The 72,089-nt window shown below is 44.4% G+C and overlaps 2 protein-coding genes across 2 annotated transcripts in view; both read right to left on the bottom strand.

The window, feature by feature from the left end:
* Nucleotides 1-1,190, bottom strand: part of LOC115166881 (cell migration-inducing and hyaluronan-binding protein) — a gene marked incomplete in the record, with an annotated part of 159,192 nt that extends 158,002 nt beyond the window's left edge. Inside the window, 1 exon segment of the mRNA XM_029720781.1 lies at nt 1,002-1,190.
* An 11,091-nt stretch (nt 1,191-12,281) lies between these two features.
* Nucleotides 12,282-54,010, bottom strand: LOC115166882 (alpha/beta hydrolase domain-containing protein 17C). The gene is made up of 3 exons (XM_029720782.1): nt 53,020-54,010; nt 21,797-21,976; nt 12,282-15,586 (listed from the first exon to the last, which is right to left on the bottom strand). Exons 1-3 carry the CDS (start codon nt 53,502-53,504, stop codon nt 15,367-15,369), a joined length of 885 nt encoding a protein of 294 aa, XP_029576642.1. The 5' UTR covers nt 53,505-54,010; the 3' UTR covers nt 12,282-15,366.
* Between the last annotated feature and the right edge of the window lie 18,079 nt (nt 54,011-72,089).

Here is a 72,089-nt window from a genome sequence, read left to right as displayed (position 1 = left end):
TTACAGCCTCAGTCAAACCTCAATTGTCACGTGCTCATCACTCATTCCACATACATATCCTGATAATGAAGGAACCTGTCAGGTACATAGGCTAGTATAAACTAAACTAACGCTGCTCTTACCTCACCAATACTGACTGAGTTCAATATAATCACCGATAAGCTATAGGTTCCTATATGGGCGCATCGATCTGAAAAACACTGAACTATTATCAGCAATACATCTTGAATCATATATAGACATGTTGAAAATGACGGGATGTTGTTTGAAGAATATAAAAAACACATACCTGATGACTGTGCACTTGATGCCCCCTAGGGTAGCGAAACCGGGCGCGCACGTTACCAGAAGCGAGCGCAAGATACAGTGGCACATGCGAACGGAGCGCGTGAATATACACAACATAGGCTACCCTTGCTGCACAGTATCATATTATACAACGCATGTACAAACCAACCCTATAAATAGAATTTGTGTTTTTAACAATGCTACCACTTGCGCGAGTTGTGCTTGCTTGCGCGGTGAAACGTGTTGGTACATGATAAGGTCGTTAACCCACAGATACCGTACCATTGTTGCTGTCATGCACGGTCAAAGTCTATAAGGATGGCATTGTGTAAATTGCATTAATTACAGATAGGGATACATATATATATTGTAGCCTGATTTATTTTGACACTGATCAATGGCACCGGGAGGAGATGTGCTGGAACGAACCGCAAAAAGGCGCACCTTGAAAACAAACACCTCTGGTCCATACAGCCACAGCTGGCACTGGCCGCTCCTTTCTGCAGGGTGTACAGTCCACAACGACCCAAAACACTCTGTTGTATTCCTATTAGCAGGCTAGACTACCGATACACCGGTGGCTTTGGCTTTGACACTAGAGTAAGAGCCTAGCGAAGAGAAAAAGAGAGGCGCGAAGCGAGCTGGAGTTGTTTTTAAATCCCCAAAAGGTTTAGCAGTTAGCTTATAAACTCCACGGAGATCGAGAGACGCACCAACCTGTAGAATAAACCAACCGTTGTCTAGTCGACTCCTTCGGGAAGTGCGGTCTTGGGGAGGACACACAGGAGACGTGACAGGGACAACTAGGTCATGTGTCAGGTCTGGTATAGCGGAGAGAAGAGGCACTCTGATATTTATACACTCCTCTCCTCTCCGCTCCGTGCGAGCCTGGCGCTTCTGAACACGCTGTTTACAGCAGCAGAGGCAGGAGGACGCGCCCACCGCACACTCATTGGCCCGGTTCATTTCTAAGCCATTTCTATCATTCCATTGACGGAAGCCTATTTTTGATACAATCTATAAAACCTACTTTAGCGCTATTCAAGGAGGACTGAAACATTTATAAAATAATTTGATAATTGGAGGCAAATGTGTAGGCCTACGTTGCAAGTGCATTTCGATGCAGGGCCAGTAACTTGAAATGTATTTAAAATATGCATTAATTAGGCTATGGAAACATGAAAGTGGGATTTCCGCAGAGATGTATATTGTAGCCTAAACTACTGGGGATGTGACTTGGTGCTCAGGAACATGAGCTGCCAGTAGAAATACTGTGTGAGTGTTTGATTGGTGCACTGGAATTTCCTCTGTCTGCCTTGCAACCTATATCGCATGACCCACACCTTCATCCCTTCTCTTCTTTCCTCTAGTCCCGTCCCAATCCCCTCTGCACACACTCACCCCTCTTTCTCACTACCCATCCACCCACCCATCTCTCTCTGTCTCTCTCTCTCTGGTCTTTATCCTATCGCTGTCCCTCACCATCTCTTTCTCTATGCTTTCCTCTCCATTTGTATTTCTCTCCATACCGCTCTTCCCATCTCTCTCTCTCTTGTTCCTGTCTGTACATTAGCTTACAGGTCGAACACGGGAGTTTCGTAACTGTCCTGCTATGGTTGAGGAGGTTGAAACCATGAAATTGAGCTTTGAAACTCAAAATAGGCTAGATTGTTTACACTCTTAGTAAAAAAGGTTCTGTATAGAACCAACAAGGGTTCTACTTGCATCATATATGGCACCCTTTGCAACCAGCTCTCAGAGCATTTCGTATTATTCTGCATGTAAATCCGAGATGCTCCATTTAGTAAGATATGTAAGATTTCGTATGGTATGTATTCATTTGTAGTTGTCCATGATCCATTTTGTATGATATGTTACGAAATACAATTCATATGATAAGTTATGATTTAGAAAAAACGTACAATATGTTATGAATTTGCAAAATATACAATTTCTTACAACTGTGCAAAACTTAGATATGTTACGAATTCCCATTTGTTGTGGCTAACATTTTCTAGGTGGCAAATGCTAACATTAGCTAGGCTAAGGGTTAGGGTTAAGGTTAGGGTTAAGATTAGGAGTTAGGTTAAAGGGTTAAGGTAAGGTTAGGTGAAGGGTTAGCTACAAGGGTTAAGGCTAGGGGAAGGGTTAGCTAACATGCTAAGTAGTTGCAACGTAGCTAGAAAGTAGTAAGTAGTTGAGAAGTTGCTAAATAGCTAACATACAAAAGTTTTCTGTGATGAGATTCGAGCACGCAACCATTTTTGGTGTTGCTAGACGTTTGCGAAAGTCTAGCAACCCAAAGGTTGCATGTTCAAATCTCATCACGGAAAACTTTAACATTTTAGCTAATTAGCATCTTTTCAACTACTCACTAGCTTTTTAGCTACTTTGCAACTATCCTGAACAAAAATATAAATGCAACATGCAACAATTTCAAAGATTTTAATTAATTAATTGGACCCTAATCTATGGATTTCACATGACTGGGAATACAGATACTCATATGTTAGTCACAGATACCATAAAGAAAAAGGTAGGGGTGTGGATCAGAAAACCAGTCAGTATCTGGTGTGACCACCATTTGCTTCATGCAGTCTGGCATCTCCTTCGCAAAATAATTGATAAGGCTGTTGATTTTGGCCTGTGGAATGTTGGCCTACTCCTCCTCAACGGCTGTGTAAAGTTGCTGGATATTGGTGGGAAATGGAACATGCTGTCGATCCAGAGCATCCCAAACATGCTCAATGGGTGACATGTCTGGTGAGTATGCAGGCTATGGAAGAACTGGGATATTTTCAGCTTCCGGGAATTGTGTAGAGATTCTTGCGATTATCATGCTGAAACATGAGGTGATGTTGGCAGATGAATGGCATGACAATGGGCCTCAGGATCTCGTCACGGTATCTCTGTGCATTCAAATTGCCATTGTGTTCATTGTCCGTAGCTTATGCCTACCCAAACCATAACCCCACCGCAGGTCACTCTGTTCACAACGTTGACATCAGAAAACCGCACGCCCACACATTTTACATTTACATTTTAGTAATTTAGCAGATGCTCTCATCCAGAGCGACTTACAGTAGTGAGTGCATACATTTTCATAATTTTTCCCATACTGGTCCCCCATGGGAATCGAACCCACAAACCTGGCATTGCAAGCGCCATTGCCCGACCAACTGAGCCACATGGGTCTGCAGTCATGAGGTCAGTTGGATGTACTGCCAAATTCTCTAAAACAACATTGGAGGTGGCTTATGGTAGAGAAATGAACATTAAATTATCTGGCAACAGCTCTGGTGGACATTCCCGCAGTCAGCATGCCAATTGCATGCTCCCTCAAACCTTGAGACATCTGTGGCATTGGGTTGTGTGACAAAACTGCACATTTTAGAGTGGCCTTTTATTGTCTCCAGAACAAGGTGCAACTGTGTAATGATGCTGTTTAACCAGTTTCTTGATATGCCACACCTGTCAGGTGGATGGATTGTCTTGGCAAAGGATAAATGCTCACTAACAGGGATGTAAACAAATTTTGTGCACAAAATTTGAGAGAAATAAGCTTTTTGTGCATCTGAAACATGGGACCAACACTTAACATTTTGCGTTTATATAGTTGTTCAGTATACTAACCCTACCCCTAACTTTAACCCTTTTAGCTAAACCTAACCCTAACCCCCCCTTCTTTTCCCTAAGATACCTTCTGTTTTATGTAACCATACCAAAAGTAACATATCATTCTAATTTGAGTTTTCAGGATTTACATTTATTATGTTACGTCTACTCTATGAGACCAGGCTGCTATATGGAACCCAAGGACTCTATATAGAACCAATTTTCGTTCAGTGAAAAATAAACCCTGGGGTTCTGATCAAGGAACCCTACAAAAAGGTTCCATATAAAACCTTTAGGGGTGTCATATATGAAGCAAGCAATAACATTTTGGGGGGGTTCTATAGACCAGGTATTCCAAAACTGGGCAATGCCGTTGGTGGTACGCCAAATAAAAATGTGATTCACCTTTTTTGAGGGGCTGTTGCTCATGTTGGTATCTGTACTGATGGCACAAAAGCCATGACAAGGAGACATAGTGGAGTGGTAATGGTATTCAAGCAGTTGATCCCGACGCCACTTGGATACACTGCAGCATCCACCGAGAGGATCTTGCTGCCAAGGGAATGCCTGACAGCTTGAAAGACGTTTTGGACACTACAGTGAAAATGGTTAACTTTGTATAAAGCAAGGCCCCTGAACTCTCGTGTATTTTCTGCACTATGCAATGATATGGGCATCGACCATGTAAAGCTTTTACAACATATGCTGGTTATCAAGGGGCAAAGTATTGACACGTTTTTTAAAAATTGAGAGACAAGTTTAAAGTTCTTTACTGACCATAATTTTCACTTGCCTGACCGCTTGCATGGTGACGAGTATCTCATACGACTGGCCTATCTGGGTGATGTTGTTTTCTCGCCTGAATGATCTGAATCTAGGATTACAGGGGCTTTCCACAACTATATTCAATGTGCGGGACAAAATTGAGGCTATGATTAAGAAGTTGGAGCTCTTCTCTGTCTGCATTAACAAGGACAACACACGTCTTTCTATCATTGTATAATTTTTGTGTGCAAATGAACTCAAGCTTACGGACAATGTCAAGTGTGATATAGCGAAGCACCTGAGTGAGTTGGGTGAGCAATTACGCAGGTACTTTCCTGAAACAGATGACACAAACAACTGGATTCATTATCCCTTTCATGCCCTGCCTCCAGTCCACTTGCCTATATCTGAACAAGAGAGCCTCATCGAAATTGCAACAAGCGGTTCTGTGAAAATTTAATTTAATCAGAAGCCACTGCCAGATTTCTGGATTGGGCTGCGCTCAGAGTATTCTGCCTTGGCAAATTGGGCTGTTAAGCCACTGATGCCCTTTGCAACCACTTACCTACAGTATGTGAGAGTGGATTCTCGGCCCTCACTAGCATGAAAACTAAATAGAGGCACAGACTGTGTGGAAAAGGATTTAAGACTGAGACTCTCTCCAATACAACCCAACATTGCAGAGTTATGTGCATCCTTTCAAGCAAACCCTTCTCATTAACCTGTGGTGAGTTACTCACAATTTTCGATGAACAAATTAAGGTTTTATATGTAAGATGGTTAAATAAAGAGCAAAATGATTGATTATTATTATATTATTATTTGTGCCCTGGTCCTATAAGAGCTCTGTGTCACTTCCTATGAGCCGGGTTGTGACAAACTCACACTCATTCTTATGTTTAATAAATGTTTCGTATAGTGTGTGTGTGGCAGGCTTACAATGATGGCAAAAAACAACATTTGAGAGTGCGCTGACCCTGGTGCTAGAGGGGGTACGCAGCTGGAGGTTGAACGTTTGAAGGGGTACGGGACTATAAAAGTTTGGGAACCACTGCTATAGACAATACCAAAGTTAACATACCTCTTTCTGGTTAGATACTGTTTAAGTCAAACCCACCTGTCAACCAAAAGCTTAGTCTGGATCAGGTCTGGATAGCCGGCCAGTTAGCCTTCAGGAATCCCCGCTGAGTACTGCCATAGCCTTAGGCTACAGAAAGACCACCTCATTGGAACTGTCCTATCCCTGTAAGCAGCTGCTTTCAGGATGAATAGGGCTACTGGTAAATACTGTAAAATATGTCCCAGTAGTCATCCGTAGGGGCCGCTGTTACATGGGATTTGAGCAATGAAACTGTATACAGGCTGTGTATATTTCGAGATAGGACTGCTGAGGTGAAGTCTCGGTAGATGAGTCGGCTAAACACTGCTCAATAATAAGCCTGTTTCCCGTTTAAATGATCAAGGCTATAAACAGAGTTATGAATAGACTGTGAATTATAGAATTACATTTAATCAGTTGATTATGAAACGCTGCCTGATCAATGCCGATTGATAACTGAATAAAGTGAGACCCCCCCGAGCTGAAGAGCGCTGTGCGTCTGTGTGTCAGACGTTAGCAGTCTAACTTCAGAGCAGGAACAAGGGACAGTGCTGGGGGAATTATCACCGGCGTTTGCCAGCCGGCCCCGTCATGTTTACCTAATACCGAGACACTGTGGCACCGAGGCATGCTCCGAGTTAAAAACCTAGCTCCTCACTGCTATACAGCTCCCATCTCCGCTCGAAGATACTGTATCACAGTATAGACAACGATGCGTTTTCAAAAATGCATGATAGGCCTACTATCGCAATCAAAAAGTATACTATAGTAATGTAATTTCCACACAGTCAGAGGTCCTCATTAAATACGGCGCACATATTTGGCCTAGCCTCCTTGTTGTTGCTGGAGACGGATTATCCTCACTGAATTGTTGGCTTTCAGTCGCACCGGCTAATAGGAGAACGTTACAGATCTCCCTCTCCTCCTCCTCGCTCTCTCCCGGTGTCGTTGTGAGAGGACATTTGAATTCACATGGCCGGGCTGAGCACCCGGCATTTACGGTGTTAGAACGCTATATATACAGGTGTTCAACTAGACCAGGGCTTTTAGTTACTAGACTCTGCCGCCGTTACTTGCATAACGTACAGCATGGGTAGCCTAAATGTTAAAAGAGTAAAACATAAACCAATGGCCCCAAAAAATAAAGCTGCAAACAAAAATAATTTGAAACCACCTGGCAATGTATGTCCAATTATAACTCTTCATGCAAGATTGTGTCGAAAATGGCCAATCCAAAGGAAAGATATATAACAGAAAAAAACACAATGTGTCATCTCTCAATTTGCACAACTCTGACCACCTCCTGTGCATGTGCGTGTAAGAGAGAGAGAGTTACTTTAGGCTACTGATAGAGAGGAACTAGAAGGGAACACTGGTCCCTGTGTCCCCTCACCCTTTCATTCCCTCCTTCTACCTCTCTCTTTCCCTCCTCCCTCTCCTTCCATACTTCCACCCCCTCCTCCCTCACCTTCCCTCCTCCCTCGCCTTCCCTCCTTCCAATCCCCTCCTTCCACCCAAAGTCTCGATAGATGAGTAGGATAAACACTGCTGAATAATTAGCCTATTTCCCATTGAAATTATCAAGGCTATAAACAGTGTTATGAATAGACTATGAACTATATGATTACTTTTAATCAGTTGATTATGAAACGTTGCCTGAAACCCCTCCTTCCATCCACCTCCTCCCTCTTCTTCCCTCCTACCAACCCTCCTCTGGCAGTGTGTTGTGTTGCTATAGAGAACAACTGAGTCAGTGAGTGCGTTCCACATTTTTGGAAACCATGTCAGATAGAGAGCTCCTGCTCCAAAGTTCTCAGGAACTCCCTCAGTGTGAGGCCTGATCAACAGTTGTCAGGAACTCCCTCAGTGTGAGGCCTGATCAACAGTTCTCAGGAACTCCCTCAGTGTGAGGCCTGATCAACAGTTGTCAGGAACTCCCTCAGTGTGAGGCCTGATCAACAGTTGTCAGGAACTCCCTCAGTGTGAGGCCTGATCAACAGTTGTCAGGAACTCCCTCAGTGTGAGGCCTGATCAACAGTTGTCAGGAACTCCCTCAGTGTGAGGCCTGATCAACAGTTGTCAGGAACTTCCTCAGTGTGAGGCCTGTTCAACAGTTGTCAGGAACTCCCTCAGTGTGAGGCCTGATCAACAGTTGTCAGGAACTCCCTCAGTGTGAGGCCTGATCAACAGTTGTCAGGAACTCCCTCAGTGTGAGGCCTGATCAACAGTTGTCAGGAACTCCCTCAGTGTGAGGCCAGTTCCAGGAGAGGGCTTCCATTTCCTCTACAATGACCTCCATCAGCTGAGACACGGGGTGAGTGTGTGCCAGTAGCGGTCCATTTTCAGAATTGTAAGGAATTGGGATAATGAAGGCTGAGAACGTTATCAATGCTGTAACGAAGAGGAGGGGTGAGACAGGGAGAGAGGGAGGGATGAGAGAGAGAGGGAGAGAGAGGGAGGGGTGAGACGGGGAGAGAGGGAGGGGTGAGAGGGAGAGGGAGAGAGAGGGAGGGGTGAGACGGGGAGAGAGGGAGGGAGGGGTGAGACAGGGAGAGAGAGGGAGGGGTGAGACAGGGAAAGAGAAGGAGTGAGACAGGGAAAGAGAAGACAGGGAGAGAGGAGAGAGAGCGGGTGAGATAGAGAGGAAGGCAAGATGGAGTGAAAGAGAGCAGAGAATGGCTTAGCAGTGAGACATGCATGCTTTGAATATACCTTAGTGTTACTGTCATTGACAACTACTTCAAGGTGGAAGAACCCCTCACTGTTCATTGATAGAGTTGAGTTTTTCCAACTTGTTTCTCGGTAGGTACGCTAGAGCACGTGCTCGTGTGTAGAGTAATACCTAAATACATTAGGAAAGAATGTCCACATCAACAATATGTTATTGGATTTATATCCACAAGCTAAAGGAAGTCTACTGGAAAAAATCTGACTACTACACATACAACAAAGTGGAAGAACAATGAAATTACTTTACAGGCTCATCACTCCTGCAGGGAGCATAGGCCATCGATGACTCCTCTCCATCCCATGTAGGGTTGCATAATGTATGCAATTTTCACAAATTCCTAGGTTTTCCAGAAATCCTGGTTGGAGGATTCTGGATTTCCTGCTGATCTTCCAACTGGGATTTCTGGAACATCTGGGAACTTTGGGAAAGGCACTGAAATTTGTCAACTCTATTCCCACTCTTCTTCAGGTACTTATGTCCAGACTAAAAGGAAACCTGGAGAATTACAGTGGAAAAGGAGATGAAGGGCTGTGGTCTGTCATGGAACACCATCTCCAAGTAGTTCTGTCTTGTGGAAGCCTTATGTTCCACATTGTACCTAATCCTGTTAAGTTCCTAAGTAAGTACCTCTCCAGCCTCCAGGATTCTCTATTGCCTCAAGCTCTCACCTACAGTGTTGCGTAGGCGTGCTCTATTCCGTTTCCCTTGTGGGCTCCAGGATAGAGCATGTCTATGCCCGGTGGGGATGGAGGGGCCTTGTGGGCTCCAGGATAGAGCATGTCTATGCCCGGTGGGGATGGAGGAGCCTTGTGGGCTCCAGGATAGAGCATGTCTATGCCCGGTGGCGATGGAGGGGCCTTGTGGGCTCCAGGATAGAGCATGTCTATGCCCGGTGGGGATGAAGGGGACCTTTCGGAGGGTGTAGACGATCCATCCCCATCTTCTCCTCAAGATCTCCTCAGGAACCTGGATAGTGCACTCCCTCAGGTCGATGTTGCTTCAGAAGTTTCAGGGTAATCGCCAGAAACTCAAAGAAAACAGATAAATCAATAGGATGTCTAAAAATTTTAGATTACTAGAACAAAAGGAAACCCAAGCACTACAGTTTAATCATTAGACTCACTCTTCTATGAAGGTTAGTAACCTGCTCAGGCTGAAAGCCTGTTACATTTCCCCTGAAGATAGAACGTGACTTGAGGGTTGTGGACAACTCACTGCTCAGGCTTGACATTACATTATTAGTTGAGGATGCCCATGGGATTTGGTGGGCTGTGGGATGTCTGTCTGTTTCAGGACGTGTGTGGGTATCTGGGAGTGTGTGTGAGTGCGTATGTGGAAAGTGTGTCTCTGTAAATCTTTCAGGAGGTGAGTGTGTATGTCTTTGTCTCTATGTCTATGGGGAAGTGTGCGTAATCTGTGTTCATTCCAGCTGAGTGTGGGAATTACAGAATTCCCAGTGAGGAAGATGGTCTGAGGAAACAGCCAGCCAGGGTCATTGTCTTGCGCCAGGGAAAAAGGTTCACAGGAACCTTAATCACCCTACCACACATCCAGACCTTTTCCACATCTCACACGTCATGTACAGTACGGATGTGACCAGCCCAGGACCTCTAAGAGAAATTAACTTCAAGTTCAAATGTGGGGATGATCAACTGATCCTAAACCTGTGGTTAAAGGATCACTTAAATCTACCAAGGGCCAGAAATGGATTAGCTGGTTAATCAGTCAGTCATTTCCAAATAATCCTTGTAGACTTATGGCATTATCTGAGGAATGCTGGAATTACACTAAATATTTAATTAGCCTACACGTTGATTACTGAAGGACTTGAGCAGTCAAATCTGCATGGGATGATTACATTTAACTTGATGTTTGTGCTGCTACTTTAGTTTGGGGATGGTATAGCGAGCAAGGGAGGGTGTGAGAGGGAGAGGAGGAGAGAGTAGTAAGGACATTTCAATAGATCACTGCAGCTACAGAGCTTGTCTTTAGATATGAGAGTGACGCCAAACAAAACCCAATGATTGCAAAGTTACAGACATTCAACTTGAAAACTTTTAACTTACACTGAACATTTTACAAAAACACATTTACTCGTATAACAGTGCAGATGCAAAGTTTGGTAACAGAATTACCGTTTGTGCTGTTGGTGCAGTCATTCTGTTACCAACCTTTACATCTGCACTGCTCTTTGCAATCATTGTTTTTTGTTTGGCATACATTTTAAAGTGAAAAGTCTGAGTCTCAACATCCCTCTGTAACCGTGGAATTATCCATATGTGTATTAAGATAAATAAACTAAACTACAAATGCCCTTGTTTAAACGTAGTTGTTGCAGTGCTTGTTTAAACGTAGTTGTTGCAGTGCTTGTTTAAACGTAGTTGTTGCAGTGCTTGTTTAAACGTAGTTGTTGCAGTGCTTGTTTAAACGTAGTTATTGCAGTGCTTGGGTCCACTGGATGGCTAGTGTTTTCTCAGATCAAGTGTCAACGTGCTTGATCATGATCCCCAATGCAAATGTAATACATTCCTGAAGTTCTACAGTGAATTCTCACATCTTGGGACTTTGATATGAAAACTCACGTGTCCTTTTTGATGTTAGATTTTCTTCTAACTTTCAATTGTGCTTGCTGCCACCACACCACACAAATGAAACTTTTTAACAAGTGGCGCTGTACAGTATGTAGATGCAACATAGTCATACCAATCCGGCTCCCTCTTCAGAGGAAAACACTGCTATTCGGCTCCAAGGACCAATCCTTCATATGCACTGTATAGTAGCTACCATGAGGCTTCAGACCCCAGATGGCAACAGTCATATCAGGTAAACACCTCAATAACACATATCTTTGTCTGTCCACTGCCCCAGACCCCAGCTCCCAGCCTCCAGGCAGACACCCAGACATGTAAAACAGGTTGTTGGCTCACCTCCCCTTCCTCGCCTGGAGCCCCTAAGCCTGGCAGCTGGCCAGTGTACACTCTCGCTGCTCCTATACTCTCAGAGGCTTCAAGTTTCCCCTCGCCATCCCTGGACTACAGAGATTCCTTAACACTGAAAGAGTATTGCCTATAACCTACAGTACTCTGTATTTTATGTCATTTTAGCAGATTAGCAAGTCACTTAACCAGAGAGATTTACAGGAGCAATTAGGGTTAAGAGCCTTGCTCATGGACACAGACCGAGTTTTCACCTAGTCGGCTCTGGGATTCGAACCAGCGACCTTTCAGTTACTGGCCCAACACCCCTAACCACTAGGCTACCTGCCACCCGATATGCTGTAACTATAATAAAGCTAGTAACTAGCTATAAAGCTTACTATCCCAGGCTACCATGGAGGTGATTATTCAACGAGAGTTTATTAAACTGAGCAACGCATGACTAATGGCCTCTAAAAACACCTTCCTAATATAGAGTTGCACCCATAAGTGTTCAATTGGGTTGAGATCTGGTGACAGACACACACAACCTTTAAAGCCCCTATGCTCCTTTGAGACCTCTCTTTCAAAGTCACAGATCACTTCTAGCCATGGTAGCCAAAATAATAATCAACTGGGCATTATTATACATGACCCTATGCATGATGGGATGTTAATTGCTTAATTAACTCAGGAACCACACCTGTGTGGAAGCAACTGCTTTCAAAATACCTTGTATCCCTCATTTACTCAGGTGTAAAATAAAGTAAAAATAAATGGTCCTTCATGGATGCTAGTACATGGACAGGAACATCAGCACAGTAGAAGACCGAGATAATACGTTTAAAAACAATAGAACAGACTAGTATATGTAATTCCATGCATTCTTTATTCCATTAAGCATTAAAACATCCACCATGTTGCCTGAAAGCAACACAGCCAACATGAATGACAATCTGTAGCACGGCACATTTAAGGCTTTTTCTTTGTCAGTTTAACACTAATAAACCTCTGTACCCACTAGTTTTTTTATACATTAGATTTGCATACTGTGACTCCAGTGTTAAACTCAAGTAGGCTAGAATAGCCCTTAAATCAATGTTTTATATTATGTATAGAGGATATATAGATACATTACATATGGTTCTGACAAACCAGCATTAGAGTGTAAATCTATCAACATTTACTGGAAAATAACATTGTAAAAATGTCAGTATCAAAACAATAAATGGGACTAAAGCAGTTTTTCGTTTTTTTAAAAAGACAAGCAGAAAAAACTAGATGTTAAGTTAAAGGGCTCGCTGTGTCAAAACATAGGCCCCTTAGTAAGTTATGACGAGAAAACACTAGAATCTTTTACTCATCACACGAAAACCCAACCACGACCGCAAAATACAGCCATCACCTCACAGCAATACACTGATCAGTCAAAACGTTAATCACAAGTTGCTACGTACATATCCTTCAATTATACCTCCTCCTTCGAAAAGGACACTGTGAGCAGTGTAGTGTTTCTCTTTTTCCAGCTGAGAACATCTGCAGAATACTTCAACCCAGTGATTCCTCTGGCTTCTTCACTCTCTACACTCAAAATGTCCTTTATGAAAAGTTGTTTGCATGCAGTGTTTCTTCCAAAACGTAGTCTTGGTGACACTTGCAGAGTTCTTTGGAGTGAAACGAGATGGGGAGCAGGGAAGGTGTCTGTTGGGGGGGAACCCCCCCTTACCCCCAGGAAAAAGGGATACAGCCAGAATCTGCAAAAGGTGGTGAGATGGCTCAAAAATCTCTCATCTACATGTGAAGACTCATTGAGATTGCATTAGGTGAAGTATTACCCCAAAACATATTTTCACAGTGATTGAGAAGATCCCTCCAACCGAACCGATAGCAGCAGTCAGTCCCCCTGCAGACCATGAGACTCCCCAACTCAAGTCGACAGGAATGTTAGGGTGAAATGTCCACAGACTTAAGGCTTTATTTGTAGTGTTGAAATGAAAGGAACAGGTACATACTGACAAACAGCAACCCAAAGCATTTACGTTAAACACAATCTTAATTCTGAACAGACGAACAAAATGGCTTCATGGAAAACTTCTGAAGAAAAACATCTACACTGGTGCCGAATCCCAAATCAACTCCTACGACCAAGGCATACCTCTAGATCTGAAATGAATGGAAAGGTCTTAGCAATATGGTAAAAAAATCCTCTGAACAGCAAGGCAGAAAAACATGAAAACTGCTTAAATCTGCTCCTTTCAGATCTACAGGGGTGTCTTGAGACAGTACTGGCTAAGGGTTGATCAGGTGTATCTAGAGACAGTACTGGCTAGGGGTTGATCAGGTGTCATCTAGAGACAGTACTGGCTAGGGGTTGATCAGGTGTCATCTAGAGACAGTACTGGCTAGGGGTTGATCAGGTGTGTCTAGAGACAGTACTAGCTAGGGGTTGACCAGGTGTCATCTAGAGACAGTACTGGCTAGGGGTTGATCAGGTGTCATCTAGAGACAGTACTGGCTAGGGGTTGATCAGGTGTCATCTAGAGACAGTACTGGCTAGGGGTTGATCAGGTGTCATCTAGAGACAGTACTGGCTAGGGGTTGATCAGGTGTGTCTAGAGACAGTACTGGCTAGGGGTTGATCAGGTGTCGTCTAAAGACAGTACTGGCTAGGGGTTGATCAGGTGTGATCTAGAGAGAGTACTGGCTAGGGGTTGATCAGGTGTGATCTAGAGAGAGTACTGGCTAGGGGTTGATCAGGTGTCATCTAGAGACAGTACTGGCTAGGGGTTGATCAGGTGTCATCTAGAGACAGTACTGGTTAGGGGTTGATCAGGTGTCATCTAGAGACAGTACTGGCTAGGGGTTGATCAGGTGTCGTCTAGAGACAGTACTGGCTAGGGGTTGATCAGGTGTCGTCTAGAGAGAGTACTGGCTAGGGGTTGATTTGGGATTCTCCATAGGGGTGTTCAAATCCAGGCCGCGAGGTCAGGGGCTGATTCAGTCCTGGGACACAGGTTCAATTACAGTACATTGTAGGTGTGTTTTTATTTGATACATGGCCTAGTGTCATCATTAGGGTCAGGTGGTGTCCCTCACTGAAAACCCCAGTTGAGGAAAAACACCTGGCCCTCCTTTCCACATGACCTCCAGTTAACAAGAGCACTGTTACAGAGGTGAGACACCCAGGGGTGAGCTGGGTAATGACGTTTTTCAACCACACCCATCTCTCACACGGTCACACACATTGGCCTTGAAAACATGATGGGAATGAGTTTCTCTGTGTTGTGAAACACATGGAATGTCAATAAGATAACAAAAAACATACATCAGAACATACAGTTTGATTACCTGAAAATATCTGCACAATAAAAGTGCATTCGTTTGAATTCACCCTGAATGAAAAAAAAAGAAAACAATTTTAAACAAAAACAAACAAGCAAGAACATCAATCATGTATCTGAGGTGCAAAACAGATTGTTCTTCATCAGGTATAAAAGAATACAAAGTCAATCAATCATGAGCATAAGAGAGAGAGAAAAAGATGAAATGGAGAGAACAAGATCGCAGAGGGAATTTATCACATCCCCACCGGCAGAGAGAGAGAGACAGAGCGAGAGAGAGGAGAATCAAATCGAGATCCAGATTGAAGAGCAAGTGCAAATACTGAGCGGGCCCTAGCTCCTTAGCAAAGAGACCTGTCCACATATGAGCACCGGGGATGCCTTGGCCTGGCTCAGCTCAGCCTGACCTGGTTAAGCCCTGGGGGAAGCATCTCAACACTTCCTCCCCAACATCTGCACCGATAAACAATACAAACCAACATGGTGGATTTCGGGTATCAAATTTCCACCAATCAACTTCTCTCTGCACAGATCAAGGAAAGAAAAAAGGAAGCCATTTTAGACTTGATACGCAGCCCCCCTCTAGGTTTTAGTGGAGGAGGCCAAGGGAGATCAGGATGTGGGCAGCTCGATGGAGATGAACTGCTTGAGTCGCTCCAAGTACTGGGCGTAGAGCTCGATGTCGTTGTGCCCGGCGCCCTCCACCCACAGGGGCTCCACGGCACGTGGGCAGCGCTCGTACATAGCCAGGCCGTGCGAGAAGTCGATCACCTCATCCTCCGTGCCGTGGATCACCAGCACCGGCGACGCCACCTTGGACACCTTGTCGATGCTGGGGAGAGAGAAGGGGTTACATTTTATCAATGTTTTAACAAAGCGAGAGCCCGCGCGGCAGAGAGAGACAGCGAAAGAGAGAAAAGGGAAAGAAAGAGAAAAGGGAGAAAAGGGAGAGAACGAGAGAGAAAAGGGAGAGAAAGAGAGAGAAAAGGGAGAGAAAAGGGAGAGAAAGAGAGAGAAAAGGGAGAGAAAAGGGAGAGAAAAGGGAGAGAAAAGGGAGAGAAAGAGATAAAAGGGAGTGAAAGAGAGAAAAGGGAGTGAAAGAGAGAAAAGGGAGAGAAAGAGAGAAAAGGGAGAGAAAGAGAGAAAAGGGAGAAAAGGGAGAGAAAGAGAGAGAAAAGGGAGAGAAAGAGAGAGAAAAGGGAGAGAAAAGGGAGAGAAAAGGGAGAGAAAAGGGAGAGAAAAGGGAGAGAAAGAGATAAAAGGGAGTGAAAGAGAGAAAAGGGAGTGAAAGAGAGAAAAGGGAGAGAAAGAGAGAAAAGGGAGAAAAGGGAGAGAAAGAGAGAGAAAAGGGAGAGAAAGAGAGAGAAAAGGGAGAGAAAAGGGAGAGAAAAGGGAGAGAAAGAGATAAAAGGGAGTGAAAGAGAGAAAAGGGAGTGAAAGAGAGAAAAGGGAGAGAAAGAGAGAAAAGGGAGAAAAGGGAGAGAAAGAGAGAGAAAAGGGAGAGAAAGAGAGAGAAAAGGGAGAGAAAAGGGAGAGAAAAGGGAGAGAAAGAGAGAAAAGGGAGAGAAAGAGAGAAAAGGGAGAGAAAGAGAGAAAAGGGAGAGAAAGAGAGAAAAAGAGAGAAAAGGGAGAGAAAGAGAGAAAAGGGAGAGAGTGGGGAAGACAAACACATTAAGACAAATGGACCTCCTTGGGGGCATTAGTAGTGTATCCATCTGTCTTGTAGCGGCGCAGTAACAGCAGGGGTGTAGAGACTGACTCCACACAGCACGCTGCCAAACCATTAACTACACGTCATACAGAGGGGGTGTGCGCACCTTATGTGCACTACATATGATATATACACTAGAGGTCGACCGATTAATCGGAATGGCCGATTCATTAGGGCCGATTTCAAGTTTCCAAAACAATCGGAAATCGGTATTTTTGGACGCTGATTTGGCCGATTTTTTAAATAAAAAAACAACATTTTTTAGGTGGTATTTGGATATAACTATGGATTATTTGGAACCAAAACAACATTTGTTGTTGAAGTAGAAGTCCTGGGAGTGCATTCTGACGAAGAACAGCAAAGGTAATCCAATTTTTCTAATAGTAATTCTGAGTTTAGGTGACCCCGAAGTTGGCGGATGTCAAAATAGCTAGCCGTGATGGCCGAGCTATGTACTCAGAATATTGCAAAATGTGCTTTCGCCGAAAATCTATTTTAAAATCGGACATAGCGATTGCATAAAGGAGTTCTGTATCTATAATTCTTAAAATAATTATGTATTTTGTCAACGTTTATCATGAGTAATTTAGTAAATTCACCGGAAGTTTGCGGTGGGTATGCTAGTTCTGAACATCACATGCTAATGTAAAAAGCTGGTTTTTGATATAAATATGAACTTGATTGAACAAAACATGCATGTATTGTATAACAATGTCCTAGGAGTGTCATCTGATGAAGATCATCAAAGGTTAGTGCATTTAGCTGTGGTTTGGGTTTATGTGACATATATGCTTGCTTGGAAAATGGCTGTGTGATTATTTGTGTCTATGTACTCTCCTAACATAATGTTTTGTTTTGCTTTCGCTGTAAAGCCTTTTTGAAATTGGACAATGTGGTTAGATTAATGAGAGTCTTATCTTTAAAATGGTGTAAAATAGTTGATTGTTTGAGAAAATTGAATTGTGGTATTTTAGTTGGTTTTGTATTTCGTGCCGTGCCATTGGCTGTTGGCTAGGGGTTCACGTCTAGATGCAAGAGGTTAAGAACACATTCTTATTTTCAATGACGGCCTAGGAACGGTGGGTAACTGCCTTGTTCAGGGGCAGAACGACAGATTTTTACCTTGTCAGCTCGGGGATTCAATCTTGCAACCTTATGGTTAACTAGTCCAACGCTCTAACCACCTGCTTTACATTGCACTCCACGAGGAGCCTACCTGTTACGCGAATGCAGTAAGAAGCCAAGGTAAGTTGCTAGCTAGCATTAAACTTATCTTATAAAAAACAATCAATCATAATCACCAGTTAACTACACATGGTTGATGATATTACTAGTTTATCTAGCCTGTCCTTCGTTGCATATAATTGCTTAGGTACACGTTGCTCCAACCATAAACATCAATTCCTTTTTTTAAATCAATACACAAGTATATATTTTTTAACGCATAAGCACATTTGCGAAAAAAGCACAATCGTTGCACGACTGTACCTAACCATAAACATTAATGCCTTTCTTAAAATCAATGCACGGAAGTATATATTTTTAAACCTGCATATTTAGCTAAAAGAAATCCAGGTTAGCAGGCAATATTAACCAGGTGAAATTGTGTCATTTTGCGTTCATTGCACGCAGAGTCAGGGTATATGCAACAGTTTGGGTCGCCTGGATCGTTGCGAACTAATTTGCCAGAATTTTACGTAATTATGACATAACATTGAAGGTTGTGCAATGTAACAGGAATATTTAGACTTAGGGATGCCACCCGTTAGATAAAATCCGGAACGGTTCTGTATTTCACTGACAGGAAAAAGGTTTTGTTTTCGAGATGATAATTTCCGGATTCGACCATATTAATGACCTAAGGCTCGTATTTCTGTGTGTTATTATGTTATAATTAAGTCTATAATTTGATAGAGCAGTCTGACTGAGCGATGGTAGACAGCAGCAGGCTCGTAAGCATTCATTCAAACAGCCCTTCGCAATGCATTGCGCTGTTTATGACTTCAAGCCTGTCAACTCCCAAGATTAGGCTGGTGTAACCGATGTGAAATGGCTAGCTAGTTAGCCGGGTGCGCGCTAATAGCGTTTCAAACGTCACTCGCTCTGAGACTTGGAGTAGTTGTTCCCCTTGCTCTGCATGTGTAACGCTGCTTCGAGGGTGGCTGTTGTCGGTGTTCCTGGTTTGAGCCCAGGTAGGAGCAAGGAGAGGGACGGAAGCTATACTGTTACACTGGCAATACTAAAGTGCCTATAAGAACATCCAATAGTCAAAGGTATATGAAATACAAATCGTATAGAGAGAAATAGTCCTATAATTCCTATAATAACTACAACCTAAAACATCTTACCTGGGAATATTGAAGACTCATGTTAAAAGGAACCACCAGCTTTCATATGTTCTCAAGTTCTGAGCAAGGAACTTAAACGTTAGCTTTTTTACATGGCACATATTGCACTTTTACTTTCTTCTCCAACACTTTGTTTTTGCATTATTTAAACCAAATTGAACATGTTTCATTATTTATTGAGGCTAAATTGATTTTATTGATGTATTATATTAAGTTAAAATAAGTGTTCATTCAGTATTGTTGTAATTGTCATTATTACAAATAAATAAATAATAATAAAAAATAAAAACCGGCCGATTAATCGGTATCGGCTTTTCCCGGCCCTCCAATAATCGGTATCGGTGTTGAAAAATCATAATCGGTCGACCTCTAATATACACATATGATATATATATAGATAGATAGATAGATAGATATAAAAATGACGTCAAATTGATCAGAAATCCACTGTAGACATGGTTAATGTTATAAAAGACTATTGTAGCTGGAAACAGCAGATTATTTTATGGAATATCTACATAGGCGTACAGAGGCCCATTATCAGCAACCATCACTCCTGTGTTCCAATGGCACGTTGTGTTAGCTAATCTAAGTTTATCATTTTAAAAAGGCAAACTGATCATTAGAAAACCCTTTTGCAATTATGTTAGCACAGCTAAAAACTGTTGTTCTGATTAAAGAAGCAATACAACTGGACTTCAAACTCGTCAGTCTATTATTGTTCTGAGAAATGAAGGCTATTCCATGCGAGAAATTTACAAGAATCTGAACATCTCGTACAACGCTATGTACTACTCCCTTCACAGAACATTGCAAACCGGGTCTAACCAGAATAGAAAGAAGAGTGAGAGGCCCAGGTGCACAACTGAGCAAGAGGACAAGTACATTAGAGTGTCTAGTTTGAGAAACAGACACCTCACAAGTCCTCAACTGGCAGCTTCATTAAATAGTACCTGCAAAACACCAGTCTCAACTTCAACAGTAAAGAGGCGACTCCGGATGCTGGCCTTCTTGGCAGAGTTGCAAAGAAAAAGCCATAACTGTCCAGTGTTTGTGTTCATTTGCCTATCTTTTCTTTTTATTGGCCAGTCTGAGATATGGCTTTTTCTTTGCAACTCTGCCTAGAAGGCCAGCATTCCAGAGTTGTCTCTTTACGTGGAGACTGGTGTTTGCGGGTGCTATTTAATGAAGCTGCCAGTGAATCACACTTCACCATCTGGCAGTCTGATGGACAAATCTGGGTTTGGCGGATGCCAGAAGAACGTTACCCGAATGCATAGTGCAAACTGTAAAGTTTGGTGGAGGAGAAATATGGGTCTGGGACTGTTTTCATGGTTCGGGCCCCTTAGTTCCAGTGACGGGAAATCTTACACTACACCATACAATGAAAATTCTAGATGATTCTGTGCTTCCAACTTTGTGGCAAAAGTTTGGGAAGGCCCTTTCCTGTTTCAGCATGACTGCGAGCCAAGCCTAATAGCCCAACATCAGCGCCTGACCTCAGTAATGCTCGTGTCTGAATGGAAGCAAGTCCCTGCAGCAATGTTCCAATATCTAGTGAACAGCCTTCCCAGAAGAGTGGTGTTATAGCAGAAAAGGGGGGACCAACGCAATTCTAATGACCATGATTTTAGAATGAGATGTTTGACGAGCAGGTGTCCACATACTTTTTGGTATTCATGCATGCACACACACACACACACACACACACACACACACACACACAGACACACACACACACACACACAGACACACACACACACACACGAGGTTGGAATAATACAGTAACATTGCGGACAACGCCATTTTAATGTAAGAGCTGGAGTTCTAACCTGACTGGTGACATCACCAGGCGGTAAATTTGTTAAAATACCAATAAGAAAGTTCCTTCCAAACCTCTTTCCCCAATTCCAGGTAGTTTTCAGTTGTCCCCTCCCTTAAACACACTGTGACTGTGCTATCAGAAATCTTGCTTCAGAAATTGTTCTTTGCTATGCTATGATTGACCATTTGAATTGAAAACAATCACAGCAAGGTACTTACTTAATTGTTACCCAGAAATGATGTGATGTCTGCATTGTAGCTTTAAAGCAGGATCCTCACATTCCAGGTGATGAGACTAACAACAAAGGGGCACACACAGTCATGCATATATTGGCATTTACCTGGCCCTCTAAGGGGGCAGAGGACCTAAACCATGCCAGGATATTGTTCTCCACAACATAACAGAGACCACAGAACCCTCATTTACTCAAGTGTTTCCATTATTTTGGCAGTTACCTGTAGGCCTCAATAGCAGTCCTCTATAGCAGTCCCAGTTTAGGAGAGCCACTTGCAGATTCAACTTCAGCCCGCTCTCCACCCCCCCTCCTCTTCTACCCCCAGATCTCAAGGCTGATAACAGTTTGATGCCATTGTTCCACAGGTGTCAGGGCTGATAACAGTTTGATGCTATCTGTTCCTCCCACCTGCACCAAATGTACAGTATTTCTCAGCCTAATAGGTTGTTCTCCATCTGATAACCAAGACTTATTTTCTAGTTTGCCGACCCTTTACAATAAAGCAGCAAAGTACAGGAAGTAGCTGCTCATGGTATATGACTAGGGGGGACACAATACAAACCCTTATGGATATTACAGGCATCTGATAGAGGCCAGCCAGAGACCGAGACCTGGGAGTCCTATTTTTCACTAGGTCTGTGAGCTCAGCCGCCATCCTTTCAAAGCTAGCTAGCATGGCGAGTTACTACCTACCTACGTACCTACTGCTGCACCTTAACATCCCCTCAGCACCCTGCAGGAGAGAGATAACACTACCTACCCAAAATCCAAATCAGGGCTGTGGCACATGGCTGTATTTCAACTGTCAGTCAAAGACAACAGGCCAAGAAAGCTAACACATCCAACATCCCTTCCCTCTGTCCCTAGACTCAATCTACTTCCACCGACCCACTATCTCATCATCTTACCCCATTATAACCCACCTGGGGAAGGCGTCGAAGCAGTAGGTCTTGCGCGTGTCAGGGAAGGCCACTCTCAGGCCGGACATAAGAGGTGAGTGCAGGATGACGGCAGCACACTCGTAGCGCGCCGCCAGATCCACCGTGGGTACCGTGCCGATGCTCTGGCCGTACAGGATGATGTTCTCTGGGGTCACTCCATACCTGGAGAGGAAGGAGGTTAGGCGAGAGAGAGAGAGAGAGAGAGAGAGGGGTTAGGCGAGAGAGAGAAGATGGGGGATAGACAGACCAATAGTTGTGGACAAGGAGATGAAGGAAAGGGGATGATAAAAAAAGTAAAGAAACAAATGAAGGTGAATCGATCAGACCCAGACTACTACAATCATCCTCCTAGGAGATACCTGACCCAACATGACATCCCTGTACAACAAGGAGACGAAACCTCCTCCTATCTGACATCCCTGTACAACAAGGAGACGAAACCTCCTCCTATCTGACATCCCTGTACAACAAGGAGACGATACCTCCTCCTATCTGACATCCCTGTACAACAAGGAGACGAAACCTCCTCCTATCTGACATCCCTGTACAACAAGGAGACGATACCTCCTCCTATCTGACATCCCTGTACAACAAGGAGACGAAACCTCCTCCTATCTGACATCCCTGTACAACAAGGAGACGATACCTCCTCCTATCTGACATCCCTGTACAACAAGGAGACGATACCTCCTCCTATCTAACATCCCTGTACAACAAGGAGACGATACCTCCTCCTATCTGACATCCCTGTACAACAAGGAGACGAAACCTCCTATCTGACATCCCTGTACAAGAAGGAGACGATACCTCCTCCTATCTAACATCCCTGTACAACAAGGAGACGAAACCTCCTCCTATCTAACATCCCTGTACAACAAGGAGACGATACCTCCTCCTATCTAACATCCCTGTACAACAAGGAGACGATACCTCCTCCCATCTAACATCCCTGTACAACAAGGAGACGAAACCTCCTCCCATCTAACATCCCTGTACAACAAGGAGACGATACCTCCTCCCATCTAACATCCCTGTACAACAAGGAGACGATACCTCCTCCCATCTGACATCCCTGACAACAAGGAGACGATACCTCCTCCCATCTAACATCCCTGTACAACAAGGAGACGATACCTCCTCCCATCTGACATCCCTGTACAACAAGGAGACAATACCTCCTCCCATCTGACATCCCTGTACAACAAGGAGACGATACCTCCTCCTATCTGACATCCCTGTACAACAAGGAGACGATACCTCCTCCTATCTGACATCCCTGTACAACAAGGAGACGATACCTCCTCCTATCTAACATCCCTGTACAACAAGGAGACGATACCTCCTCCTATCTAACATCCCTGTACAACAAGGAGACGATACCTCCTCCTATCTAACATCCCTGTACAACAAGGAGACGATACCTCCTCCCATCTGACATCCCTGACAACAAGGAGACGATACCTCCTCCCATCTAACATCCCTGTACAACAAGGAGACGATACCTCCTCCCATCTAACATCCCTGTACAACAAGGAGACGAAACCTCCTCCCATCTAACATCCCTGTACAACAAGGAGACGATACCTCCTCCCATCTAACATCCCTGTACAACAAGGAGACGATACCTCCTCCCATCTGACATCCCTGACAACAAGGAGACGATACCTCCTCCCATCTGACATCCCTGACAACAAGGAGACGATACCTCCTCCCATCTAACATCCCTGTACAACAAGGAGACGATACCTCCTCCCATCTGACATCCCTGTACAACAAGGAGACGATACCTCCTCCCATCTGACATCCCTGTACAACAAGGAGACGATACCTCCTCCTATCTGACATCCCTGTACAACAAGGAGACGATACCTCCTCCTATCTAACATCCCTGTACAACAAGGAGACGATACCTCCTCCTATCTAACATCCCTGTACAACAAGGAGACGATACCTCCTCCTATCTAACATCCCTGTACAACAAGGAGACGATACCTCCTCCTATCTAACATCCCTGTACAACAAGGAGACGATACCTCCTCCCATCTAACATCCCTGTACAACAAGGAGACGATACCTCCTCCCATCTAACATCCCTGTACAACAAGGAGACGATACCTCCTCCCATCTAACATCCCTGTACAACAAGGAGACGATACCTCCTCCTATCTAACATCCCTGTACAACAAGGAGACGATACCTCCTCCCATCTAACATCCCTGTACAACAAGGAGACGATACCTCCTCCCATCTGACATCCCTGTACAACAAGGAGACGATACCTCCTCCCATCTGACATCCCTGTACAACAAGGAGACGATACCTCCTCCCATCTAACATCCCTGTACAACAAGGAGACGAAACCTCCTCCCATCTAACATCCCTGTACAACAAGGAGACGATACCTCCTCCTATCTAACATCCCTGTACAACAAGGAGACGATACCTCCTCCTATCTAACATCCCTGTACAACAAGGAGACGATACCTCCTCCCATCTAACATCCCTGTACAACAAGGAGACGATACCTCCTCCTATCTAACATCCCTGTACAACAAGGAGACGATACCTCCTCCTATCTAACATCCCTGTACAAGGAGACGATACCTCCTCCTATCTAACATCCCTGTACAACAAGGAGACGATATCTCCTCCTATCTAACATCCCTGTACAACAAGGAGACGATATCTCCTATCTAACCCAACATGACATCCCTGTACAACAACACGCCATAACAGAAAGTTTATAATGTAATACGTAAACAATGCAATATAATAATACATGCCATTTAGCAGAGGCTTTTAGCCTGACGCGACTTAGTCATTCTGGCATACATTTTATGTATGGGTGGTCCCAGGAATTGAACCCACTATCTTGTAGTAGCAAGCACCATGCTCTGCCAATTGAGCTACAGAGGATGTCATGAAATAACATTGATGACATCATGATATACTTAACCCTTCAAATGCAACTGACATGAAACATCTACTCTTATCAGCACATCAGTTAGAGTTGAGATGAGTTTACACAGTGAAAGGAGAGCTGTGTAGTTAAATCCAGACTTGTGTACAGAGCTATACTTATATATACACGTATGTATATAGCTCAGCTACGTTGCTATATAGCTTAGTCTCTAGGCCCGTAGTGGGAGTCAGCAGGCCGAATAGGAGAGGATCATTTGTCACTAAAGCCTGTCTGCCAGTGCTGCGGCCGGGGCAGCTGTCTGCCTGGTACACTGACACACACACACTTCAGGCATCAGTTCTGCCCTATAAAACCTCAAGCTAGAGCATTGAGATAAAAATAAGGGATGGATGGGTGGAGGACAGAGGGAGCGAGAGGACAGCCCTATATTTCATTCTCCCACTACTCCTCCTCCTCCACTCTTGGCAGGCTTTCCCATGGCGAGAGCAAACCTCAGGGAACCCGATCTTCGAGGAGCTGTGTGTCAGGTATGCGGTGAAGTCTGCCGACAAAATGGAAACACATTTGATACGTGACCTAAAGGCTAGGCCTTACAAAGGTTTCGAAAGGCTAGTCCCCTTTGAAGGCGAAAGTTCCCGGGGAGACAAAACAGCTGTGAACCCCGTGTGTGTGTGTGTGTGTGTGTGTACAAAGGCAGGCAAGGCAGAGAGGAAGGGAGTACTGTACATGGTGTTCCCTGAGACTGCCCTCAACGTCACGTTCTGCTTTGTTGGGCCTTTTAGAATGAACTCTGAGAACTCCAAGAAAGTGTGGAATGCATGGGGGTGAATCAAAGGCTTACACAACTCTCCACAAGCTAAGATGTAACACGCAACACGCCTTACAGTTAGGCATGGCTAAATATGTGGAAGGTGAGTAGGTGCATGTAAATTTACCCATGAAATTACGCTGTACAATTAGGCCCAGCTAAGGAGGCGGAGGGTTGAAGGAGGTGTGTGATTGGGTGTGTGTGTTTGAGGGTGTGCGCCAGGGTTTCTGTTAGTCAGTAAATGCTGGCTTTTGGCCCCCAAAAATAAATGAAAAGCCGATAATGTCAGCCAAAATGTTGCTGGCCCAATGCTGCCGGCCCAATGCCTAATGCTTTTCATAAATTGATGGAAATGCCAGTCGACGTGCTCTAACTTCAAAGGTACATATACTGCATGGGTTAATGAATCCTCAGGCTGCTGGGAAATTCACGTGTTTCTATTTTCACTCACGCAAAAGATGTGAGGTTCCCATAAGGGACCAGCTAAGTACACCCCGACTGGGCAACATTTTCCCAGATTGTGTTGATTATGCCCGTTTCACTGAGCCCGAGAGGGGATTCTTTCTCCAAAACAGAGTAAAGATGGCTTCCAGAGCGCGCTCTCTCAAAAGACACAGTAACGAGGCCGATGGCTTCCAGATCGCTCCTTCTCAAAGACACCATAACGAGGCTGATGCACATTAAGCTACTCCAAGGAGTAGGACAGTTTGGACTTCCCAACAGCAGCGGCTCACTTTGAGCAGGCAAAGGTCCGCTGCAAACGCAAGTAAATTAGAGGCAAATTGTCTTAGTCAGGCCTGGTCCTAGCAGTTCTGCTGCCGTCCTAGGCCAGATCAACATATGCCGGCCGTGTCATGTATAGTATAAAGATTTGGAATGGATTGATATAGTAGATTAATGTGGATCATGTGTAATTGGTGCATTGTGGATCATGTGTAATTGGTGCATTTCAGTTGAGCTTATTCAGTAGCACTTGGAAACTAAACATCGTTGTCATCTATTCACATCGGATAGTTCCAATGTTGCAATCACTAGGCAGCTAACTGCCTACAGCAGGAAACTGAGCCGGTATCAATAAGATACCTATATTACAGGACACCAGTCACGGCCCCACGATAGTTCAAATTACAACGTTTGTGTGTTTGAGAGAGGCAGCTAGAGAGAACAAGAAGGTGAGTGAGGAAAATAGTGTAACCAAGAAATAAACACAGAAACAGAGGAGTGAGTGAACGACGTGCCCCTCCCTTTTCATCCGGTCAGCCAAGAGAGCTTTAATAACAAGATCCCGACCCAAATCTAACTGTTCCATCCAGGAGGAAAAGTTCATGGTTTTGGCCTTAGAGGCAAGCTGTAGTAGCTATAATATGGACCCACTGATTCTTAAAGAATATAACGTAGAAATGCCTCAGGAGCTTAGTTCAACTGTCCTACCACATCATAACCCAAAATAAGCTTTACTCCAATGTTTGTAAACAAAGTAAATGTAAAAACAAAAAAAACACTGTATAACCTCAAAACATGGTTAAAACTATTATTTTAATATCATGGATGGTCAGTCCTTGCATCCATAGCACTGTGTATGAATTTGAGAGTGGTTCCATTTCTCCAGCCCTATCCCTCAGCTTTTTAGCAAACGCTTTGTTATCGTTTCAACTGCTGATTGACGCTTTAAGTTTGATGCAGGTATTTATTAACCAGGGATGTTTTAAGGATGAGACAAGTCCACTTCCCTTTTAGTTTCCCCTGCTAAGGCATCACAGGCTGGACATCTTTGTTTGCAGACACGGCTGTTATTGTAGTCCCTAAGGCAGTGTTCTCCCAGTTCTGGAGAAAGCAACAAGGTGTACAGGATTTTTGTTCCAGCTCAGTATTAACATACCATATCAGACGCCATTCTAACACCAATGTAGTGAATATTCAAGCCTAGTTGAATGAGGTATATTAGAACTGGGTTAGAGGAAAATAAGAAATGCCTGCAAACAAACCATGTGGGTCTCCAATATGAGAAATAATGACCCCTGACCTGAGTAAAGGTCAGGCATTGAGATAAACAGGTCAAACAGGTCAAAAAGTAACTGAGACACACCAAGTGGTGATTTCAGATGTGGAATTTAAAAAGACATCCACTGCCAAAGTATGACTGGAAAAAGGGCCGTTCGCTCGAGAGAGAAAAATGGACAGGAAATCGAATTGCGTTTAAACTGGACAAAAACAAGAACATTCTCTTATTCCATGCTAATCAGGGAATTGATCATAACCCACTGTTTGGAGAAGCAGTGACATGTGGAGTGAGGGAAAATAAAGTGTTTAGTGAAAACACTTGTCCAAACACCAGAGGCACTGAATGGAAGGAAAGCTACAGAGAGAGAACTACTGGAGAGGAAAAGAGATATTCAAAAGAGTAGTCAAGCCCAGTGCGGATGCCATGTTTCCATAAACAAACATCCATTGGTGAGATTCAATGGAAAAATGGGGCTAGCACGACAGGGCAACCTTGACGTCCAGGTCAGCACTGAATCGACCTCAAGAAAGTCCACTACGTAACAAACCAACAAAATGTAGCCCAATATATAGGCTAGGTTTGCATTCCCCGTACACGTCATACTTTTTACCATAACTGGTGAAAGGGTTAGGCTGAGAGAGAGAGAGAGAGAGAGAGAGAGAGAGAGAGAGCAAGAATGAAAGCAGTTGTACTGGGAAACCTTGTCAAGTCAAGAAGTGCTCACTCAAAAAGTCCTCACACTTGTGGGCTGCTGAATCCTTATAACAGTAGACTAATCATCACAGCATGCCAAATATACAGACTTGAAATCAACCTTCAAGTCAAAAAGCCAGCACCGAGTTGAACTCACGAGCATTCACTAGAACCAGAAGAAGAGCGAGTTAACAGGTAGCAGAAATAATGAAAGCAAGCCCTAAGTGCCTTGGACATGAACTAAAAGAGTGTTTTGTGTCGCAAGAGAAGGGTGTTAGCGAGATAAAGCGCCTTACATACAGTAGTCTCAGTTTTGCGAAACGGCTCATGGGAGCCAAAACCAACATTTGCAGATGTTTTCAGGCAGAAACTTCCCTCCGGTTGACAGTCTTTACAGTTTACCCTGAAAATACCCCAGCTCTGAGGTGAATTAAATCCTCAGACTGGACTTGAAACATCACAAAACCAAACTTGTTTTGGAAATACGACTGCAAATACCAGCTCACCCATTCTAGTGAATTTCTTTGGTGTTTTCTATCACAATAAATCAGATGTTTAATTGGGAGAATAGTTTGTTAGAAGAAGTTGGAGTTGAGCACTTTTGTTTGAAGAGAGGATCTTATTGGTTGTTATTCAGAGCATCCTGCCTAAGAATTTATCAAACTCCAGGTGTGCATCTCAAGTAGTTTCCTCTCATTTTCCTGTCTCCTTGCCGTCATTTCCACTCATGCGAATTCCAAGTAGACACTACCAACAATACTTTCAACCCTCAAATTGTCAGATGGAGAAGACGAGGAGAGGAAGCCACTTTAAACCATGGTGCAGCCTACAGTATGTGCAAATGTGTTCAGAGAACATTTCCAAGGATGTAAGCTACGTGGAGAGGACAAAGGGGCAAGGGCCTCGGGTATTCGGCGGTACAGACAATTTAATTTGAACTTCTGATGACATTTAGCGAGACCTAGCCTTGGCATTCTACAAGCCCATTCGCCATTCTCAATGCATTAATAATGAATGTGAGATTTTAGTTTTTTAATTTCCTACCATTTTGTCCTTTCCTGTATATTGGCTGTTTTTGTTTTCTTTGTGTTGTCGTAATTGAGTTTTTATTTGATTCTTTACACTAGTTATTTTCTGTATCTGGGTTTTAGCCACGTTTCAGCCTATTGCCCTGTGTTTCCATCTAGCTACTCATCTTATGCACCAATTGTCATTCAATGTCCCCATGTCTTATTTAAGAAAAATAATAATATTACCATGTCATCACATAGGAATACATGCTGGGTTAAAGATGCTCATTAACAACTTGTTAAACAGCATGAGTAGGTATTCTCTTAGAAGGACAGAGGAGGTTCAGAACTGGTCAGGTCATATGTCCATGGATGCCTGAGGCACTGGGATGGCCAGCCTGAGGAGAGGTGAGAGAAGAGGAGAGGTCTTTACTCCTGTCATGATTGAAACGATTCAGTGGAAAACAGCCTGGCAGAGACCACCTAGACAGCTCTGACAACTGGTCACAGGCTGTGGAGAGTGCACAGAAATTAGGCACAAAGGTCCATTAACATCTACGCTCAAACCATACGCAACTGGTCAACTCCACCCCCGTAGGGCGGAAGGGTGCTGCGTTGAAACGGATACTCCACCCCCGTGGGGCGGAAGGGTGCTGCGTTGAAACGGATACTCCACCCCCGTGGGGCAGAAGGGTGCTGCGTTGAAACGGATACTCCACCCCCGTGGGGCGGAAGGGTGCTGCGTTGAAACATACTCCACCCCCGTGGGGCGGAAGGGTGCTGCGTTGAAACGGATACTCCACCCCCGTGGGGCGGAAGGGTGCTGCGTTGAAACTGATGCTCCACCCCCGTGGGGCGGAAGGGTGCTGCGTTGAAACGGATACTCCACCCCCGTGGGGCGGAAGGGTGCTGCGTTGAAACTGATACTCCACCCCCGTGGGGCGGAAGGGTGCTGCGTTGAAACTGATACTCCACCCCCGTGGGGCGGAAGGGTGCTGCGTTGAAACGGATACTCCACCCCCGTGGGGCGGAAGGGTGCTGCGTTGAAACTGATACTCCACCCCCGTGGGGCGGAAGGGTGCTGCGTTGAAACGGATACTCCACCCCCGTGGGGCAGAAGGGTGCTGCGTTGAAACGGATACTCCACCCCCGTGGGGCGGAAGGGTGCTGCGTTGAAACTGATACTCCACCCCCGTGGGGCGGAAGGGTGCTGCGTTGAAACGGATACTACACCCCCGTGGGGCAGAAGGGTGCTGCGTTGAAACGGATACTCCACCCCCGTGAGGCGGAAGGGTGCTGCGTTGAAACTGATACTCCACCCCCGTGGGGCAGAAGGGTGCTGCGTTGAAACTGATACTCCACCCCCGTGAGGCGGAAGGGTGCTGCGTTGAAATGGATACTCCACCCCTGTGGGGCAGAAGGGTGCTGCATAGATGATTTTAGAGTTTCGTCTTTTCAAAGGATATCTTTAAGCCAGGCCCTGGAGTTTTTCCATGTCAGGTCACATGGTCTAATAGCCTAGAGCCTGCACAGTCTGCTGGATGTGGGCGCATTACCATCAACTGTAACCCAGCCTCTCTTTAGCTTGGCCTGTACTCTACTGTCCATACTAGAATCTGCTTCTCCCACAGAGCACCAGCCAAGCTATGAGGCTAGCTAGACCACGCCACGGTAGGAAAGGAACAGGGAAGAGACAGGATGAGCATCCTGAGGGAGCAGTAGGGCCGGGGTCAGCCAAGCGTTTATGGAGTACTCTGGTGCACTTCACCCACATTATAACCATTTGCCCCGTTGACCCAACTTGCCTGAAAACACAAAAGGGGCATGGTGTTAAAAAGCCTTAACGCTTGTAGAAAAGGAGCATTAAAAAGCACATCCCCTCTGGAGGATGAAACAACTGGTGTAGGGCTACGCTTTGTCAAGTCCTTAGTCCCTGGAGCACAAAGAGACCATGACGCACCACTGAGAAGACACTGCCAATATGACAGTGAGTGTTTGATTGATCCTTGTCCCAAATCCCCCTAACATGTCGACAGCTGTGGAGGATTAGAAACTGGGCACAACGTACATTCCAGACCCCTTTCTAAATAGTTTTCAATTATTTTGCCGTAATGACTTAATCCCCTCGTGGATATGGTTCAATGTTCACGTGCTTTATGGGTGGGGAAAAGGGTCAAATTAATTCAGCGGGATTGATAAAGCTAAGCCTCCCACCAATGAATAATTTAGTGCAATGTTATTAGCTGCTCGTAAACAGACGTGTAGCACGGGGCTAAGACTAAATGATGGGGCTGTGTGAGAACTGTAATGAGCGACATCAGCATACACTAGCTTGTTTATTGATGTGAATGTTAAGAAAGAAGGAGGGTTCCTCCACAAAACCAGTTGTGACTCTAGAGCTGGTATAGAGAAGATGTGCATGGCCAGGTGAAGTTGTAACTAGAGCTGGTATAGAGAAGATGTGCATGGCCAGGTGAAGTTGTAACTAGAGCTGGTGTAGAGAAGATGTGCATGGCCAGGTGAAGTTGTGACTAGAGCTGGTGTAGAGAAGATGTGCATGGCCAGGTGAAGTTGTAACTAGAGCTGGTGTAGAGAAGATGTGCATGGCCAGGTGAAGTTGTAACTAGAGCTGGTGTAGAGAAGATGTGCATGGCCAGGTGAAGTTGTGAGGAGGGATTTGAAGGTCTGCTTATTCATCATTTTCATTTATTCATAACAATTAGCAGCCTGTTGTATATGATTTATTACAGGGATTCAAACTGGACAAGAAATATGGTTCCATATCTGAACCTATACTTAGTTTACAATATGTAGCTTAGCAACAAGGCAGGTTAGTTGTCAGGCTCTCAATAGGACATCAAATCCAATTTTATTTGTCACATGCTTCGTAAACAACAGGTGTAGACTAACAGTGAAATGCTTGCGTACGGGTCCTTCAATGCAGTGTTAAAAATAAAAAGTAACAAATTAAACATTTAGTAACACAAGGAATAACTGCACAGTGAATAACAATAACATGGCTATATGCAGGGAGCACCAGTACCAAGTCAATATGCAGGGGAATGAGGTAATAACATGGCTATATGCAGGGAGCACCAGTACCAAGTCAATGTGCAGGGGTATGGAGTAATAACATGGCTATATGCAGGGAGCACCAGTACCAAGTCAATGTGCAGGGGTATGAGGTAATAACATGGCTATATGCAGGGAGCACCAGTACCAAGTCAATGTGCAGTGGTATGGAGTAATAACATGGCTATATGCAGGGAGCACCAGTACCAAGTCAATGTGCAGGGGACGAGGTAATAACATGGCTATATGCAGGGAGTACCAGTACCAAGTCAATGTGCAGGGGTATGAGGTAATAACATGGCTATATGCAGGGAGCACCAGTACCAAGTCAATGTGCAGGGGTATGAGGTAATAACATGGCTATATGCAGGGAGTACCAGTACCAAGTCAATGTGCAGGGGTATGAGGTAATAACATGGCTATATGCAGGGAGCACCAGTACCAAGTCAATATGCAGGGGTATGAGGTAATAACATGGCTATATGTAGGGAGTACCAGTACCAAGTCAATGTGCAGGGGCATGAGGTAATAACATGGCTATATGTAGGGAGTACCAGTACCAAGTCAATGTGCAGGGGTATGAGGTAATAACATGGCTATATGCAGGGAGTACCAGTACCAAGTCAATGTGCAGGGGTATGAGGTAATAGCATGGCTATATGTAGGGAGTACCAGTACCAAGTCAATGTGCAGGGGTATGAGGTAATAACATGGCTATATGTAGGGAGTACCAGTACCAAGTCAATGTGCAGGGGTATGAGGTAATAACATGGCTATATGCAGGGAGCACCAGTACCAAGTCAATGTGCAGGGGTATCAGTACCAAGTCAATGTGTAGGGGTATGAGGTAATAACATGGCTATATGCAGGGAGCATCAGTACCAAGTCAATGTGCAGGGGTATGAGGTAATAACATGGCTATATGTAGGGAGTACCAGTACCAAGTCAATGTGCAGGGGTATGAGGTAATAACATGGCTATATGCAGGGAGCACCAGTACCAAGTCAATGTGCAGGGGTATCAGTACCAAGTCAATGTGCAGGGGTATGAGGTAATAACATGGCTATATGCAGGGAGCACCAGTACCAAGTCAATGTGCAGGGGTATGAGGTAATAACATGGCTATATGCAGGGAGCACCAGTACCAAGTCAATGTGCAGGGGTATCAGTACCAAGTCAATGTGTAGGGGTATGAGGTAAAAACATGGCTATATGCAGGGAGCACCAGTACCAAGTCAATGTGCAGGGGTATGAGGTAATAACATGGCTATATGCAGGGAGTACCAGTACCAAGTCAATGTGCAGGGGTATGGAGTAATAACATGGCTATATGCAGGGGTATCAGTACCAAGTCAATGTGCAGGGGTATGAGGTAATAACATGGCTATATGCAGGGAGCACCAGTACCAAGTCAATGTGTAGGGGTATGAGGTAATAACATGGCTATATGCAGGGAGTACCAGTACCAAGTCAATGTGCAGGGGTATGAGGTAAAAACATGGCTATATGCAGGGAGCACCAGTACCAAGTCAATGTGCAGGGGTATGAGGTAATAACATGGCTATATGCAGGGAGTACCAGTACCAAGTCAATGTGCAGGGGTATGGAGTAATAACATGGCTATATGCAGGGGTATCAGTACCAAGTCAATGTGCAGGGGTATGAGGTAGCTATGTACATATACTGTAGGTAAGGATAAAGTGACTTAAGTACATTCACATTCACTAAAGTAGGTCAAATAAATTTGACCAAATGATGGTTAAAATAATATCTAGGCCTACTAATGGTTAGTAGCCGCATACCTTTTGGAGCGAGGCAGGTAGCCAGGCCTAACCATGACACACAGGCCAATAAATATGTCAGGCCTGGCTAAAGCACACAGACCTTTCATCTCCTGGTGATTCCATGAATTGAGCAGTGTATAAAATACATTTTATTATCCATTTTGCTTCATTTCTTCATTTCTTCATGGGAGGGCCCTGAAAGAACCTGGGAGATCTACAGCCTCCTCTGATCTGCTACAACAGTCTAATATCAGGATACAGTGATAAACCCCCAACTTGTCTCTACAGAGAGTCAAATGTGTTTGTGATTAGGCTGTAGGTAGGCCTAGGTTGAGTGTATTGGCAGCCGAGTTAGGTCTAAAACATGGCAATTTTTGGCCCACCTGTGATTTCAGCTAGACAAAGGCTACCTGAACTAGGCTATATTTTGAGATATAGGGCCTATAAAATATCTGAGAATATCCAGGAACATTAGACCAGCTGGGTAAATAAGCCTCTATGATTGCAGTGTTGGAAAATACTCCCTGAAGACCAGAACATCAGCTAGGTTACATTAGGATGATCAAACACCACCTACAGGTGAACCAGTGTAACACTGTCCCTTCTCTCCCATCCCCAACATGTCCTAGACACAGTCCCAGGGGTCGGGTGAGTCGGGATGTGAAGATACAGGAGATTTACGACCGACAGACATGTACTTCAAGCCCATAAAGCAGAAGGCCAACATGGTGTGTAACGAGCGCTGTAAATTCTGTCTTCCTGTAACCTCAGGGGGTCAGGCCGGGCACAACAGTGAGTCACGACTACAGCTCTGCGTCATGTGCACGTCAAGTGTCTCTTCACCACTATTTCAACAATAACATGGCACGACCATCTCGGAAACGTTGAGCAAGCAAGAAGAAAAACCTATCTGGAATGAAATACAGCCAGTGTGTTACTAGGCAGGGTATGGCAGCCACAGGACTTTACAGTACTGTACCCTGGGGAAGACTAATGCAGAGGGTGACCTCATTTACAAAGCAGCTCCTGTGGTAATCCGGACATATCACACCTGCCTGCAGAGCATTACCAAGGCTAGGGAGGTTGAGGTAGCCCAGCTAGCTAGGTAGACCATTCTAAATCAGAAGGCTTATATTAGTGTACAAGTCGCTCTGGATAAGAGCGTCTGCTAAATGACTTAAATGTAAAGTCTGAAATGGCACCTCATTTCCTATAGTGCACTCCTTTAGGCAGAGCACCAAGCAACCCATGCAAAAACAATAGTGTACTTGCCCAGGGTTTCCCAAACTCTGTCCTGCCCCCCCTGGACTTGGAGTCACACTCAAAATTAAAGTGGAAAACCACACTACAGGCTGATCCAACTCTGATGTAATGTCCTTAAAACAAATCAAAATGAGGCTCAGTTGTGTGTGTGTGGCCTCCACGTGCCTGTATGACCTCCCTACAACGCCTGGGCATGCTCCTGATGAGGTGGCGGATGGTCTCCTGAGGGATCTCCTCCCAGACCTGGACTAAAGCATCCGCCAACTCCTGGACAGTCTGTGGTGCAACGTGGCGTTGGTGGATGGAGTGAGACATGATGTCCCAGATGTGCTCAATTGGATTCAGGTCTGGGGAACGGGCGGGCCAGTCCATAGCATCAATGCCTTCCTCTTGCAGGAACTGCTGACACACTCCAGCCACATGAGGTCTAGCATTGTCTTGCATTAGGAGGAACCCAGGGCCAACCGCACCAGCAAATGCCAAACGACCTGCACAGTGTTGGGCTGTAAGCACAACCCCCACCTGTGGACGTCGGGCCCTCATACCACCCTCATGGAGTCTTGTTTCTGACCGTTTGAGCAGACACATGCACATTTGTGGCCTGCTGGAGGTCATTTTGCAGGGCTCTGGCAGTGCTTCTCCTGCTCCTCCTTGCACAAAGGCGGAGGTAGCGGGCCTGCTGCTGGGTTGTTGCCCTCCTACGGCCTCCTCCACGTCTCCTGATGTACTGGCCTGTCTCCTGGTAGCGCCTCCATGCTCTGGACACTACGCTGACAGACACAGCAAACCTTCTTGCCACAACTCGCATTGATGTGCCATCCTGGATGAGCTGCACTACCTGAGCCACTTGTGTGAGTTGTAGACTCCATCTCATGCTACCACTAGAGTGAAAGCACCGCCAGCATTCAAAAGTGACCAAAACATCAGCCAGGAAGCATAGGAACTGAGAAGTGGTCTGTGGTCACCACCTGCAGAACCACTCCTTTATTGGGGGTGTCTTGCTAATTGCCTATAATTTCCACCTGTTGTCTATTCCATTTGCACAACAGCATGTGAAATTTATTGTCAATCATTGTTGCTTCCTAAGTGGACAGTTTCATTTCACAGAAGTGTGATTGACTTGGAGTTACATTGTGTTGTTTAAGTGTTCCCTTTATTTTTTTTAGCAGTGTATATTAAGGCCATGCTGTGGACTTCTGTTACATGATCTGACATCATGAAAACTTCATCCTCACTTTCTTATCAGTACTTTTAATGCACTGAGAAACCTGCATGTTCAGCTGGCAAAACCCTATGCATTCATGTTCAGAAGGCCTACATAAGGTTGGATTTGAATTGATTCTACAGGTAGGGTATTATAACAGACCAAATCATTTCTGGAAGCTTGGGGATATTGTGCCTGGCCCTTCCCTAGCATTCAGCCATCTCCTCTAAATGGGGCAGTAATCTTGTCTCAGGGCATGGGGGGAAACCACACTTCAGCTATGCCGCGGCACGCCTCCACTCCCGCCAGCGTTACCCCGGCAACAGTGAGGGATGGCAGAGAAAGACAAGTAGTAATGAAAGAATGAAAACAATAAAGGAGGTTTTTCTGATTCTTTTCATTGTCATCTGAAAGCAATGACATTCAAGGAAACTGTCCCTTAACTTTGTGACTGCCCTTAGCTGTGTTGAAAATAACCGTATAATGCACGAGGACAGAGGCCTGCACATGCCTAGTCAAACAACTGACATGACATTGATAGGCCCGTCTTGCCTGTTATTTTGGCATTAATACGCGGCACATAATCAATTTGCAAACAATGTAAAAAATTATATATAATTGAGTTAATAAAGCCGCATACAAACATTGTCTCTTTTTGGTTTTCTTGAGTAAAGCAGCTCCAAAACGCAGGTGTTTCAGCCTAGCTCAGTGCTTTCTGTGGTGGAGGGGCAGGCCAGCAGAAAATAGGAACATTGCACGGTGATTAGCTCAGCATTGCACCGTGATTGGCTCAGTGTACTGTCACTCATGGGGACGTCACCCACATTTAGTAAGGGTAGACATAAAAAATGTGAGTCCTTGGGTTCTGCCATAGACGTCGATAAGAAGTGTCCATCCAAGAAGGCTCAAGGTCATTGGCCACAGATAAAACAACTTCAAATCACGTTATATCTACAGTAGCTTTGATTGGACTGATCATGTCAACATCTAACTTTCAAAAAATGTTACCTAGCAGTCATCATCATGAATCAAGTGGACAATCTACTGGCAAATGCTTTTTAATCCTTGTCATACGAAGAGAAATAATGAAGAGAAATAATATATAAAAACGTATCAGTACTCATCGGCCAAAAAGATTACACAAGTTGGAAATGAGACGTTTGGAAGGAATCAGTGGCTAACTGCAAGCTTTGCAAAGAAACTGTACATTTCAAAAGTGCTGAACAAATACTTATATTGACTACGTCTGTTGTCGCTTGCTCATTAATGTCTTAATCAAAATTATGGATTCCCTCTAATCCGCTTGTCGTCCCCTTATGCCATAGTTTGTACATCTCGATTGCCAATAGAAACCACATTTGTTTAAGCAAGTCAGCCATATCAGATCTGTTTTTTAAAAGGCAGTAAATGAGGCTGAATGAACTGTTTTGCTGCCAGACAAGGCTCCGATGAAAGCCAGGTGTAACAGTGATAAGGTGTTGGGGCTCCAGTGTTCGGACAGCTTTATGTAGGCCCTAACAGTTTGTGGGCACCGTTTGTCACCGTTATAGTGCAATTAATGTTTTGTTTAGTGTAGTGGCTTTGCTGACATGCATCCCACATTTTTTTTTTTTGCCCCACCAAGATTTACATGCTAAAATCGCAACTGTTCTCTCATTACTTTCAAATATCCTGGAGAATCCTCCTCAGTCTCTGGAAACCTGGCATCACCTCAAGTACAGTGCCTTCAGAATATTCACACGCCTGGACTTTTTCCACACTTTGTTGTGTTAGGGCCTGAATTTTAAATGGATTGTATTTAGACTATGTCACTGGCCTACACACAATACGCCATAATGATGAAGTGGAACTATGTTTTTTGATATTTTTACAAAATAATAAAAAATGAAAAGCTGAAATGTCTTGAGTATTCAACCCCTTTGTTATGGCAAGCCTAAATAAGTTCAGGAGTAAACATTTGCTGAACAAATCATATACTAAGTTGAATGGACTCACAGTGAGCAATAAGTGTTTAACATGATTTGTGAATGACTACCTCATCTCTGTACCCCACACATACAGATAATTGTAAGGTTCCTCAGTCGAGCAGTGAATTTCAAACACAGATTCAACCACAAAGACCAGGGAGGTTTTCTAATGCCTCGCAAAGGGCAAAAATAAAAAAGACGGTGAATATCCCTTTGAGCTAGTTATTCATTACACTTTGGATGGTGTATCAATACACCCAGTCACTTCAAAGATACAGGCATCCTTCCTAACTCAGTTGCTGGAGAGGAAGGAAACCCGTCAGGGAATTCAGTATGAGGCCAATGGTGACTTTAAAACAGTTTGTTTAATGCCTGTGATAGGAGAAAACTGAGGATGGATCAACAATATTGTAGTCACTCTTTAATACTAATCTAAATAAAAGTGATAAGGAAGCCTGTAGAGACTAAAAATATTCCAAAACACGCACACTGTTTGCAGCAAGGCACTAAAGCAATACTACAAAAAATGTGGCATAGCAACTAACCTTTTCTCTCGAATACAAAGTGTTATGTTTGGGGCAAATCCAATACAACAAATTACTGAGTACCACTCTCCATATTTTCAAACATAGTGGTGGCTGCATCATGTTATGGGTATGCTTGTAATCATTAACATCTGGGGAGTTTCAGCATAAAAAATAAACGGAATGGATCTAAGCACAAGCAAAATCCTAGAGAAAAACCTGGTTCAGTCTGCATTCCACCAGACCCTGGGAGATGAACTCACCTTTCAGCAGGACAATAACCTAAAACACAAGGCCAAATATATACTGGAGTTGCTTACCAAGAAGACAGTGAATGTTCTTGCATGGTTGAGTTACAGTTTTGACTTAAATCTGCTTAAAAATCTATGGCAAGACCTGAAATTGGTTGTCTAGCAATGATCAACAAACTAATTGGACAGAACTTGAAGAATTAAAAAAAATAACAGGCATATGTTGCACAATCCATGTGGAAAGTGCTGAGACTTACCCAGAAAGACTCGCTGCCAAAGGTGATTCTAACATGTACTGACTCAGGGGGTTAAATACTTATCTAGTCAAGATAATTTGTAAAAAAATATTTATTTTTTTACAAATGTGAGAACTTTTCTTCCACTTTGACATTGAATAATTGTGTAGATTGTTGCGAGAATTTTTTTAAATCAATTTTAATCCCACTTTGTAACAACAAAATGTGGAAAAAGGAGTGTGAATGCTTTCTGCACTTTATAAGGCAGTGCAAAAAAAAAAGGCCCTATTTTTAACCAAATATTGCAATTTCGATTTAGATCAATATACTTGGGTGAACTGTTGGAATCACAGAAATAGAATGATTATTCAAATTCTATAGTTAATATGTAATATTGGGCACTGAATAATAGTGTTGTTTGAAATGACAAGGAATGAAAAAGACATGGAGGCGTTCATAGAATTAGGAATTACAATACTAATAGATTCTCAATGGAGGCGTTATTTCGACAGGGTAGGAACCAAATTGTTGGTCAGTGTTTCCCAGGGGAGTGGGACCCTATAATCTTTGGTTACATTAAAATGTTATCTTACTTCATGTAGTTAACATATGCTTTGCCTATTCCTCTCTGATTTAGGCCTACACCAGCACAGGTATCAGGCTGTATTAGCTAGCTACGTTTTCGCTGACTCAGTACATTTCATCTAACTAGCAATTAGCGGCTAACAATTTATTGTAGCCACAACTTCCTAAGCAAAGACAAACTGTTTGCAGACAGTAAGATACACAAACTAGGTGTCATTATAAAGTGCATTTGTGGATTTAAATTAAGAAGCGAAGTGGAAAGCAGCATCGTTGTCATCAACATATTGTTGCATCTGCGCATTGATCATGCAGACTGAAGAGTGAACAGTCAGCAAATGATCTCATGGTCAATCAACAACTGCACTCCTTGAGTGACAGGGGGCGGGGTTGAGGTGAGAGGGAGAGAGACGACTCAAGTAGTGGAGTAAACTATAAAAATGAAGTGGCGTATCACAATTAACAAACCAAACATTGTAATACCGTTATAGAAAGTAAAGTAAATACCCAAACCGGTCCGTGCATCAATACCGGTATACCGTCCAGCCCTAGTATATTGGTCTCATTAATTATGTAGGCTAACCTAGGCCTAGCCTATACAATAGTGCCAACTAACTGCATGGCATACTTCAAGGCAGGGTTTCCCGAACTACACCTTTATGTTTACAGTGAGGGGAAAAAAGTATTTGATCCCCTGCTGATTTTGTACGTTTGCCCACTGACAAAGAAAGGATCAGTCTATAAATTTAATGGTAGGTTAATTTCAACAGTGAGAGACAGAATAACAACAACAAAAATCCAGAAAAACGCATGTCAAAAATTTTATAAATTGATTTGCTTTTTAATGAGGGAAATAAGTATTTGACCCCCTCTCAATAAGAAAGATTTCTGGCTCCCAGGTGTCTTTTATACAGGTAACGAGCTGAGATTAGGTGCACACTCTTAAAGGGAGTGCTCCTAATCTCAGTTTGTTACCTGAATAAAAGACACCTGTCCACAAAAGCAATCAATCAATCAGACTCCAAACTCTCCACCATGGCCAAGACCAAAGAGCTCTCCAAGGATGTCAGGGACAAGATTGTAGACCTACACAAGGCTGGAATGGGCTACAAGACCATCGCCAAGCAGCTTGGTGAGAAGTTGACAACAGTTGGTGCGATTATTCGCAAATGGAAGAAACAAAAGAACTGTCAATCTCCCTCGGCCTGGGGCTCCATGCAAGATCTCACCTCGTGGAGTTGTAATGATCATGAGAATGGTGAGGAATCAGCCCAGAACTACACAGGAGGATCTTGTCAATGATCTCAAGGCAGCTGGGACCATAGTCACCAAGAAAACAATTGGTAACACACTACGCCGTGAAGGACTGAAATCCTGCAGCTCCCGCAAGGTCCCCCTGCTCTAGAAAGAACATATACATGCCCGTCTGAAGTTTGCCAATGAACATCTGAATGATTCAGAGGAACACTGGGTGAAAGTGTTGTGGTCAGATGAGACCAAAATGGAGCTCTTTGGCATCAACTCAACTCGCTGTGTTTGGAGGAGGAGGAATGCTGCCTATGACCACAAGAACACCATCCCCACCGTCAAACATGGAGGTGGAAACATTATGCTTTGGGGGTGTTTTTCTGCTAAGGGGACAGGACAACTTCACTGCATCAAAGGGACAATAGACGGGGCCATGTACCATCAAATCTTGGGTGAGAACCTCCCCTCAGCCAGGGCATTGAAAATGGGTCGTGGATGGGTATTCCAGCATGACAATGACCCAAAACACACGGCCAAGGCAACAAAGGAGTGGCTCAAGAAGAAGCACATTAAGGTCCTGGAATGCCCTAGCCAGTCTCCAGACTTTAATCCCATAGAAAATCTGTGGAGGGAGCTAAAGGTTCGAGTTGCCAAACGTCAGCCTCGAAACCTTAATGACTTGGAGAAGATCTGCAAAGAGGAGTAGGACAAAATCCCTCCTGAGATGTGTGCAAACCTGGTGGCCAACTACAAGAAACGTCTGACCTCTGTGATTGCCAACAAGGGTTTTGCCACCAAGTACTAAGTCATGTTTTGCAGAGGGGTCAAATACTTATTTCCCTCATTAAAATGCAAATCATTTTATAACATTTTTGACATGCGTTTTTCTGGATTTTGTTTTGTTATTCTGTCTCTCACTGTTCAAATAAACCTACCATTCAAATTATAGACTGATCATTTCTTTGTCAGTGGGCAAACGTACAAAATCAGCAGGGGATCAAATACTTTTTTCCCCTCACTGTATGCCCTAACACTACACAGCTGATTCAAATAATCAAAGTTTGAGGAGTTAGTTATTTGAATCACCTGGGTAGTGCAGGGGCAAAAACCAAAGCATGCACCCTGCTTCAAGGGATAGGCCTACTTCACCACCCACCCCTGTATAAAAGAATGACAGATGCCTTCACGTATACCTAAAAAAACAGTCTCAAGTCAAACAGTGGAAAAGATGGGCACCATTTAATGAAATGGAATAATATGGTGCCGCTGACAATCTTTCCAATTCAAATGGGACTGAGGCCTGCGGATTTCTCTGAAGGCATATAGTGGGATCGACACAACAGACCCCTTTTAGTCTAAAACCTGCAGACAGACTGATATTCTGGGTTAACTATCGCTTTAAATCAATGGCATCCGAGATGTGAAGTCAGTGTGTTACAGGCAGGTTGGTTGGGAGATATGGGCTCTCCAACCACTCAACAGGAATGAGACACACCACATCAAGTGAGCCATTAATGAGCAGTATTGATGTAGCCATCTCAATAACTGAACACTAGTCAACTTTGTCCAATTCAAGAGAGTTGCCCGAGGTACGCCTTTTTCATTTCTAAGAAATCAAATTGGTTGTGTGCGTGCGCACGTGTTTGTTTCCAGGCACAATCTTAATGGTTTCCCACCAAATGTGATTAAAAAGATATTGAATAAACATAAATATTTTCCGCAGGTACACCAGCCACCCCAAAGAGCGGAGAAATGATTAACAGTGTTTTCATGCATGGGCAGGCAGCTCAGGAGGGTCAGGGCATAACGAAATGTTTTCATGGTTAACGCACAAAAGGAGGAGTTGTTAAAGGCTCTCCCTTCAATGGCATTCAGACAATCTGTCAAATCCAGTTTTAATTAGACATGTTTGGAATGGGAGATGAGATGGCCTGGCTGGAGTACGTGTTATTCTTCTGTGATCCTATTTTTAATTCATGTTCATTTGAGGGAAGAGGTTCAGTGCGAGGATTATTGATCAGTGTGTGACAGCAAGCAAACAAAATGAATTACAGTGTGTAAGTAATTTGTTCTTCTGTAATCATAGCTGTATTAAAAAATAAGGCCAAAAAAGCTCACAGAGCATCGAATGAAGTTGGCTGCAACACTGGTAAAGATGCCACGGTTGCACTGAACTGATAAGTACAATAAACACAATATAACAAATATGGTGGCAGATCCCCATGACAGGATGGCTGTGAGGTTCATGATGGAGAAGCTCCTGCCATTACCCATCGGAAGGCAGCGGAATAGAATGCAAATTAAACTAGTTGAAATAGTGGTGGGAAGTTGATAATGATATAGTCCTGCCTGCAGGCAGGCAAACATGTATCACTCAAACTGCTGTTTAAGAGGGGAATGATGAAAGGCTTACACAATTGCAAACACACGTGCATTCCCACACTAGGGGACATTATCACCAGGCCATTGTGACTGAAGGGGGCTTTATCACCAGGCACTGAAGGCAGGCTCTCAACATGTCACACTGGCTTCTCCTGAAGCACGTCAGGGCAGCAGCAGCGCACTTTATAGAGCCATTCATTTGCTCACTCAATTACAGCTGACATGCTCCTGAAAAGGCTGATTGTGTCAAACAAGTCCAGGGAAAATGGTTTGACACCACTTTGCTTGAGAACTGCTGCCAAGCGACAATAGCCCAATAAGAAAAGGTAGCTTAAACTGTTGGAAATGACAAAAGGAGCTAGTCCGAGGCCCCTATTCCTTTGTTGAACACTGGTGGTGTGCAGGACCGTGCACAGACCTTTCAGGGGACAGGTGCTAAAAATAAAAAAGCACCATATAAAAAATATATACTTTCAGAATTCATATCTAGAAATGTATAACATACTGTACAAACTGCTTCTGTAGCTACTTATTGTTTTAGCATAGGCCTATTTATTAATGCAACACACTCACTCATCACAAATTGCAAGCTAGTTCGTTACATTTGAGTCATTTAGCAGACTTATAGGAGCAATTGGTGTTAAGGGGGTTGATCAAGGGCACAGACTGATCTTTTACCTAGTCTGCTCAGTGATTAGAACCAATTTTCTGTTACTGACCCAATGTTCTTAACCACTACCTGCCGCCCAGTGTGACCCAAAGACATGATTGACATGGGGAAAAGAGGGTAGGCTATCAGCTGAATGTAAATCTGCTAGTTAGCTAGACCTATAATATTTTTACTGGTTATTATTTATCTTCAATGCTGTTAAATAACTTCATAATATAGCCTAATATTCATAATATAGCCTAATATTCATAATATAGCCTAATATTCTAAGTCATGATATATGGTTGGCTGGCTAGTGGCTGGTGTGGATATTTTAGTATATGGTGGTTAGCTAGAGTCTAGACCCGTGGTTGGCAAAGTGTGTGTGTGTGTGTGTGTGGGGGGGGGGGGGGGTTTCAACTTACTCTTGAAAGTTTTAATAGTAGAATGCACAAGGTGCAATTTAGCAAAATGGTTATTCCTCGACCTAATAAGGATCATGGTTTGAATTGAAAGGCTTTTCTCCCTGGCTTTGAACTGGTAAAGACTCACACTTGAGTGATCAAGCCTGGAGTCACTGTTAAATGTAGCCTATAGAATTAATCAATTTCATTAACACAGCTTATATTTCACAATTTTTAGGGAGACTAATGGTTCCAAGAAAATGCAGAGTAATGTATTAAAATGACTTATAAGGTGAAAATAATATTCCTAAGAGCTTAACACACATTGTGAGATTGGTCAGCTAGTGAAACGAGGGATGCACGATATATCGGTGAACATATCGGAATCGGACGATATTAGCTAAAAATGCCAAAATCAGCTTCGACCCGATGTCCAGTTTAACGCCGATATGCAAAAACGATGTCAAAGCTGACGTGCATACCTAGATAACGTAATGACGCCACGAAAAACACAGCTGCTACACAGAATAAAATCTGAAAAATACTAAGCGCAGACTTCCAACAACTAAACAAGTTTAAGTTGAGCAGTCATTTCAAAGAGTAAGGAAATTTCAGCGAGACAACTCAAAGGCAAAATCCATTAACGCCAAGATAATGGAATTCATTGCCCTTGACAATCAACCATTCTGTCGTGGATGATGTCGGCTTTCGCCGACTGGTCGAGCACCTCGAGCCCCGGTACACACTACCAAGTAGGTCTATTTTTCAGATGTTGCCCTACCAGAGTTACACAGAATTGTTGAAACTCACATCTATGAGTTACTTGCTATGTTACTGCTATTAGCTTCACGACTGACATTTGGACCAGCGATGTCAGCCCCATGAGCATGCTGAGTCTGACAGCACAGTGGGTCGACGAGGATTTCGTACTGAGGAAAGCCGTATTGCAAGCTCAAGAATGTGCTGGTTCTCATACCACTGCTGCCATTTCAATGACTTTTGAGAACATTTGAAACTTGGAAACATGAACACACTCCTAGCGCCAATCGAACGGACTCAAGAAATAAGCTAATCAACTGCGTATGTAGCCGACGGGATACCCTCTGTCATGGCATTGAAACGCCTGCTCAACAAAACCCCACGGTCTGTATCGGCAGTTAAAACTTGCAAAAGTACTCGAGGCTGTGAACAAGCGATTCGGTGGCATTCTCTCTGAGCCTCTTTACTGTGTCGCCACCATGCTTGATGCTAGGTACAAGGACAACTACTTCGACTCAGACAAGAAACAGGGTTTACGTGAAATGTTACAAACACAGCTGGACAAGATGGAAACGGACACAGTGACAGTGCACACCGAGGAAGAGAGGCCACAGACAGAGCTGAAACTTCACTGCTTGACATGTAAGATGAAATCCTGGTTGAGACTGAACAAATGAACAATGAAACAGCAAGTAAGTGAAAGAAAGAGGTTTTGATTATGTTTTACTGGTAAAGGGGACATACGTAAATGCCAACAAAATAACTTTTTGGTCAGTGTGTGTGTGTTTCAACTATTTAAACTGCACTAGAACGCTAAAAGGCAGCTACAATTGTAAATATCGGTATCGTTTTTTTGGCAAGGAAAATATTGGATATCGGTATGTCATATCGGTGCATCACTAAGTGAAACCACTATGCATTCAAAGTGTATCTAACCTCATCTCACTACACAGTTGGACTACTAGCCGAACAATCTAATGTTTACAAGGCTTAGAGTAGTAATGACTGTAGTTTCCTATTTGTTGATATACACAGGCTGCATTCCATTCCAAACAGTGGTACCCTCACTAGTGCCCTCATTCACTCCCTTCCATAGGTGTGATATGACGGAATAGGGCCTTAGCGGTGGAATCAATAGGCCTAGCTCCAGGGCCATGCAGAGACCTTTGATGGGGCAGGTGCTCATTCAAACGTTTCTACTACTCCTGTAGCCCAATTCATCATACATGGTTTTTTAAAACATAGGCCTTTATTTTCTGCAACAACAAAAAAACAGCTAACCAAGCTAGAACGACAGATTAAAAGGGAGTTAGAAACAGTACTTCCTTGCTAGATGCACTCCTGGGTATACTGTACCAGCTGATCATGTCTAGTGTAGGCTAGATGATAAACCCAACATATGTCAGCAGTTCCAAAGTAACCGATAGGCAGTGTTCATTTCAAACTCGCTGCCCGGCGCAGGTGGGAAGCTGGTGCATTCGATGAGGACAAGCGTGTGGTGGCAGAAGGGAGGGGACTTTTATCAAGATTAATGAGTTCATGAGAAAGTATCTAGTTTAACAGGCAATTTGTTGCATTTCAAGTTGAGAAAAGACACTAAAAATAAAATGTTAAAAGTAATTAGTTTATAAAAACGGCACCAATCAAAAGGGCACCCCTGTTATTTTACCTTTATTTAACCAGGTAAGCTAGTTGAGAACAAGTCCTCATTTACAACTGCGACCTAGCCAAGAAAGCAAAGCAGTTCAACACATACAACAACACAGAGTTGCACATGGAATAAACATACAGTCAATAATACAGTAGAAAAAGTCTATATACAGTGTGTGCAAATGAGGTAAGATAAGGGAGGTAAGGCAATAAATAGGCCATAGTGGCGAAGTAATTACAATATAGCAATTAAACACTGGAGTGATAGATGTGCAGAAGATGTATGTGCAAGTATTGATACTGGGGTGCAAAGGAGCAAAATAAATAAATAAACAGTATGGGGATGAGGTAGTTGGATGGGCTATTTACAGATGGGCTATGTACAGGTGCAGTCATCTGTGAGCTGCTCTGACAGCTGGTGCTTAAAGCTAGTGAGGGAGATATGGGTCTCCAGCTTCAGTGATTTTTGCAGTTCGTTTCAGTCATTGGCAGCAGAGAACTGGAAGGAAAGGTGGCCAAAAGAGGAATTGGCTTTGGGGATGACCCGTGAAAGATACCTGCTGGAGCACGTGCTACGGGTGGGTGTTGCTATGGTGACAAGTGAGCTGAGATAAGGCGGGGCTTTACCTAGCAAAGACTTGTAGATGACCTGGAGCCAGTGGGTTTGGCAACGAGTATGAAGCGAGGGCCAGCCAACGAGAGCATACAGGTCGCAGTGGTGGGTAGTATATGGGGCTTTGGTGACAAAACGGATGGCACTGTGATAGACTGCATCCAATTTGTTGAGTTGAGTGTTGGAGGCTATTTTGTAAATGACATCGCTGAAGTCAAGGATCGGTAGGATGGTCAGTTTTACGAGGGTATGTTTGGCAGCATGAGTGAAGGATGCTTTGTTGCGAAATAGGAAGCCGATTCTAGATTTAATTTTGGATCGGAGATGCTTAATGTGAGTCTGGAAGGAGAGTTTACAGTCTAACCAGACACCTAGGTATTTGTAGTTTTCCACATATTCTAAGTCAGAACAGTCCAGAGTAGTGATGCTGGACGGGCGGGCAGGTGCGGGCAGCAATCGGTTGAAGAGCATGCATTTAGTTTTACTTGCATTTAAGAGCAGTTGGCCACAGAAGGGGAGTTGAATGGCATTGATGCTTGTCTGGAGGTTAGTTAACACAGTGTCCAAAGAAGGGCCAGAAGTATACAGAATGGTGTCATCTGTGTAGAGGTGGATCAGAGAATCACCAGCAGCAAGAGCGACATCATTGATGTATACAGAGAAGAGAGTCGGCCCGAGAATTGAACCCTGTGGCACCCCCATAGAGACTGCCAGAGGTCCGAACAACAGGCCCTCTGATTTGACACACTGAACTCTATCAGAGAAGTAGTTGGTGAACCAGGCGAGGCAGTCATTTGAGAAACCAAGGCTGTTGAGTCTGCCGATAAGAATGTGGTGATTGACAGAGTCGAAAGCCTTGGCCAGGTCGATGAATGCACAGTATTGTCTCTTATCGATGGTGGCTATGATATCATTTAGGACCTTGAGCATGGCTGAGGTGCATCCATGACCAGCTCTGAAACCAGATTGCATAGCGGAGAAGGTACGGTGGGATTCGAAATGGTCGGAAATCTGTTTGTTAACTTGGCTTTCGAAGACCTTAGAAAGGCAGGGTAGGATGGATATAGGTCTGTAGCAGTTTGGGTCTAGAGTGTCTCCCCCTTTGAAGAGGGGGATGACCGCGGCAGCTTTCCAATCTTTGGGAATCTCAGACGATATGAAAGAGAGGTTGAACAGGCCAGCAATAGGGGTTGCAGCAATTTCGGCAGATAATTTTAGAGAGGGTCCAGATTGTCTAGCCCAGCTGATTTGTAGGGGTCCAGTTTTGCAGCTCTTTCAGGATATCAGCTACCTGGATTTGGGTGAAGGAGAAATGGAGGAGGTTTGGGCGAGTTGCTGTGGGGGGGTGCAGGGCTGTTGACCGGGGTAGGGGTAGCCAGGTGGAACGCAAGGCCAGCCGTTAAAAAAATGCTTATTGAAATTCTCATTTATCGTGGATTTATCGGTGGTGACAGTGTTTCCTAACCTCATTGCAGTGGGTAACTGGGAGGAGGTGCTCTTATTCTCCATGGACTTTACAGTGTCCCAGAACTTTTTTGAGTTTGTGCTACAGGATGCAAATTTCTGTTAGAAAAGGATAGCCTTGGCTTTCCTAACTGCCTGTGTATATTGGTTCCTAACTTCCCTAAAAAGTTGCATATCAAGTGGGCTATTCGACACAATAGCCTAATGTGAAAGGAGCCAGCCAAACTGATCCCGGGCCTTGACCCTATCCCAATGTGAAAGGAGCCAGCCAAACTGATCCCTGGCCTTAACCCTATCCAAATGTGAAAGGAGCCAGCCAAACTGATCCCTGGCCATGACCCTATCCCAATGTGAAAGGAGCCAGCCAAACTGATCCCTGGTCTTGACCCTATCCCAATGTGAAAGGAGCCAGCCAAACTGATCCCTGGTCTTGACCCTATCCCAATGTGAAAGGAAAGGAGCCAGCCAAACTGATCCCTGGCCTTGACCTTATCCCAATGTGAAAGGAGCCAGCCAAACTGATCCCTGGTCTTGACCCTATCCCAATGTGAAAGGAAAGGAGCCAGCCAAACTGATCCCTGGCCTTGACCTTATCCCAATGTGAAAGGAGCCAGCCAAACTGATCCCTGGTCTTGACCCTATCCCAATGTGAAAGGAGCCAGCCAAACTGATCCCTGGTCATGACCCTATCCCAATGTGAAAGGAGTCAGCCAAACTGATCCCTGGCCTTGGCCCTATCCCAATGTGAAAGGAGCCAGCCAAACTGATCCCTGGTCTTGACCCTATCCCAATGTGAAAGGAGCCAGCCAAACTGATCCCTGGCCTTGACCCTATCCCAATGTGAAAGGAGCCAGCCAAACTGATCCCGGGCCTTGACCCTACCCCAATGTGAAAGGAGCCAGCCAAACTGATCCCTGGTCTTGACCCTATCCCAATGTGAAAGGAGCCAGTCAAACTGATCCCTGGTCTTGACCCTATCCCAATGTGAAAGGAGCCAGTCAAACTGATCCCTGGCCTTGACCCTATCCCAATGTGAAAGGAGCCAGCCAAACTGATCCCTGGTCTTGACCCTATCCCAATGTGAAAGGAGCCAGCCAAACTGATCCCGGGCCTTGACCCTACCCCAATGTGAAAGGAGCCAGCCAAACTGATCCCTGGTCTTGACCCTATCCCAATGTGAAAGGAGCCAGTCAAACTGATCCCTGGTCTTGACCCTATCCCAATGTGAAAGGAGCCAGTCAAACTGATCCCTGGCCTTGACCCTATCCCAATGTGAAAGGAGCCAGCCAAACTGATCCCTGGCCTTGACCCTATCCCAATGTGAAAGGAGCCAGTCAAACTGATCCCTGGCCTTGACCCTATCCCAATGTGAAAGGAGCCAGCCAAACTGATCCCTGGTCTTGACCCTATCCCAATGTGAAAGGAGCCAGTACTGAAACCTTAAGAGCTGAGAAACATTTAAGACACTGCTTCACTGCTCAACCTTTCACACCGTCTCCTGATGTTGTTGTTTCCTTCATAAACACAACCCCTGGTGTGAGTGGTCCAGTTATGGTGGGAGAGGTTCCCAGTTTCCAACATACTATTCATTAGACAATTTATTTTCTCACTTGCTCCTTCTACCTGAAGTGTGGCCTCGTTCTATCCCCCTCTCTAGCTAGGTGTCCATCCAATTGGAAGGTTTTCATGCGAATATTCAAAACGCCACATGAAAAGAAATATGCACATCTTCCCTACCAGTGGTGAGCCACCAAACTGACTTCTTGCTGATGACAGTGGACACAAAATGTAATTTTTTTTGCTTTAGTTTTCATGTACCAAATAATAGTTGTCACAAAAACTGTTGAGTTAAATAGCAAATGTGCCTACTCTGGTCTTGGCACATGCGCTCTAGCCAACCGCTCACAGATACAGTGCGGGTAGGCTGTGCGGGTAGGCTGTGCGGGTAGGCTGTGTGGGTAGGCTGTGCAGGTAGGCTATGCGGGTAGGCTATGCGGGTAGGCTAGTCTACATGATGAGATTATGGACAAGACTAAGAGCGAGAACATTTTTTGTCAAACGGCAGTTAAGCGTCGACCATGTTCCTAGAAGACTCTTGATATTTATTGGAAAGCAGCATCAACCTGATCACTGGCACTTTCACCAGCCTGTGAAGTTCATCTGCAGCCTAACACACTGCATGGTTTCCCCGTGTTGTAGTGGGAGGACCACACACACCATATAATCACATCACTTCAATATGGTTATTATAACAATATATCAGCATTTCTACTGCCATTTCTCGCATAATTCATTTTACGGACAAAAAGATCAAACCATGTCTAACGAACAAATTTGGCATTTATCAAAATTGTACCGAAACTTCCTGTTTCCATAACAGCTGTCCTGATTTTGTTTTATACGGTAGGACTTTACTTGGAGAAAAACTGTGGCTAGAAACGTGGTAAATGATAAAGCATTGGGCTGGAGGGAGTTTCCATCATAGCCCTTAAACCAGTACATTACTTTCCATTACTTTTCATCCATGCACACTTTTGGGGAATAGGCAGAGGAACAAAATAACCGTTTTGGGTCTCTTTTCTGGTGGATATTCATTAAGACTAGCAACATGGCTGCATATAAGTTTCTGCTTTATCCAACCACTGTCGTTGTCTTGAATATTGAATGTGGAACTGAAAAGGCGCCGGCAGCAGAGTTTTACCAGGCCTCCTTTACTTCCTACTTAATTTGGGAGTTAAGTCACATGTGCAGCACCTAGACATCAGTGGAGGCTGCTGAGGGGAGGATGGCTTATAATATTGGAAACCATGTGTTTGATACCATTCCACTGCTTCCACCTCACAAGCCTGTTCTCCCCAATTAAGGTTTCACCTGCCTCCTGTTCTAGGCATAGGCCTACATTGAACAGTTATTTGACAGACAGTCACACTACCTGAAACTGAAGGAACTAACAGCCTGTCAGGATAAAGAGCAAGTAAACAAGGAAAGTAAGCTGGGAGTTGGCGGTTGTCTCTCAGTAATCTAGCAACTGAAATGACACAGCATGCCAGGCAGTCTGTCCTGCCCTGACCCTGCCATGAGCATCTCATAGCTGGGCTAGTAAGCTAGTGTCACCTGCTATGGCTAGTTTATAACTAAAGCTCTCTGTCCTCGGCATAAAGAGGAGACACGTCAAACCTGTTATTATGATTTCTGGAAGATCAACGTTTTTGGACACATTTAGAAGGTTTTACCTGATTAAGTATAAGACACAAACTATTGTAAATTAATGTTTAAAGTTCCAGTGTGGGCTTCAAGAGGAGTTGTCTGGCCTGCACAGATCTTCAAAGTTTAAACATGGAAGCTTCTGGACACGTTCAGAGTAGCATGCCACAAAATCAATTGAATATGTGCAAAGTATCAAATCACTATGCAACTAGCTACCACCTAAACGTGTGCACAGAATCTAATGTTACCAGTCCTCTCAGCGTTATAAATGAATAGCTAATGCTCTGCTCTCAGCTGTGTAGGCAAATAAATAAAAACGCTGTGCAGGCATGTTATAGTGGTTGTCATAGCAATCAAATATGGAGGGGGAGGGGGGCAGCCATAGAAATGGAGTACGGTAGCTAGCAAACGTTGGCTAACTAACAAAGCCCAATACAATAAACCCAACTAGCTATGTAGCTTGCATGTTAGCTTGTTGACACTGGCTGTATAGGCTAGTGCTATACTCACTTGTTCCTTAGCACCTGCCAGGCAGCCTCGATGTCCGCATACAGGTTCTTTTCTGACGGTTTCCCGCTGCTGACACCGTAACCCGAATAATCATACGAGAAGACGTTGCAGTTTATCCTCGAACCGAGGCCGATGTAGAAACTGCACATTTGGCCTAAGTCCACTGCGTTACCGTGGGAAAAGAGCAATGTGTACCGGCTGTTGGGTGCGCATCGTACAAACATGCAACCCAGTCGGTTTCCCCGACTGGTTCTGGTGTTGAACACCTCGACAGCGTCCAGTTCGCGTTGGGAGTACTGCCAGTCTGCTCGCTCGGTTAGATGCAGGCTACTCGTCCCGTTAGCATCGGTGTGTACGGAGTACGTGGGTTCGGGAGGGAGAAAGGCTAGTTTGGATGCGATGCGACTGGGACAGGGCGGGCAACAGAATAGCCAGCATAGTTCACCGAGGGAAAAACCATTCATCCTTGGGCCTTGTTCGGGCATTGAGGCTTGATAGACGCTTTTTCTTTGTAACACCAGCAAATGTATCCAGCTCTGTTTTTTTTTTATCTGGCTGGTAACAAAATAACAATAAAACACTTCGTAAGGAGCTAAACAAGCTAGCCACCTAGTACTAGCTAGGCTAGTAGCTGGCTAACTGGTTTCTCCTTTGTATAGCTTGGTAGCTAACGTGATTTACAAAACTCAGAAAGTCGTTAACATGGTTAACGTTTTTTTTGTGTCTACAGAAGCGATATAACTTCCTTGTTATCATACAATTTCAAAACGTTGGTCGAAGAATTAAGCTTATGTCAAACGTAAACGTCGAGTTAGCAGGCTAATACAATGTATGCAGCCATATCTTTCAGCAGTAACGCCAAATATAAGATTTCCGGTCGAACCGGATATCCTTTCGCACTTTTTCGTCAAAATCATGTTGATGACAGAACCGTAGTAGCAATAATATGCATATTATGCAGTCACTCACTTGATAGTAGGCTATTATTGAAATATGAGTGTTTTCTCTAATGCATATGCAATCATGCAACAGCTAGCTACATCAATCGTTTGCCTGAAACCACAGTTTGAATGGAAATAGTGTTGCTTTTCCTGTAATTGCATCTGAATAAATGTACATTAGTTGTAGATCCATTGGGTTGGAAACAAACATGCAAATTGCTGTGAAAAGAAAATAGACAGTTTAAGGACCAGAAATATAAATAGGTTTAGAATATTAATTGAGAAAATGGAATGCATGTGAGAATGATAAGTGGCGGTATATGCACCTGTCAGTTGGTTGTGATCACCCCCCCAAATGTTGCTTAATGCTCAGCACTAAAGGCTAGTAAATGTCTGACATACAGATTCGAGGTCGCAACGGGGAGCGAGTCGTGCGGACGAAATCTACAATATGGGTGTCAGTTCTGATGTTATGGAGTGGGAGGATAAGGGTCAATGACCAGAATGGTCAGTAGTGGAAAGACATATGTTACGTTCCCCAGTTTCTGTGTTTTGGGTTTGTATGTGTTAGTATGTGTGTATTTCAGGATGGCTTCCTGGATTCTAAGCAGCTGATTGGTCGCCCCCATCGATGATTGGAGCTCTGAACCCTCCCTCTCGGGAAACAGCTGTTTTCAATTACCAACTCCTTCTCCAGCTGGATAAAAGCCAGTGTTCCTTTATCAAAAGGAGGGAGCGTCTTTGATATTCTGTGTTGGTTGCTGCTGTGCAGTGACAGTTTTGTTGAAGGTATTTTGTAGCTGCTACTTCTGAGGTAGGACTTAGTGGTTTTTTAAAATGCCTATGGGATGCAGTGTTTTTGATTATTGAAATTGTTCACTTTGTTAGTAATTATTCTGTGTTTGTTCCCAGGGGGGAAGGAGAAGGTACCTTGGGAGTGCCTAGGCAAGAGGCCTGCGGGCATACATAACCTGTAGTATTTACTGTCTATGCACACTAGGTAAGACCTGGGCAGACCACCCCCTGTATTTTGGTTAGTGTGCCAGGAGGTGCTAAATGGGTAGGAGGGGGGGCTTTAACTTTTACTTTCTTTGCTTTGGTTCTGTCTAGCCCCTTTCCCCCACATTACTGTGTTAAGGAGATAATACCATGTACAGGGAATTTCTCTGTCATCCTTACCTGCACCTACAATCACATACCTCTTTCACTCCATGGGGAGTTGACTTGTAGCAGGATGTTTCCTCCTCCAAGCGGTGTACGTAACATAGGAAGACGTGAGATCTTGATACAGAAAGCATTGGAGCATCTAGTAAAGAGGGCAAGAGTAGTGATGTGATGGTGTTTGATAAGACCACAGGGCCTTACTTACACCCTATCTAACTAATGCCATAGAGAAAGAAGTAGGTGATGTGAAATTAGCTTGGTTCATTTGAAATGGTAGATTGTTTATATTGTGTGGTAGCCAGGCTCAGCAAGAGAAGATTAAAAGACATGTCCCTGGTGCTTATGCTAGGTTGAAGGGAGTCATCACCGGGGTCCCAATATCTTGCCAATTGGCCTGGACCCCATGTTGTTGACATGGCGCCTCGCCGATCCATCACGACTGGTCTGCTGACGTAATCGTCCGATGTGGTTTCAACAGACTTTTCTGTTGCGACGTCGCTGAAGACCCATCTGCTATCCCCGGCCCGCTAGCTTTCTGAACGCCGTGTCTCCCGCTTGCCTAGCGTGGTAGCGACTACAGAACGGCTCCCTGACCCTCCTATTGCTGCTCATTAGACCTTATGATCACTCGGCTACACAGCTGAAGCCTGCTGGACTGTATATTAACACTACCTCTGTTTATCCGTCGGCCTCAGCCTCGAACTCAGGCCTTGTGTGTACCTAACTGACCCCCTTTGCCCATTCATTGCCATTTAGCTGTTGTCTTAGCTCTCCCGACCAATACCTGTGATTGCTTTATGCCTCTTTCTAATGTCAATATGCCTTGTCTGCTGCTGTTTTCAGTTAGTTTTATTTCACTGTAGTGCCCCCAGTCCCGCTCAACATGTCTTAGATGGCTCTTTTGTCCCACGCATGCGGAGACCTCACCTGGCTTAACTGGTGCCCCCAGAGACGCAACCTCTCATCACTCAATACCTAGGTTTATCTCCACTGTACTCACATCCTACCATACCCTTGTCTGTACACTATGCCCTGAATCTATTCCACCACGCCCAGAACTCAATTTATTCTCTGTTCCCAACGCACTAGACCAGTTCTTATAGCCTTTAGTCGTAGCCTTATCCTCCTACTCTGTTCCTCTGGTGATGTAGAGATTAACCCAGGCCCTGTAGCCTCCAGTACTACACCTACTCCCCAGGTCACTCATTTGTTGACTTCTCTAACTCTAAAAGCCTTGGTTTCATGCATGTTAACATCAGAAGTCTCCTCCCTAAGTTTGTTTTAGTCACTGCTTTAGCCAACCCTGATGTCCTAGCCATGTCTGAATCCTGGCTTAGGAAGGCCACCAAAAATTCTGAAATTTCCATCCCCAACTACATAATTTTCTGTCAAGATAGAACTGCCAAAGGGGGTGGAGTTGCAATCTACTGCAAAGAGAGCCTGAAGACTTCTGTCATACTATCCTGGTCTGTGCCCAAACAATTCGAGCTTCTAACTTTGAAAACCCATCTGTCCAGAAATAGGTATCTCACTGTTGCCGCTTGTTATAGACCCCCTTCAGTCCCACAGCTGTGCCCTGGACACATGTGAATTGATTGCCCATCTATCTTCAGAGTTCGTACTGTTAGGTGACCTAAACTGGGATATGCTTAACACACCGGCCGTCCTACAATCTAAGATGCCCTCAATCTCACACAAATTATCAAGGAACCTATCAGGTACAACCCTAAATCCATAAACATGGGCACCCTCATAGATATCATCATGACCAACTTGCCCTCAAAATACACCTCTGCTGTCTTCAACCAGGATCGCCGCGATCATTGCCTGCATCGTAGTGGGTCCGCGGTCAAACGACCACCCCTCATCACTGTCAAACGCTCCCTAAAATACTTCAGCGAGCAGGACTTTCTAATCGACCTGGCCTGGGTATCCTGGAAGGATATTGACCCCATCCTGTCAGTAGAGGATGCCTGGTTCTTCTTAGTGGTTCCACACATCCAAAATAAGTATGCACCATTCAAAAAATGTAGAACTAAGAACAGATATAGCCCTTGGTTCACTCCTGACTTGACTGCCCTAGACCAGCACAAAAACATCCTGTGGTGTACTGCATTCGCATCGAATAGCCCCAGCGACATGCAGCTTTTGAGGGAAGTTAGGAACCAATATACACAGTCAGTCAGGAAAGCAAAGGCTAGCTTTTTCAAACTGAAATTTGTATCCTGTAGCACAAACTCAGTTTTGGGACACTAAGCTGCCCACTGCACTGAGGCTAGGAAACACTGTCACCACCGATAAATCCACGATATTTGAAAATTTCAATGAGCATTTTTCTACGACTGGCCATGCTTTTCACCTGGCTACCCCGGCCAACAGTCCTGCACCCCCCACAGGAACTTGCCCAAGCACCCTCCCGCTTCTCCTTCACTCAAATCCAGATGGCGGATGTTCTAAAAGAGCTGCCAAGTCTGGGCCCTTACAAATCAGCTGGGCTAGACAATCTGGACCCTCATTCTAAAATTATCCCCCACAATTGTTGCAACCCCTATTACTAGCCTGTTCAACCTCTTTTGTATCGTCTGAGATCCCTAAAGATTGGAAAGCTGCCGCTGTCATCACCTTTTCAACGGGGGAGATACTCTAGATGCAAACTGCTACAGACCTATAGCCATCCTACCCTGCCTTTCTAAGGTCTTTGAAAGCCAAGTTAACAAACAGATCACCAACCATTTTGAATCCCACCGTACCTTCTCCGCTATGCAATCTGGTTTCAGAGCTGGTCATGGATGCACCTCAGCCATGCTCAAGGTCCTAAACGATATCATAACCTCCATCGATTAAAAGACAATGTGCAGCTGTATTCATAAACCTGGCCAAGGCTTTCGACTCTCAATTACCATGTTCTTATCGGCAGACTCTAGCCTTGGTTTCTCAAATGATTGCATCGCCTGGTTCACCAACTACTTCTCTGATAGAGTTCAGTGTGTCAAATCAGAAGGCCTGTTGTCTGGACCTCTGGCAGTCTCTATGGGGTGCCACAGGGTTAAATTCTTGAGCCGACTCTTTTCTCTGTATATATCAATGATGTCGCTCTTTCTGCTGGTGATTCTCTGATCCACCTCTATGCAGACGACACCTTTCTGTATACATCTGGCCCTCCTTTGGACACTGTGTTAACTAACCTCCAGACAAGCTTCAATGCCATAACTACCCTTCTGTGGCCTCCAACTGCTCTTAAATGCAAGTAAAACTAAATGCATGCTCTTCAACCAATCACTGCCCGCCAGACTAGCATCACTACTCTGGACGGTTCTGACTTAATATGTGGACAACTACAAATACCTAGGTGTCTGGTTAGACTGTAAACTCTCCTTCCAGACTCACAATAAGTATCTCCAATCCAAAATGAAATCTAGAATCAGCTTCCTATTTCACAACAAGGCCTCCTTCACTCATGCTGCCAAACATACCCTCGTAAAACTGACTATCCTATCGATCCTTGACTTCGGCGATGTCATTTTCAAAATAGCCTACAACACTCTACTCAGCAAATTGGATGTAGTCTATCACAGTGCCATCCGTTTTGTCACTAAAGCCCCATGTACTACCCACCACTGTGACCTGTATGCTCTCGTTGGCTGGCCCTCGCTTCATATTCGTCGCCAAAACTACTGGCTCCAGGTCATCTACAAGTCTTTGCTAGGTAAAGCTCCGCCTTATCTCAGCTCACTTGTCACCATAGCAACACCCACCCATAGCACACGCTCCAGCAGGTATATTTCTCTGGTCATCCCCAAAGCCAGCACCTCCTTTGGCTGCCTTTCCTTCCAGTTCTCTGCTGCCAATGACTGGAATGAATTGCAAAAGTCACTGAAGCTGGAGACTTACATCTCCCTCACTAACTTTAAGCATCAGCTGTCAGAGCAGCTTACCAATCACTGCACCTGTACACAGCCCATCTGTAAATAGCCCACCCAACTACCTCATCCCCGCTATATTTTTGCTCTTTTGCACCCCAGTATCTCTACTTGCACATCTATCACTCCAGTGTAAATGCTAAATTGTAATTATTTTGCCACTATGGCCTATTTATTGCCTTTCTACATTTGCACACACTCTATATAGATGTTTCTATTGTTATTGACTGTACGTTTGTCTATCCCATGTGTAACTGCTGTTTGTCTCGCACTGCTTTACTTTATCTTGGCCAGGTCGCAGTTGTAAATGAGATCTTGTTCTCAACTGGCCTACCTGGTTAAATAAAAAAATCTGGTTACAGATATTATATAAAATGTGAAGGGGGACAGTGATTGAGGCCAAAATGTTGATCAGTAGGAAAGAGTGTCAAATCAGTGATGCTTATTAGTGGTGCTGAGGTTTGAGAAAGTCTTGATGGGGAAAAGTACAGCTAGGATTTCTTAGTTTCAATGTTAGAGAATTTGTCACATATGCACTGCAGTGTTTTAAATGCCAAATAATAGGACATGGAGCTGCTCAGTGTAAAGAAAAGATGTGCCAAGTGTGGAGAGGGAAGTGATTACAGTGGATGTGGAAGCAATGTGAAGGTTAAGTGCTGTAATTGTGGGGGAGAACACTGCAGCTTTTGGTGGATGCCAGCTATAGAGGGCTGCTCAGATATTGGATCATTCATGATGTATCGTATGCAGAGGCCGTAAAACAGATTGGTAGAACTGCAGTGCGGACTGATGGAGTTTACATGGATGTACCTGTAGTAGGTGGACCTATTGTCAGACTGATGGAGTTTACATGGATGTACCTGTAGTAGGTGGACCTATTGTTGGGGCTGGTGCTTCAGGTGGTTCTGGAATGGGTTCAAGGCCTGTTCAGAAATCTTGTGCTCATGAATGTGCGGAGTCAAAGGACACTTTGATAATGAATAAAGTTGACTTCATAGCTTTTATTGGTAAGGTTATCAATACGACTCGGGTTGTGGAAAGCAAAAATGCCAGGTTGAAGGTTATTGTGGAGACGGGAAAATAGATATGGGGGGTAACATGTTACTGTTCAAATGGTTGACATGCTGAACAAACAAGGGTGGAGTGTTTCAGCATAATCTAGAAAGTTTAATGGGGTTAGGGAGGGTGTGGTAGAAGTTAAGGATTTATTTGTTTTTTTATTTTATGTTCATGGTGGTACAGAATTGAGCAGCTCATGATTGATCGGTGGACTCTAGAGTGTGGCTTGGAGTCTAAGGTAGACATTGTTGTTAGGTTGCTGTGGTGATGGCAATCCGGAGATCTGTGGAAGAACCTAAGAGATACTAGCTAGAAGGTGGAGATGGGATGCACAACTTGAGAAGGCTAGTGACTTGACATGCACTGCAGGGCAAAGAGGAGGAATGTGAGTTTGGTCAGGTTTAGGTAGGGAGGCAGTGGTGATTAAGCTGAGTGCGGACAGGTGTGGAGGCTGATTAGCAATTAGTAGCATCTGGTGCTTGTTGAGTTGCTAGGGATCTGTGTATAAGGCAACTAGTTCAAGTGTTGCATTCAAGTCTAGTCCTCTCACCTGAATTGTAGTTAATTCTTAACACAAGTATTCCTGGTAAGTGGAAATGTGAATTAGCGTGAAAGCATGTATTTGAATACCATAGAGCACAGGTGTCAAACTCATTCCACAGAGGGCCGAGTGGCTGTGGGTTTTCGCTCCTCCCTTGTTCTTGATTGATGAATTAAGGTCACTGATTAGTAAGGAACTCCCCACACCTGGTTGTCTAGGCTTCATTGAAAGGGGAAAAAACTAAATCCTGCAGACACCAGGCCCTGCATGGAATGAGTTTGACACCCCTGCCATAGAGGTTGCTACTTGCGTTCTTTTCTTGTGTGTGTTGTAGTTGGGAGTGGTGTTTCTGCAGTATCATAGAATCCCACTGGTGTGAATCCACCAACGTAACACAAACACACAGTTGTACTCTCTCAAACACACATTGCAATCTCAAACACTCACTCGGACACACTGCCACAATCAGTAATAACCATATGGAGTCGAGACGGGGCTGGATTTATCATAGCTAGAAGGATGAAGCACATGACCAGATAGACTAATGTGCTTAAAGCTGACAGGGTGCAGAGAGACATGGCCTGGGACTTGTCTGAAAACCACTTGGCTGCCTGGGAAATTAAGTGGAGTATAAAGTGCCGATTGCTCCAACCCATCTGTTTAATATTCGGAGGAGTTAGCATAACTTTTCTTAGCATAACTTCAATTCCCATGTAGAGCCCCATGCAGCTGTAAAGTGGAGGCATGTGCCCATCACAGGGGGTTGGTGGCACCTTAATTGGGGAGGATGGGCTTGTGGTAATGGCTGGTATCAAACACGTGGTTTCCATGTGTTTGATGCCATTATGAGCCATCCTCCTCTCAGCAGCCTCCATGGTTGCCCATATGCACCATATAAATAACATGTTAGTGTTCTGTGGTCTAGGCATCTACCAGTCACTCAGACACGCACATGTTAAAACCTGTTTGGGATAGGGGGCAGTATTTGGAATTTTGGAAAAAATATGTGCCCATTTTTAACTGCCTCCTACACGAACTCAGAAGCTAGAATATGCATATTATTGTTCAGGTTTGGATAGAAAACACCCTAAAGTTTCTAAAACTGTTTGAATGGTGTCTGTGAGTATAACAGAACTCGTATGGCAGGCAAAAACCTGACAAGGTTTCATGCAGGAAGTGGCCTGTCTGACAAGGAGTCGTGCGTCTTGCATCTGTTTATTGAAGAGTAAGGATCTTAGCTGTAACGTGACAATTCCTAGGGCTCCAATAGGCTCTCAGAACCTGGGAAAAACCTGAACGATGACGAGGCGGCCTCTGGCTGAAACAGATTATCGCCTTTGCCAAGTGGCTGATCAGAGGGTCATTGAATGAGGCGCGTGCACGATTCGCCCCCGTGGAGAAATTTCATTCGGCTGTTTAGGCTCATTGCAGATTCCCGGTCGGAATATTATCGCTTTTCTACGAGAGAAATGGCATAAAAATTGGTTTTAAACAGCGGTTGACATGCTTCGAAGTACGGTAATGGAATATTTAGAATTTTTTTGTCACGTAATGCGCCATGCTCGTGGCCGTGATTTGCCTTTGGGATAGTATCTAGAACGCAAGAACAAAACGTCGTTGATGGAACATGACGATGGATTATTTGGGACCAAACCTACATTTGTTATTGAAGTAGAAGTCCTGGGAGTGCATTCTGACGAAGAACAAAGGTAATAACATTTTTCTTATAGGAAATGTGATTTTGGTGAAGACTAATCTTGCCGGGTGTCTAAATAGCTAGCCCGTGATGGCTGGGCTATGTACTTAGAATATTGCAAAATGTGCTTCATCCGAAAAGCAATTTTAAAATCGGACATATCGAGTGCATAGAGGAGTAATGTATCTATAATTCTTAAAATAATTGTTATGCTTTTTGTGAACGTTTATCGTGAGTAATTTAGCAAACTGTTAGTAAATTCCCCGGAAGTTTGCGGGGGGTATGCTTTTTCTGAACGTCACATGCTAATGTAAAAAGCTGTTTTTTGATATAAATATGAACTTGATTGAACAGACATGCATGTATTGTATAACATAATGTCCTAGGTGTGTCATCTGATGAAGATCATAAAAGGTTAGTGCTGCATTTAGCTGTGGTTTAGGTTTTTGTGACATTCTATGCTAGCTTGAAAAATGGGTGTCTGATTATTTCTGGCTGGGCACTCTGCTGACATAATCTAATGTTTTGCTTTCGTTGTAAAGCCTTTTTGAAATCGGACAGTGGGGTTAGATTAACGAGATTCTTGTCTTTAAATAGCTGTAAAATAGTCATATGTTTGAGAAATTGAAGTAATAGTATTTCAAACGATTCAAAAATCGCGCCACTGAATTCAGGTGGCTGTTACGTAGGTGGGACGAATTCGTCCCACCTGCGCCAGAGAGGTTAAAAGAAGCATCCTAGAATGTAATGTACCTACTCGCCTCGTCATCTGCCCTTCATCATCCCTAGGTAGGTATGCACGACGCACACATCTCTTTCATCCTCTGCCCTATGTTCCTCTTGTATACGTTGACGTGCATTCTCAAATGAATGGAGACCGACAGGGATCAAGCATTTTAACTGCATCAAATGTCTAGTTGTCCAATCAAAGCAGATATTTAATCTTGTTCTCGCACACCCCGAGAGCATCTGGTCAGCGGGGTGGTGGCACTGGAATCCTCATCTCTCCCAAGTGGACATTCTCTCTTTCTCCCCTGACCCATCTGTCTATCTCCTCCTTTGAATTCCATGCTGTCACAATCACTAGCCCATTCAAGCTTAACATCTTACCATTTATCGCCCTCCAGGTTCCCTTGGAGAGTTCATCAATGAGCTTGACGCCTTTAAGTTCCTTTCCTGAGGATGGCTCACCCCTCACAGTTCTGGGTGACTTTAACCTCCCTACGTCTACCTTTGACTAATTTCTCTCTGCCTCCTTCTTTCCACTCCTCTCCTCTTTTGACCTCACCCTCTCACCGTCCCCCCCTACTCACAAGGCAGGCAATACGCTTGACCTCATCTTCACTAGATGCTGTTCTTTTACTAATCTCACTGCAACTCCCCTCCACGTCTCCGATCACTACCTTGTATCCTTTTCCCTCTCGCTCTCCTCCAATACCACTCACTCTGCCCCTACTCAGATGGTATTGCGCCGTCGCAACCTTCGCTCTCTCTCTCTCTCTCTCTCTCTCCTGCTACTCTCTACTCTTACATCCTATCATCTCTTCCCTCTGCTCAATCCTTCTCCAACCAATCTCCTGATTCTGCCTCCTCAACCCTCCTCTCCTCCCTTTCTGCATCCTTTGACTCTCTATGTCCCCTATCCTCCCGACCTGCCCTCCTGCTCCGTGGCTTGACGACTCATTGCGAGCTCACAGAACAGGGCTCCGGGCAGCCGAGCGGAAATGGAGGAAAACTAGCCTCCCTGCGAACCTGGCATCTTTTCACTCCCTCCTCTCTACATTTTCCTCCTCTGTTTCTGCTGCTAAAGCCACTTTCTACCACTAACTTCCAAGCATCTGCCTCTAACCCTAGGAAGCTCTTTGCCACCTTCTCCTCCCTCCTGAATCCCCCCCCCCCTCTCTGCGGATGACTTCGTCAACCATTTTGAAAAGGTCGACGACATCCGATCCTCGTTTGTGAAGTCAAACGACACCGCTGGTCCTGCTCACATTGCCCTACCTTATGCTTTGGCCTCTTTCTCCCCTCTCTCCAGATGAAATCTTGTGTCTTGTGATGGCCGGCCGCCCAACAACCTGCCCGCTTGACCCTATCCCCTCTTCTCCAGACCATTTCCGGAGACCTTCTCCCTTACCTCACCTCGCTCATCAACTCATCCTTGACCGCTGGCTACGTCCCTTCTGTCTTCAAGTGAGCGAGAGTTGCACCCCTTCTCAAAAAACCTACACTCGATCCCTCCGATGTCAACAACTACAGACCAGTATCCATTTCTTTTCTCTCAAACTCTTGAACGTGCCGTCCTTGGCCAGCTCTCCTGCTATCTCTCTCAGAATGACCTTCTCGATCCAAATCAGTCAGGTTTCAAGGCTGGTCATTCAACTGAGACTGCTCTTCTCTGTGTCACGGAGGCTTTCCGCACTGCCAAAGCTAACTCTCTCTCCTCTGCTCTCATCCTTCTAGACCCATCTGCTGCCTTTGATACTGTGAACCATCAGATCCTCCTCTCCACCCTCTCCGAGTTGGATATCTCTGGTGCGGCTCACTCTTGGATTGCGTCCTACCTGACAGGTTGCTCCTACCAGGTGGCGTGGCGAGAATCCGTCTCCGCACCACGTGCTCTCACCACTGGTGTCCTCCAGGGCGCAGTTCTAGGCCCTCTCCTATTCTCGCTATACACCAAGTCACTTGGCTCTGTCATACCCTCACATGGTCTCTCCTATCATTGCTACGCAGACGACACACAATCTTCTCCTTTCCCCCTTCTGATAACCAGGTGGCAAATCGCATCTCTGCATGTTTGGCAGACATATCGGTGTGGATGACGGATCATCACCTCAAGCTTAACCTCGGCAAGACGGAGCTGCCGTTCCTCCCGGGGAAGGGCTAAAAGCCTCGGCGTGACCCTGGACAACACCCTGTCGTTCTCCACTAACATCAAGGCGGTGACCCGATCCTGTAGGTTCATGCTATACAACATTCGCAGAGTACAACCCTGCCTTACACAGGAAGCGGCGCAGGTCCTAATCCAGGCACTTGTCATCTCCCGTCTGGATTACTGCAACTCCCTGTTGGCGGGGCTCCCTGCCTGTGCCATTAAACCCCTACAGCTCATCCAGAACGCCGCAGCCCGTCTGGTGTTCAACCTTCCCAGGTTCTCTCATGTCACCCCGCTCCTCCGCACACTCCACTGGCTTCCAGTTGAAGCTCGCATCTGCTACAAGACCATGGTGCTTGCCTACGGAGCTGTGAGGGGAACGGCACCTCCGTACCTTCAGGCCCTACACCCAAACAAGGGCACTGCGTTCATCCACCTCTGGCCTGCTGGCCCCCCTACCTCTGCGGAAGCACAGTTCCCGCTCAGCCCAGTCAAAACTGTTCGCTGCTCTGGCACCCCAATGGTGGAACAAGCTCCCTCACGACGCCAGGACAGCGGAGTCAATCACCACCTTCTGGAGACACCTGAAACCCCACCTCTAATGAATACCTGGGATAGGATATAGTAATCCTTCTAACCCCCCCCCAAAAAAAAGATATAGATGTACTATTGTAAAGTGGTTGTTCCACTGGATATCATAAGGTGAATGCACCAATTTGTAAGTTGCTCTGGATAAGAGCGTCTGCTAAATTACGTAAATGTAAAATCTCATACAATGGCAATACACATCATTATCCTGGGATGAAAGATGAATCATAGAAATGAATGTTAGATTAAACCCTGATGATCTTGCAGGCATGGTGCTCTGAGTCCTAGTAGTTATCAGATGTCGTGTATTTCTTAGTTTCAGTGTGCTATGATAGGCTAAACACAAACTGGGAGAAATTAGCAAGGGCCAGTTTGGCCACCATATCCTTTGTTTCATATCATGTAACACGATCTGGGCCCTGAGAAAAGTACATGTCACTCACTGCACTTGAGCAAAAGCACTAGTATGACATTTGAACAAGTTCACACATTTCAAGTTTACAAAAGCCTCATTAGCAAAGCCATTAGAGAGGGTGAACATTTAGTTCAGTACGTGCTAGTAATGCCCGGTTTAATGCAACAATCAGCAGTTGAAACAATAACAAAGCGTTTTCCCCACCCGTTTCATTAAAAAGATGAGGGTTAGGGTTGGAGAAATGTAACCACTCTGATTCATAGACGGAGCTATGGATGCAAGGACTGACGATTCATAATATCAAAATGATATGCTTATATGGTGTTTTTACATTTACTTTGTTTTTCAAACATTGGAGTGAAACAAGCTTATATTCTGGGTTCTGATGGGGTATGACAGCTGAACTAAGTTCATGAGGCATAAGTTATATTCTTCAAGAATCATTGGGTGCATTGCTTCAGAAGTCCAAAAATGGATGAAGCAACTGGAGATTTCCCTTTTTTATCTCCATTTTACCAGTGTCTAAAGTGAAATCTGCAATTTTCTGCTCTGTGTAAAAAAAAAAATATATATATCCTTTTCTTAGGACATTTTCTTATGAAAATCAGCTGATGAAATGCACTAGAACAGTGTTTCTGAACTCCAGTCCTCGAGTTCCCCCAACAGTACACATTTGTACTGTAGCCCCGGACAAGCACACCCGATTCAACTAATCATTAAGTCATCAGTGAGTTGAATGAGGAGTGTTTGTTCGGGGCTACAATGAAAATGTGTACTGGTGGGTGGCAAGTTGGTTCAGTTGCACAAGCTGCCCTCTAGTTGTGAAATTCTGCCCTTAGGATAGAACAAGGGGTTTGTCTATCCCAAGACAAATAAGATAGACAGCCTGCTGATCGCTGCCTCTACCCAACTGGCAAGGTCATGGCTTCCCCTCCATATGATTTGTTTGCGGAGTAGTATGAGACTGATCTTCGGCCTGTTTTGAGTGTCCCCTTAGTGGTTAAGGGTTGGATGTCGAGAGGGGTAAGCTGATCCTAGATCAGTGCCAAAGGACAACTTTTTAACCTGGAGTGAATGTTTGTTTAAATAGATCTGATTCCAGCTATGAGAGAGAGGGGTTTAGATCTGTCTCTCTAAGGGCGATGAGTATGGAGGGTTGGGTTAAAGTCCGGTCACAAGCAGGGACAACAATCACCGTCTTGAATTTCTGCTATAACAGACCTCTTACTGCCAAGCTGTCTGCACAATAATCCATCCCATGTTTTGACACATTGCAGTATTTGTATTCTAATGGTATCTCATGTCCATGTACTCAGCTGTGCCTGTGGTAGATGTGAGAAGAGAACTCTACATTTGAAACAGTAAGTGTAATCAAATGAAGCAGAATGTATTTTTAAAGGAACACATTCTTTTATAAGACCCTTTATTTTGGAAGTCTAGAGGCTACTCTGGGTGGTGCTAAGGCCTGTACTTAGACCAATTCATCACTCACACCCCAGCCCAAAGGATTTGGTAACAATCACCCAGACACACAATCACTGCAAATGCATATCAGCACGTGGTGCTAAAATGGCTGTCTGACTTTCAGTATTAAACACAATACTTTTTAAGAGCGTCATCCTTATGACAGCAATATCTGGAAGAGTTCTCAACTTTAAACAAACATTATTTTCATGCTAGACCTACAATGGCTACCACAAAAATGTGCACAGTGCCATATCTATTAAATCAACTAGACAAATACTAGGCTGCAACAAGACTTTGTTCTTATGTCAAACAACTTTAAAGTAGGTTTTTATGTGAGGTTATATGTGAGGTTGACTAGTTCATCATTTTGTAATGCCACCTCGTTAAATCCATTACAGGGTTAATGGAGGTGAGGGAGCAAGTGCCCAGAGAAAAGAGATGGGTGGGGAGTGAGTGACAGAACAGAGGCCAGAGACAGAGAGCTATCGAAAATAGGGGGAGAGAGACAGAGGCATACTGTGAAGAGTGTGATGAGGAGACTATCATAACTAGTGATATAGTGCTAATAAAAAGGTAGAAAAACGCTGGTCAGGGTGAGTAAAGTAAAGCTCCCTATACTTTTCTGCAAAAGGTGGGTTAACCATATGCACAAAATAAAAAGGTGGGATCGTTTAAGTGTGTTTACCTTCCACTGCACCACTGGTCATAACCAGCTGTGTTTCATAACATGACATAAGCAGCTGTGTTTCTTAACTTACATCTAGGGGGCAGTAATTTCACGGCTGGATAAAAAACGTACCCGATTTAATCTGATTATTAGTCCTGCCCAGAAACTGGAATATGCATATAATTATTAGCTTTGGAGAGAAAACACTCCAAAGTTTCTGAAACTGTTTGAATGGTGTCTGTGAGTATAACAGAACTCCTATGGCAGGCAAAAACCTGAGATGCTTCTGTTCAGGAAGTACCCTGTCTGAACATTTCTTGCCCTTCTTGATTCTCTCTATCGTTTACAAAGGATCTCTGCTCTTACGTGACACTTCTCACGTCAACAATGGAGTCTCACAGCCCGGGAAAAACAGGAATGATGTCATTCAAAGCCCTGGCTGAAGCACACGAGAGCAAATGCTGAGTGGTCAGTCAATGGACTAAGCCTTAGGCGCGTGACACGCCCCGCCCCCGGCTTTCGGTTTTTTCCTCAGTTTACAGACAGGCAGATTCCCGGTCGGAATATTATCGCTTCTCTACGAGATAAATTGCATAAATATTGGTTTTAAACAGCGGTTGACATGCTTCGAAGTACGGTAATGGAATATTTCGAAATTTTTTGTCATATTTTGCGTCATGCTCGTGGCCGAGATTTAGCGTTGGGATAGTGTCTAGAACGCACGAACAAAACGTCGCTGTTTGGATATAACGATGGATTATTTGGGACCAAACCTACATTTGTTATTGAAGTAGAAGTCCTGGCAGTGTATTCTGATGAAGAACAAGCAAGGTAAGAACATTTTTCTTATAGGAAATGTGATTTTGGTGAAGGCTACACTGGGTGGGTGTCTAAATAGCTAGCCCTGTAACGCCGGGCTATGTACTTACATTATTGCAAAATGTGCTTCATCCGAAAAGCTATTTTAAAATCGGACATATCGAGTGCATAGAGGAGTTCTGTATCTATAATTCTTAAAATAATTGTTATGCTTTTTGTGAACGTTTATCGTGAGTAATTTAGTAAAATCACCGGAAGTGTTCGGTGGGAATGCTAGTTCTGAACGTCACATGCTAATGTAAAAAGCTGGTTTTTGATATAAATATGAACTTGATTGAACAGACATGCATGTATTGTATAACACAATGTCCTAGGTGTGTCATCTGATGAAGATCATCAAAGGTTAGTGCTGCATTTAGATATGGTTTGGGTTTATGTGACATGATATGCTAGCTTGAAAAATGGCTGTGTGATTATTCCTGGCTGGGTACTCTGCTGACATAATCTAATGTTTTGCTTTCGCTGTAAAGCCTTTTTGAAATCGGACAGTTTGGTTAGATAAAGGAGAGTCTTGTCTTTAAATAGCTGTAACATAGTCATATGTTTGAAAAGTGTAAGTTTTCGGATTTAGAGGAGTTTGAATTTCGCGCCCCGCCCATCATTGGATATTGGAGCAGACGTTCCGCTAGCGGAACGTGTAGATGTAAGAGGATAACGTGATAACCAGCTGTGTGTCATAACCATAGCTTGTTCTTTCAGAGGGCACAATGAGGATATGACGCCTTTAGAGTCACACTCTAGCCAGCTTCCCGCTTTGTGCATCAGCACTCCCGTACCTCTTCTCTCTGCCAACTCTATCAACATCTACTTCCTGTATGTGTTTGCTCCCCTCCCTCCCTCTCCCTGCCATGCCTATTGTCTGCCAGGGGGAAATCTCTGCCCAAAAACTAAACTCCAAATTCCGGTTCACTCAATGCTGGGGACCGTAAATCCTTTCATTGCCATATCCTAGATTGCATCCCAAATGGCACCCTATTCCCTATAGGGTGCCTATGTTATGTTTCATAACATAGTGCACTATATAGGGTGCCATTTGGGACGTAACCCTCTTGTATTAGCATAACAACACAGTAGCTGACGCGCCCAGATGGTGCAATAAAAAGAGCTTTAAGCAAACAGGGAGAAGTCACTGGGTAGCATACGTATTGACCAGGACTCTCCCAAGGCTTTTGTTCAAGCAACGTCAAAGACACTAATATAACCTGGTTCCTTCACCATAGCCACACAGTATTCACATCAACAATGAAGGGAGCCAATTCAGCTGATTACTCAACAGTACCTGACTCACTCCTTCTGGGAAGAGAAGTGTTCTCAGGCGCACACACACATACAGAGCATACAAACGTTCAGACGCACACACACGCTCCACAATCACATCACTACCAACCACTGAGGGACTTCATCTAAAATTGTCAGAGTTAAATAACAGTGTTGATTTCAGCTAGAGAGAGGAAACAGCCATTCTGCGGCACTTAACGATCAAAGGGACCAAGACAAATGATACTTTACCCACTGGGGAGATGGAGAAGAGAGATGTTTTACGGCTATGATCACCCCCTGGAACAACAACAATCTGAGGTCATCAGACTGCAGTCTACAGCTACGCTAGCACAACAACAGTACTGAATCTGATGTTCTGAGCTTGCCCTGATAATAGACTTCCATTATCAAAGCCCTCACTCCCACAGAAAAGCAAAGACACACTCAATGACACCTAGACAAGCAGCCAAAGGCCATTGTTTTTTGATCTGAGATGTCTTGCAGGGGGGTGGATTTGGGCGCCAGCATCTGCACTTAGATCGAGGCGGATTCATTTTCTGTAGGAATGATGCCTTAATGGGCCTATGGGAGTCCGTTCTCAGGCAAGCTGCACGCTTATTGTCTGAAGAGTCTACACATGCTCCATTAAGCAAACACACACACACACACACACAAACGCCCTGGTGGAGTGGTGCCAGGAAAATAACTTCTCCCTCAGCATCAACAAAACGAAGGTTCTGATTGTGGACTACAGGAGACAGCAGAGAGAGCACACCCTCATCCACATCGACAGGGTTGCAGTAGAGAGGGCCAAAAGCTTAAAGTTCCTCAGTGTGCACATCACTAAAGAGATGAAATAGTCCCTTCACACACACAGTGTGGTGAAGAAGGCACAGCAGGAGGCTGAAGAAATTCATCTAGGCCCTTAAGACCGTCACAAACTTCTACAGATGCACCATTGAGAGCATCCTGTCGGGCTGTATCACCGCCTGATATGGCAATTGCACCGTTCGCAACCACAGGGCTATCCAGATGTGGGTGTAGTCAGCCCAACGCAACATCAGGGGCACACTGCCTGCTCTCCAGGACATCTACAGCAGCCAGTGTCACAGGAAGGCCAAGAAGATCATCAAGGACAGGATGCTCTCAATGGTGCATCTGTAGAAGTTTGTGAGGGTCTTAAGCCACCTGAGTCACTGTCTGTACACCCCGCTACCATCTAGAAGGAGGAGACAGTACAGGTGCATCAAAGCTGGGACAGAGAGACTAATAAACAGCTTCTATCTCCAGGCCATCAGACTGTTAAACAGTCACCACTAGCCGGCCTCCCCCAGTACCCTGCCCTGGATCTTAGTCACTGATACTAACCAGCTACCACCCGGTACTCTACCCTGCACCTTAGAGACTGTTACTAACCAGCTACCACCCGGACTCTACCCTGCACCTTAGAGACTGTTACTAACCAGCTACCTTAGAAAATAAAGGAAAGCCGCACACTCTAAGAGCTCAGATGCAAAAATTTTAATAACCAACGTTTCGACAGCTAAGCTGTCTTCATCAGGGTATCATCACAAACACTGAGAGATGAGTCATTTATA

Source organism: Salmo trutta, chromosome 29, assembly GCF_901001165.1.
Source record: "Salmo trutta chromosome 29, fSalTru1.1, whole genome shotgun sequence".
Lineage (NCBI taxonomy): Eukaryota > Metazoa > Chordata > Actinopteri > Salmoniformes > Salmonidae > Salmo > Salmo trutta.
The sequence above is the reverse complement of the archived record's forward strand: the minus strand, read 5'-3'. Positions and strand labels throughout refer to the sequence as shown.

Coding starts and splice junctions, on each gene's coding strand:
- LOC115166882 (XM_029720782.1), bottom strand. CDS start 53,504: ATGCCCGAACAAGGCCCAAGGATGAATGGTTTTTCCCTCGGTGAACTA. Junction 21,977..53,019: donor TGGCAGGTGCTAAGGAACAA/GTGAGTATAGCA, acceptor CTTCCTCTCCAG/GTATGGAGTGACCCCAGAGA. Junction 15,587..21,796: donor TGCTTCGACGCCTTCCCCAG/GTGGGTTATAAT, acceptor CTCTCTCCCCAG/CATCGACAAGGTGTCCAAGG.